Here is a 72,089-nt window from a genome sequence, read left to right as displayed (position 1 = left end):
AGAGTAACAGAAACTGAAATATGTTAAGGAATACAGAATAAGGATAAGGTAATCAAATAACTGCAAATCATCCCTGTAGTGGCACAATAACTATATGATTATAGTTAAGCCATGTCAGTATTTGTGGACACGTTAGGGTGAAATGCTTAAAGTAACAATACATTGCTCAGTCGTCTTCTTCCATCATAGTATGAGTATGCACAGATCAGTGACAGTTCTGGGATTATTATTTAACATGCAGACTTCAGAAAACAAAACCATTTGTTTCCTGCAGATTTTCTTCACATTGGAGGACAGGGCTATAAGAAGTCAAACAGCTGAAGAGAGGTCTATGTTAAAGTATGAAAGTATGAAATCTAATTTTCAAATAATATAATCTTCCTGAGTCTGATGTGCTAAGCATAATAAATGAACAAGCACCCAGTACTTTATGCATAAGCAAAAATAAATCAGTGCAAATTCATCTGGTCAAGAAGACTTATTAGACAAGGTCAAATTATATGGAAATCAATCTTCGTAGATTGAATCTGATTTGCATTAGCAGATAAATGTTTACCATAATTCCAAATCAAGAACAAGACTATACAGTAATTCCTTCATCCACGCTCGTGGTCCGTCATACCTAGGGATGTACTGCTACTTATGTAGGCTGTGCTTGTGCTTGGCTCAGCTAAGGAGAGCTGCCCAGAAATGCTGCTCTAAGCAGAGATACGTAAATCATTTTTGTCTAGCTTTGGAAAAAAAACTGTCCCAAGTTAACGTGAAGCTGTTTTTAATCAGTTAAAAAACAAGTCTAACAAAATGTTTTGTTTTCCTTTGTACTCTCTCTTATATCTCCAACATGGAGGAGAGCTGCTCTGCAATCCTTATTCTGACTGGACCAGATGAGGAACTTGACCTGATCTCCCATTTCAGAGGGCTGTCCTAGATGTGGAATTCAGCTTGCAAGTAGTTTGTCACCCTGCAACAGACCTCCGTGTCTTCAGTTATGTGAGCTGCACTCAGGCATGCATATGAATCTAGTCTGGAAAAGCTTTAGGAAATGCCAAACTGATCTATTTTGTTGTTTGGGGGGGGGGGGGGTGGGGTGTCATTTATTTATTTATTATTTATTTATTTATTTATTTATTTAATCTGAAGCTATTTGCCAAATTCAGCTCATGCTTGCACATAACTTTGGTTGTCCCCAAATTTCTTTTGATGGATGAATAAACTGTTGGAAATCCTGAATCCTAATCTTAGTTCTAAACGTGTTTATTTTTCCCCCTTCAGTCCTGCTCTAGTTAAAGACCAAAACACTCTGTAGTATAATTGTAGTATAACACTAAGATCCCACTTCCTAAACTGCTCTAAACTATGCTGTGGCAGAAGTCTGTGCACTCTGTTTCAAGTGTTAATTTGCAATTCACTGAGAGGTAGAAAAGCATTTGGTGAGAAATACCCACATGAGGGAATCCTTAGACAACTTTTAAGACAGCTTCACCACCCAAAGCAGCCAGACACCATGTCTGGAATAAAACTTCCACATTTCAAGTGGACCTCGAGTAAGACTTAGAAGCTCTTCACACTTTCTAGTAAGCTTTTCCACATTGGGCTCAATTCTGATCTTTCCTACAGTGGCTTTACAGTGATGTAACTCTACTGGTGGTAAATGGAGCTGCTCTGGATTTCAGCTGGCATCAGGCCTTTCTGGATATAATGCTTTGTCAACAGCTGTACCACAGTCCTGGGTCACAGGCAGGCACCTACCCTTATGAGTTGTAAGTTTAACCTGTCATACGACGTTAGTGCTAGGAGAGACAGCACACTCACTCTCAGGGAAGCCAGGGGGGCTGAAGGGTGCTCGTCACCCTCAAAGGAGGAAGGTTGCTGTAAGCACCCACCTGCTGAACATCCACCTTCCAAGCCCTGACTGTATTCAGCAGTAACAGCTATACTGAATTTTCTGCCCTAACCTTTTGCTAATTAAAAAGCTTTAAAACCTGAATTGTGACTCCACATTTCTCAATTAAATTCAAATAAGAGGGCTTTTTCACATTGGGGCCAAACTCTAATGCAAGCTGTCTGGCTGTGACACAAAGGGTGGACCCGTGCCAGTGAAAAGCAGTGTGCGTCGTGCTACAGTCCAAGCGGTCTTCTTGGGAGGCTGGAAAAGCCTGGAACAGCTGTCTGCTTTTAATTTGCTTACTCTTTCCAGAGTTTTTATAACACCACCAGTACTTTCTGATCTATCAAAAACATGATAAATAACTAGAACCTACTTTAAAAATTAATGAAAAGACATAACACAGATTTACAGATGCTGGCAAACTGACGCTAGAGAGACCAGCCCATTGCAGATGTCAATCTGATCAGTGTTTCCTTGCCACCTTTCCCCTTTTATCTTCCTTTTCTCTCCTCTCTCCCTCTTTACTCTTTTCTCCTCTGTGCTATAAAAACCCAAAGATTTGCTAGTCTGACCAGAATATGTGACTTGCCTCCCAGATCAATCTGCACACAGCCCTTTGGACAGGCTGTCACACTGAAGAGAGCCGCCTCCTTGTGAACTCCATCTCCATCATCTGACACTCCGCAGGACATTGTTAGATTAGAGGTTTGTAATTAACAGAGCTAGAAGTGGCTTGAAAAAAGATAGTTCTCACCTACACCCTGCAAAGTACACCCTATCTCTGTAATTAACAGCCTCCTTTGTTAGTTGCCTAAAAGACCTTTCCCAAAGCAGAGGAATCAATACATTTCACCTGTGAAAACAGGCACCTCATGAGAAATAAGAGGTCTGGCATGAAAGCTTAAGAATATGGGACGTCTCTGCTGTTTTGCTAACAGTTTCTGTGCCTCCTCTTCCCCATCCCACAGGATAGAATTGGGATGGGCAGAGTTAGAGCAGAAAAGTGAGAAAAAGCCATCAGCTGGTCTCATAACAGTGATTCCACCCACTTTCTTGCTGAATACAGTCGTCCTGCCTACATCCACGGTGTTTAGTAACCACAGCTGCATTCAGGCTTAGGCGTGCTGAGCCAAATGGCAACATCAGGTGCCTGCAAGCTGTCACCTCAAGTTGTCTTCGCTTACTCCGGTTGTTATCCATGCTATATTTTGGCAGGAACAAACCTGGGCTTAGCAGTCAATACACTTTTGTATCACCTCCAGCCATCATACCATTTTGAAAGCATTGTCAAAGCTGCTCTGGGTGGGCTAGAGGAGGCAGAACTCTGCCACATGTCTCCTTAAACAGTAAACCAGCAGAAGGTGGGATGTGGCCTAACATCTGATCTCCGTAAAATCCTTACAACATGGAATACACACCTTGTACTACAAGAGGACAATTTCATGTCTTGGGCAACTTAGGAGACCGATTTATTTTTCTTATTTTATATTTCCACTGTCCGGACAACCTTTGAGGACCATATCTGTCATGAACAATGAGGTTTCATGGTTTTGTTTGCATAGAAAATTTATCCTGCAAAGAACCTTCCAGTCAGTGACAGAGACTTTCATCTCCTCCACCCTCCAGATTCCCACCTTCTGGGCAGCCAACACAACTCTCAGAGACAAGCTCTAGAAAAGAGAGGGAGAAAACCGCAGAAGAGATGTAATCCACCAGCAGTGGACTTAACAGTGAGATGCTGAGGGCAGGACAGGTCTGGGAGGCGGTATCGAGACCGAGTACAGGATGAACCCGAAGCTCTGCATGAGGGTGGCTGGGGTGAGCCAAGCCCTAGGGAGCTGGAGCTGGAGCCAGGCTGTGAAAGCTGAGCTCCAGTCTGGGGTCGTATTCAGCCTCTGCCTGAGTTTCTTGACCAGGGACCCCTTGGGTGCCCTCTGCCTTGGGGCCAGGCTGCAAGCCAGGATCCAGGCACCACGTCAGTGCCGAGTTAACTGCCAGTGCAACAATCTGTATTTCAGGTGGCGTTCTTCCAGATCCTTAGTTCCTTCACAAAATACTGAAATAAAGAAGCGGTAAGAGGATCCAGTACCTTACAGGAGTATGCCCTTAAATTTATATCCTTAGGCAATTCTTGAACTACTCTATCCAGATAGAAGCAGATCAGATCTCCCAACACTACCAATGCCCATCTCTGTCCTCACCCCTCCTCATTGCTTTCCAGTTAATTTATGTGAGAGGAAAGACCCTTGGGAACTGGCCTTTAATACCGCAGCTGTAATCTGCTCTGAGGCCAGGACAGAGAATCCTACTCAGGGATTTGAGGTCTACAGAGCTGTGCGGTAGTCCTGTCTGGCTTTATATTGTCTTTATAATTTTTGTAATTGTTTCATATTGTCTTTCTCTTATAATTTAAAAAAAATAATAATAAAATTTACATACAGATAATTATTTGTCTAAATAAGAGATCATTACAAATTAATAAATTACATTTCTGATGCATATTAGGAAAAAAAATAAAGAGGATGATTCGTTTGCTTTAAACTAGAAGACAGGAAAGCTAGTGACAAATTAAAAACTGGAATTCATTATTTCCTATTGTTCCTAAAGTATCAGAGTACAAGAAGAAATCAACAGGATTTTTCCCTGACTTAAACATTTGAAATGCGACTGAATGCATTTTGAAATGCGACTGAAATCGCATTGCTGAAACATTTGCTGTGCGGCCCTACTGCTTCTGCTCTGTAACACAGTGAATGTGCCCACTATTAAATGTTTAAGAAACGTGGTTTTTTTTTCTTTTTTAGCTAATCAAGATCATTCTGGTTGAAACCCCACGTACCTCTCTAACATCTCCTCCAGATTTTCTAAGCAGCGTGAGTGGTGGGCTGTATATTCAAACCATGTACAACAATATTTCTTACAGATGTCAAACATATGCAGTAGGAAAATGAACTGTACGGCAGACTTAGTGACTGTGTAAAAGTGACTTTTATGTTAAGGGAATTGCCTTTTTACAGGAAATAGAAAGGGCTAGTAAAGGACTTGGAGCTACAGAAAGAAGTACTATTCCTTGCAGTGACATTTCTGCTGTGTTCAGGAATTGGGACTGTCTGTGCACAGTCTTTGGAAAGAATCATAGCAGCATCAAAGGATTACCTCATACCATCAGCAATTTCTTATTACAACAAAACACTCTTGCGAGGCTGATTTTTGGTCAACCACTCAGGTCAAGTACACAAGTAACTCTTTTTTTAGGTTTTGTCTTATTAGGTCCCAAAATGTGTTACCCGATTGCTCCCTTTGACCATGAGTAAGGGCTTTTTTCTTTCCTTCCTTTGGTGATAAACGGGCGTGATTACATTTCTTCACATTCGTGTGAGATGAGAGTAAGACTGGAAGCAGCTGGCAGGGGAAGCAAGGCATGCTTTTACCTCTGACGGCTGCAAAGTTCATGGTCTTGTGTCCTTCTTGAGAAACAGGAACATTGACCTTGGCCAGGCACTCCCTGAAGTCTCATGCTTGTTGGAACAACCTGTCAGAGCATAACTCCAAAGAAAAAAAAAAGGGGGCAAATAGCACCATACAGGCTTTTGAGAGTGACTACAACAACGTTAAATCAAAATTTGTGATTTAAAAGGCAGATCAGAGTAGAGCAAAGTAGTGTGATGTGTTTCCATGAGTAGATAAAGGTATTGCTAATGCTTTTTCCATAGATTCTGAGTGAAAGTAGCTCACTCTTTCTGTCTTTGAACCTTGTGTGTGGTCCACCTTTTGTTGGCTATTCAGAATAATCCTCCATTTTCCACACACACCTTAGAATGTATTATGAATTTTATGCCCCCCTTTATAAGGTTTTCTTCTTGCTCTGATTTTAGCCCTTCATCACTTCGTAATTAAAAAGAGTCTATATTCAGCCTTACAGTTTACTACTGCATTTCCAAAATGCACACAACTTGCACACTGTACAGTTGAATTTCCTTGCAAATTCCTGGCCTGTTAATATTTTTTTAAATAATCAATTCAAAGAGAAACGAAACCATGATTTTTGCAATATGATATAATTTGTATGCATTCATGTATTACTTGACCCTATTGCATGTCTTTTGTCTGCTAACATGAAGACTGTTGCTCAGCCGTGGTCTTATTCTTACACGAGAGCAAACAAACAATTGAGTGCTACATATGTGTGCATTTCTCTAATAAGTGATGGCCTACCATATATGACTGACACCTATTTCACTCCTACTGATTCATAATTAATATTCCACTCCCTGTTTATACTGAAAGTTTGTCCGCTGAAGATTAATTTTAGAAGATTCCACCTGAACATGTGGCATTTGCCCTGATCGAGCCGGCAGGAAGGCAGAGCTGCTGGCATCGACGCTTCTGCCCTAAGGGTCTCGGTTCTCATTCGGCCAAGGAACAGGAACAAAACCTTAATCACAAGACCCTACACGATCGCACCTAATCAAGACGACACAACTCCCAAGCACGGATTGTGGAATACTTACAGAGAACTCCCAAGTCACTTCATAGCGATTATACGAGTTACGCAAATACGGGGAAAATGAGAAATTTATCAACATGTTTGAAAAAAACTGAGCAGCTCTCATGAGTGCAATGGAAAGGCCAGATCAAAGCCGCAGCTCATGAGTCAGAGCTGGCTGCCAGGACTGTGTCAGCTGGCATATTACCTCCTGACCACCTCCACATGCCCAAACACTTACTCTGTAAACTGTCAGCCCACCTGTGTCGGAGGAGAACCCTGCTCTGATGGAGCTCCAGAGATCGGCTTACAGAGGTGCCCCAAAGCTGACATTTGGCTCACAGCACTGAAAAGGCTAAGCCAGCCTAGGCTGGATTTTTATAAATGACTGGCTTACTTTCTGCACCTCTTTGTCACCTCTAAATCAAGAATTACTATAATCTTTAAAGATTATTTATTATTAATGCAACCAGGACTCCTGTTTAGAGACCAAGGCCACCTGGCACTAACACAGAACAAAAGACAGTCCTGACTCCAAAAGTTTACAAGCTAAGCATATTCCCTGGAAACGGTCATCTAACTGAATGAATATCAACAAGCTGACTTGCCTTTCTTCATGTAAATCCCATGCTCGAAAAAGAAGAAAAACAGACCCGTTAATGATCTGTATTTTGCTGTCTGTCGGTGGTAGAATTCTGCAACTAATGCAGCAGAGAGTAGAGGCAGACCCACTGTGAGAGTCTTGTACACATGGAAGAACTAGGAAACATTAAAAATGCACAAACTGGCCAAAATTTTTTGCATATTTACACCCTTCAGATCTTTATTTCTCTGAGGTGGCAAAGGATGTATGGTGAATTGACATAAAATTTAGCTCTTTACGTGCAAACCATTCATTTTTTATTTCCTTTTGCCAATTTTGTTGTAGCAACATGTTTTATATAGTCACAGCTGATAGCAAGTAAGTCAGTTTGGTCTGATGATTGTAAATCTGCCAGAATCTCGCTAGCAGTTATATATTCTATCCCAGCATTATCCTTGGACAAATAATGGTTAAGCATTTTATTATTCTCAGTCTCTTCCTCTCTCATCTGATCCTATCCCCACTCAACTAGCTACTGCAGTCTAAAGTGAGCTGCTCTTTCCTCCTCTTCTCTGCTTAGTCCCGACATTCTCTTCCATCGAGCCCTCTTTTTCAGTTTCTCTCTCTTGCAGGGTGCTCTTCTCACTCTCCTTAAAAGTGTGAGAGTTCTTAGACTGCAACTGAATTGATAAGAGATGCTTTCATAATCTGCTATCAATATGAAATAGACCGTTGCTTTTTAGATTCTAACCAGATATGGGTAAATAATTTGCATTATTTTATCTCAGGGCTTAGGCTTTTCTGAAGGTTTCATTTCCTAACAATTGTTCTTTCAGTATGCTATACACAGAAAGCTATTACTTTGGGACTATGACATTATCTGTACATCAGTAGACTATATGACTCCAGCACCAAACAACAGAGACCATGGTGGTAGTGTTAAGTTAAAATAAGTTGCAAATAAGACTGCTAGCTTTCAAGCATATATCTGGTTTTATATTTTTATTCTGTTGTCCAATGGCTGATAGCACTGAAAAAAAAAACACAGAGAAATATTCCATGCGATTGTATGAATTTATTTCCATTCTTCAGCTGAATATACTACCTCCTATTTCAAACACTTCACATTCTACTTGCTCCAGAAATAATGCTTAGACTTACATAAAGGTCTTAAATTTGATTGTAGATAAAGTTATAAAGCAAGATAGTTGTTCAAATGGAAAAACAAACAACTTTGAAGAGAGTTATCTCTGATTCTAACTAATATGTCTTAAGTTTCTGTGGTTTAGCTGAAATTCAGCTGCATCTCAAGATCTAAAGGTGCAAAATTGTCCCCATAGCCAAATGAATATTCAGTTATTTGTGTTCTTCATACAGTAATTCAATGACCACGACTAGGAAAGTGGTACTGAAAGGCTTCTCAGCTCTGGCCATGCAACTGAGTACAGAACAGATGTACTCCAGGGGATGCCTTCAGAAAGAACTGCTGCTGACCTAGTATATCTTCTTCATAGTCTATGTCAAGGGAGCAAGAACTCTATCGTCCTAACCAGGAAAAATAAGCAATATAATCAATACAGGAAAGATCTGTATTTTCTCAACATTAAATTAGATGTATGTATCTACATTTTCAGTTTCCAACATGCCAATGTATACTGGCAACTGAAAACAGCATCAGAAGTTAACAGGGTGGAAGCTGAAAGTCGTCTTCTGAACTGGAGTTCATTGTCATGACAGAGAACTGATAAGCAACTACATCTAGTAAAAGCTCGTGGTTTGAATGTTTTGCTAAAATGCTCAGCTACTGAAATAGTTAATGCAAATGCAGCTGCCATAATTAAGTTTCAGATTTTAGCATTCTGCTGAGATGAAAGGTCCCTATTTTTACACCATCTGCAGACTCAGGAAGACAACGCAGCAACTCTCTACTGTCTGCCAGTGCTTTGATGGTTTCCCTCCCAAGAGTGTGGAGATAACACTCCGCTCTCTGTAGCTGCACCGCAAGTGACAACAGCACTGTCGTGTAGCTTAGTTGAAATCTGTTGAGTGTTCTTCGGTAAAAAGCAGCCAGTGAGTGACCGTGACAGGCATCATGCTGTTAGGCAGAGAAAAATACCTGAGAAGTTTACAACCATACCATAGGCTCCTCTGACTAACATGCCGCTGTTAGTCATCACGCTGCAGCTAGCAGTGCTCCTCGATTCCTTCTTGAAGCTGCACCGAGAAAGCATTTAGAGCTGGAAGAAAAAGGGTAATGATGAAGGGAGCCTGAATTCCTTTATGAGCCTCGATTCCTTCTATTATGCTGCTGGAGCTGCTTGTGATGCTGTAGCAGGAACGAGTGCTACCTGCTACCATCTCTTTCTCTCCAAGAAAGATCATCTCTGCCCTATGTCTCTATATGGGATGATGCTCATGGCAGCGATGATGCTCTGCCACTGAGGAAACCCCACAGTGGCTGGCGTGGAGTCAAGGGTCAGGGCTGTGCAAACCAGGAGGAGAGGGACATGTTGCTTTTGCTAGGTAGGTTACAGAGTGTATGGGCAGGAACAGTGGCCATGGTATAATAACTCAAATTGAGCAAAGAGGGCTACAAACTACAGGGGGTTTTCTTAAATGAGAGTTCAAAAGATGAAGCAAAGTTCTGTAGCATAATTGTTCTGCAGTCAGAGTCTCTGAATAGTTAGGAAATGCTTAATATAGTCCCTGCCCAACAAAACTCCTGAGTGACAATGAAGATATCGCTTGCCCACCTGCAAGGAAAGATTTCTCCTCTGTGTATAATCCTCCTCTCAAGCAGAAACACATAAGCTCCATCACCATACGTGTAGGAAGGTTCCCAGCAAACAGCTCCATGTACAGGGGCAAAGTCCCTGTCTCCTGTCCATCCGCGGGCTAGTGACCAGGGCTCAGCTTTTGCCACGCAGCTGGCACTTGCTCAGATCTTTCTAATGAGATGAGAGAGGCAGAGCAAATCTATGAAATAAAAATTACGCCAATTTTATCCCATAGCTTTTCAGAGTGCCTTGCGCCATAATATCAGCACGTGCATCCTGTGCTCACAATCTCTGATTTAAAGCTTCCTTGGCCACCAGATTCCCTCCAGCCCTAACCTTCTTTCTTTCTCCCCTCCAAGCCCTTTTTTCTCTCTTGGTCCAATTCGAGGACATCCCTCAGTGTTTGTCATCAGGCTCCATCCTGTATCCCTCTGCGCCTTCAGGGTGTCTTCTTTTTTCTCTGTTCCAATAGCTCCAAGGTCATTCACTGCTCCTAGGGGAACCTGTTTTTTTCTTCAATCCCCAGACATCAGACATCTCTGGACCCCTCTGTCTATTCCTCTGCCTGTCTTCCTTCATGGTTCTCTCTTTCAATTTGCAAAACCTTCACTCTATCAAGTTTTAAGCGACAATATTTCAAGGGAATGGACAGGAAATTCCCATGCCCATAATTAAATTTCACATGTAGGGTCTGTGCGTGCCTTAGTGCCCACACTGACAAATACTTCTCATAATGAGCCACAGCTAGTACAAATCAAGTGACACAAAACCTGAAACGATTGGAAAGAAAAGAATGTGACTCAAATACGTAGGACCTTTCTTTTAGCACAGAGAGCTTTTCATTGTTAAAATATGCTTGAATACAGCATTCAAAACCTGAACAAACTGATTAACCAGGGACCAAGTCAGTAAAGGAGCAGCAGCGTTCTGTGTTATCATGTGAGAGGCCCTGGTTTGGGAGTGACAGAGGCTGGTGATAAATGGCTGCATCATGGCCACGATGCCACAAGTCTCTGTGGGACAATACGGGCTCTGCAGCCCTAACTTGACAGCTGCACTCAAATCTCTGCAAGCAAGAGTAACTCCAGAAGGCTGTTTGCTCTTCTTCTGTTGAAAAAGTTGTCAGGGGAATACACACGGTCACTAGCTATGTGGATACATTGAAGGGGTCTCAATGTATCTTGATCTGGTGCATGGCTTCACTGTATGTTCCTGTCCTCTTCTGTTGCGCTTAAGGAGCTCTCTACCACAGAACAGCACAGAGATGTTACTTTGCCACTGGAAAATTTGTCTACAAGGTGACTTAGAAAGCAGCCAATTTGGTTGTGTTAGCAAAAGCAACACGTCTCCTAATACCTCCCCCTAAGAAAAGGAAAGGTCATGATGATCAGCTACAGTGTTGGCAGTGAAAGGGCAAAATGTTATTCAGACCAATGACGTTTTTCATTTTATATTCCCCTGAGTAATATTTTGTGTTTGAGTTCTTGGCGAGTGGAGACGAGAGGAGACAGAGTAAGTGCTTGAAGTCCACAGACATCCATGTGCCATACCGTCTGTATGTTTCATTAATTTCAACCTATGGGTCTGGCTAGAAACAATGCCTTGTTTTAAAAAATAAGAACTATGTTACAGAAGTTTCTGTTTCCAAGTTTTAAGAACTTGTTTCTTTTCTCTCCCCTTGTTTTAAATAAAAGATAACTATTTCATAGAAGAAAAGGTGTTTTAGATGAGTCCTAGACCCTCCAATGTCTCTGCAGAGGGGTGTTGTGGAACCAACCACTGGCTTTGCTCCCTTTACAGATCAACATGCTTGAAATCAGCTCTCTGTCTCAGCCCCTGTATTATCAAATGACAGCCTCAACTACATCCTAATAGGAACATATTTTCACTCTTTCAAGTTCTCTATGTTGCATCATGAGAAGTACATGATGCCCTATATAGGGATTAAATTGGATTTTTTAGATGTAGCTAGTGATTAAGGTGGGCATTTATGACCATTTTACTGACAGGAACCAATCTATGGGAAAGCAATCTGCAACAAGGCAAAGTACGATGCTGTAAACCGAACACATTCTGTGTTATTCAAAGAGCCTCATCAAATTATTATCATTATTTATATCCTAATAAAATGTAGAGATCTCATTCAGGTTCCATAGTGCCTGACTCCCTCCACACACACAATGAAACACTCTAAAGTTGATGATAAACTGAAAACAGTTGGGAGAATTTAACAGAATTCATAATGAATTACTTTCAGGCGTATGCTTGTTTTAAACATTTTCTTGTCACTGTCAGTATAGCAGAAAAAAAAAACACATGAAACTAACAAGGAATTTCATTGTATTTAAGTAAACAACAGGATGTAAATCTAGTTTTGATAATCCTGGATTACAGTGATGGTGGTAGCTCTGGTCCCATCCCAGACTGCCTCTCCCAGTCCCAAGGTGGCCCAAGACACTCCCTTCCTCCAACAAAACAGGATGGAGGATGGATGTCCCAGCTACAGTACTGGCTCTGCATTTGCTGAGGTTTTATGGCAATACTTTGTACAGGTGCTTGTAAACATGATACAATTTATTACTGTTTCTCCTTCCCAGTAAAACAGAATCAGAACTCTCATTTTCAGTCAAAATTTCTTTTTCCCCAACAGCTGCAACACTTAAAAAAATTAACTGTAAGCTTTTTTCCTTCTGATTTCCAGAACTGAAATGATTCCCAAAAGTAAAGGCATGGACTCCTCTTTCCATGCATGTATGTTTATGTATATTTGAAGCATCTATTCTGATACCTGGTTTTGCTAAAGAATGTACTAGGAATCTCTTTTGTTGATTTGCAGCTTTCTCTTTAAAAAGAAGCAAAGATCTTATAGGCGTTGGACTCATGTAAGTATTGGTAATTAAACAACTTAATATTACAATGTTCACATTCTTGATGAAAAATAAGCACGAAGTTAAATCTTCTTTTAAAAAAACACTTATCACAAACATAGTTAATGCCTTGTTCAGGTATCGTGGAAAAAAAAATAGAGTCCTCACTTTTTTTCCTTTTCCATGTTATTTTAACTGATTAATGGTAAATCTTTATCTACAATTAATGCTGACTTAAGAGGCAGGTTACAAAAATACATTCAGGGCTTTATCTTGATTTTGGAATATTAAGAAAATTTAAGGAAAGGATGGGTAAAATATTTCAAAATAAGTGGGAGTGGATCAGACAGAGCTCACTCCAGGGTCCACGTTGCACCCTCTGATTGATTCAGCTCTCCAACAGTATCCCAAGAGCTCTTGCATCTTTGCATAGTGTGACACATCCTGCAGCCACTCAGAATTTAACTGAGGCACCATGAATGGAGGGTGAGATGCAAGAGAGATTATGGAGATTGTTACTAAGAAAGATGGCTAGCAAGCCAAAGACCACATTTGGATTATCTGCCCATAGGTCAGGTCAGACTGGCACAGTGCAGAGCAGGAACTTAGACAGTAAAGGACCCCAGAGTCCTGGTCCCCAAACCTAGGAACCGCACTTCTCTCTGGGTGCTGCTGCCAGGTGGCCCAGCAGCAACAGAAAGCCATAGCCTAGCAGCATGGCTTTTTCTGGCTACTGCAGGAGAGGAGCTGGAGTGTACCTTAAAAATTAAATCCAAAGTATATAAAGGTCTAGGCTTCAAAAGTTAAAGCGATTCAGCATATATGTTCCTCCTATGCTGACCTGCACTGTACCTTCACCCACAGATCTATCAAGTTCTCATTCATGGATTTGAGTCCAGGGCTCCACAGAGCCCTGAGGCTCCATCTCAGGCTCATTAGTAAGCAAGAGAAATAATGGTTCAGAGAAGGGCCACACCATCATCCATACCTACCAGAAACCACTCCTGGCACCACCTGAAGGGAATGCTGGCACAGTTTCCATTAATGTCTTGATTTGGGTTCACTTATTGGAAGAGTAGAAGAGAAGACCATGACCATCTCTGTTTATGAGATGCTCTGTATTGCAGTCAGCAGCTTCTGGCAGACAAGCACCACACAGCTACAGTGTTCATGAATTAGAGCTGGCTTCCAACCCTGCTTCACTCTACTGGATGATGTTTACACCCCAGAGGGACAGTAAGCAGCTTACTGGAGAGCATCTCATACTCCGTCTTGGATAATCCTGAACCAACTGGAGAACATTTCCACTTTGTAGGCACAATAGGTTGCCTTGCCTGAGGTTCATCCATGATAAAGTGAAAAAAAGAAGTATGCAAGACACTGCTGAACAAAAATGGCCTTGACTAGGATCAAAATACAACCACGCACTGGGTGACCATTACCACCTGACTCACCACATGGCAACAGATGATGTGGCTCCACTTGCAAAATGACTCCAAACACACTAGGAATATGTTTCCTGATGAGGTGGGGGTGTGATCAGTGCAGATGACATGGGAGCCTACAAGGATGGCATTGCAGACTTTAGCCACCAGTGTACTAACGGTAGAGTTATGTTAAACTGATTGTCCAGTGCTGATCTTGAATAACTTCCTATTTGGAACATTCCTCAATTGAAATAGTGTATGAGAAAACTTATGTCTATTAGAAGACAAAAAGCAGTAAATAATTTAGTTACTTCTACATCCTTGTGTACTAGGCATGTTTATCTTAATATAGCCAGGTACGAAACCTACTTCAGGTGGTGTAAGAGAGGGATGTAGAACTGACTGAGGGTGCAGATTGCTGTACTATTTTACTGCCTTCTCAGGAGTAAAATATAAGCAATAGGCTCTAGAAGTACCTGAGCTGCCGTGTCAGCAGATACAATTTGCAAGTGATAGACCTGCAGGAGAGTGCAGCAAGTGAGCTGAAGCTTTCTGGTTTTGATGCGGAACGCTTCCTCAACACTCGCAGTCTTTTCTGCGCTCTGCCTGTCCAAGGGAATATCCCAGGCTCTTACACAGCTCTTCAGCCCATGAGTTTCCTGCGCAGGGACCTTGCCGTCCTAAGTTCATAAGGAGAACGTAGTTTCTCAAGAATATGCCTGGGAAATAGCTAAGTAAACAATCAAAAACATAATTCAAGGCTGCCTGAAAACATGCTACAGTTAATGCTTGCACAGGACAATTCTTACACACAGCAAATATTTTAGGACTTGCTGCAGCAGTTGTATCCTCCTGATATTGCATCACCCTGCTCTTGGAGTATTACCAGCAGTGGTAGCCTGCACTGGAATTTTATTCCCTTTCTCTGGGCCAGTCCTTTCATCTTCCTTTTTTTTTTCCCCACTCTGAAGATTATTTATGCAAGTGTGACATGCAGTTACAGTAAAGTTCCTTGCAATGAATGGAGTGCAGGGCAGTGGTAAATTCCATTCCAAAATCATTTTGAATTCTAACGGCTCCATTTAAGGGATAATGATGGGAGCAAAGGGCATTTCTCCAGGATTAATCACTGGCTGGGTGAGATGATAGCCCAAGGCAAAGCCATGGGCCATTAACCCCTGCAGGTCACCTTATCCCTACAGGAAATGCACTGGGTCAAGTTCACTGTTGCTATTATAAACTCTTATTGGAGAAAGAGGTTACACTTCTGTGTTTATATATGTCTTCCATTCCCATGTTTGTAATGATAGTGGATAGCTTTTGGCAATGCCTCTATATTGTACCATGGAGAGATGTAAAAACAAGTTCTATTATTATATTTGATGCCAAAGACACAAGTGGATTTTTAATGTTTACATGGAAACATTTAAGATGTTAAGATGTTTGGTGAAAACATGAAAAATGGAATGACAGAAAAATATCACATTAAAAAGATTCAAGGAAATGACATTAGAAAGAGGGACCCTCTCTTTAGCTGCTGCAAATCATCACATCTCCTCTAAAGCCAAAGGAGGTACATGAAGCCAAACCAGCTGAAGAACTCAGCCAGGAGTTGAGGTTGAAACACACTGAAGTATAAATTTCAAGCTTGTATCAAATACCATCACACAGGGAACATCACATAAAGTCACAGCTTGACAAAAATACTGTTAAATGGGATTTATGTGCTCATGAAAACAGCATTTTAAAGTGGCACACACATCTTCTATTATTTAAACAGCTCCCAGCTCCACAAACTCCACTCAGGTCAAATAGTTTCTAGCCAGGACATCAGGCAAAGGTTTTCCAAGCAACCCATTGCAAGGGGAGAGGCTCCCAGTGTAGCTATGTGGGGTGGAGCTGTAGGAACTTTGCTCACTGTGAAGTTTTTCTTTTGTTGACACCAACGGTAGCTCCAGAGTTCAAACCTGGATCCAGAATGAGACTGTGCAAAAGCTTCAGGATATACAAACTTGAAGATTGAGCTGAACAAAAAGAAAGGGGGAATGGTGAAGGTCACATCAGAGCTGGATTTGTGTGCTTCATGCCTGGCTCCTGAGCCTCTCTTGAAACATATAAAAGAAGCTTAACTTTCATTAAAGAGGAAACAGTCCTTAGCCCTCTGCTAGAGAAGCACACTGGGGACACGAGCAGCTCTTCAATCTCACTGCTTGCAGTGGCTGCTCGCTTCTCTTGAGGCTGCACTGAGGACGCCCAGCCTGAAACTCTCTCTCTGCCTCCAGACTTTCTTTCCAGAGGAGGAGCAAGGATCACCGGTTTTATGATGCCTTTGCAGTTAGCAACAGTAATCCCTTCTATAAAATCGTTTCCTGATTGAGGGCTTGCACAGGAACAGCAGATTTAGGCTACTTCTCCATAGGCTGAAGGCAGTTCAAATGCTCTTACCTCCCACCTACTGGGCAAATCTGTTCGGGGGCATTTAACCCCTTCATTTTGAAGGTGAGATGAAGTTCAGCAAGGAAGTGAAGATCTGCTGAGCCAGAGAAAGCGAGCAAGAGCGCATTTCCATACCTAGCAGAGGAGGAGACAGGGAACCCTTGAGTCCAGCAGCTTGTCTTCCAACAGTTCCTACATTTATCCAGTTATGATCATATGTAAAATGCATAAGCAGCCTTGTAGGAGCCAGGTCGTTACACTCTCCCTGAAGGAAACAGAAATTTCACCGCGGTACGGAACTGTGGAGCTTTCCCCATTAATACGCCTTTATCTCAGAGACTGTCCGAACATCCCTTTCCCTTGGGGAAAGGAGCATAGATCCACACAACAGCTTACCACAGGTCCCACACACACGGAGGGAGCTCCTTCCTGACCAGTCAGGTGCTTCACTTCTGGACAGCGCTCCAGTTTCAGATGTAGCCCTGTCTCTCACAGTCTCAATTTATGAGTGTAAGTGGCTCCCAGACCATCACAAGGGTTTGTTTATATCCATTTGGAGATGTCTGCCTCTCCTAATCCACCGTAGACAGCGTCCAGACAGCTAACACGTAGTTCTGGTTTCCCTAAAGAGTTTTAAAGTTTCACAGGAAAATATTTTTACATCATTTCCTCATTTCAGAAAACTACACATTGCAACTTTAACATTACTTCAATGAAGTTTTTGAGGTGTAATACAAATATGGTAATAAGCTGCAAAGTAAATATAACTACTGTAGCTCTCACTAAATTGAAAGGGTTTTATCTTACTGTTATTGACTAAAAGGATTTACAAATGTTGAAAAGAAAACTTTGGCATCAGTATTTAGTAAAATACAGTAATAAGATACTAATCGTCTCATGGGATCAAGTAGCCAGGTTTTAGATCATACAATGTGATGATCAAGTGTACCACTGCTGATGCTGATTGGTCTCTCATTAAATCCTAAACCAACATTAAAATAGCATAAAAGGTCTGGGTTAGACCAGAAAGAAAAGCTGTTATCTCTATTCGCTTTCTTTACATGCAATTATGAGGAAAGACCCATTGTGTGAGGTAAGAAACAATCGTTCCTCACCACCCTGACCCCTGTGAAGATGAAGACCGCTGTAAGGCAGACTTCAAAAGGCAAACCCCGTCAATCTCTTTAGCAGGGACAGCCCGGAGGAGCAGCATAAGGCTGCCTGCGACCAGCATGTGCGAGGGCAGGCAGTGGGCATGGCGGGTTTTCCACCACTTTTCCTCTCACCGGGAGTGCACGGTCATTTCATGGCACTAACTCCTCCAAAGCAGGCAGAAATGAAGTAACTGAGGTCCCAGACATGATCTCTCCTCCTTCCCTCACCTTCCCACTTGCTTAGGGAGACCAAGGGAAAAGTCTTGCAGAATGAAAATGGAAAATGACCATCGAGGCTGAACCTGGGCCACCTCCAGGACAGGCTCCAGGGAAGGAGAGCGAGCTGTGAGAGAAGCGGGCAGGTCTTTCACTCCCAGCGCAGCTCACAGGCACCACAGCTATAGCATCAGACCCCGGGGATTTTAAAATGCTGCTACGTCATGTGTCTGTTCAGCTCCCCACTCGACAATTCCTGAGTGATGGTCAAATCTCACCCATCGCAGTTGCACGTGCAGTAGCCATGCTGCTGCAACATCTTCCCTGCTCTGTTGTGTCCACCTATCCCGTCTCCTATATTCTTGCACTTGTCAGCTTTCTGGAAGTGATTGTATTTCTGGTGTATAGAAATTATAGTTCTCAATTTCTCACTACTAGTGCCTCGGTGCTGCTGCAGTATGTAACAATCTATTGTAATAGAAATCATCATGCTTGGAAGATGAAAAAGAGGCTGAGAAAAAAACTCTTTTGGTGTTAAATACTGTAACAGTTAATTGAAAATTTTTTGAGAGAAGTACAACATAGTTTGTTGTGTATTTGGACAACAATACTTGGAATGCTCACTCCAATTACTCATCTCCTGCAGAGTTTACAACCTATATATATATATGTTATATATATATATTTATTTTTATGTATATATATAGTGCTAGTAGGTTTTTATCTGACTGTTGAAAATCTGTAATGATCACATTTTTAATTCAAAATAAAAACTTTTACAGGGAAAAAAAGATCTGGTGAGTAATCTTCTTTTACATCTGTGAGATGGGGAGATGTATTGCGTATTTGAAGTTTGAGCCAGGGTTTTGTCTTGCTGTTTTTTTTTTTTCTGGGAAGAGCCAGCAAGTAAGAATGGTTCATTTTACTGCTATGCAGTTTTAAAAAATGAAATGGGTTGGACCACCATGAAAAGCTGAATAGTTTGATCTTTCTGTGCTTCGGCTAGGTATTGCTACAGCAAGAGGAATTCAGATCTCCCCACAAACAGTGCTCTAATGATAGGATACCACAGCCTAGCCCCAGTGGCAGGGGAACTGTCTTTTGGCCCTTACTCACACTGACATGTTTAATCCAAGCTATTACTCTTTCACGAATAAGATAAGAAATGATGCAAGCTGAATCGCTGCCCTGTTGCACCAGCTTTATACTGATTTAACTCCATTGGCCTTACATATGTCGCATCACACAACAAGGATGGGAGGTCAGGATCAACAGGGTTTTCTTTGGCTGCTTCCATTTTATGTTATGTTTGTTTAGTCTGCAAGACCAGGCCACATTCAGAAAGCCTGTTCATAATATCCATCATCTTTTCAATTTTATTGATCATCTATTTTAATTTGCAAATAATACAGTAAAGAGTGTCATATATATGTTACGCACAAAAGCAAAAACTCTGTGAAGAATGATCATCACCAGTTGTACCATGTACAGCAGCTTCGGGCGCTTGAATCAGAGGAGTTTCCTTCCCTCTCTTGGAGGACTTCCAAAACCTTCATTGAAGCTTTTGGGCCGTGTTCTCCACTCACGTACATCCATACGACCCCATGAGGGTCAGTGGGAGGCAGACCAGTTTAAACCAGCCCAGAATCTGGAAATGAGATATGGTTTCCTTTATAGCATGAACAATAGTTTAGACACAAAAAGTGTAGATAATCATTTACATAAAATGCTAGATTGAAAAAAAATCCCCTTAAATGGAATGTTTGTATGTTGCTTGTTACATTGCTTATTATGTTGTCAAATGATATCAGACTAAAATAGCTCCAAATATATTTGTTTGATCAACATTTTCCGTACTTCTATGGTATCTTATTCTCAAACAGGTAATGTGCTTGTTTTACACAGATAAGTAGCATGATAGATCTGACATAAGGAGAATATTATAGCGCACGGCAAAGGAATTCTGCTGCTTTTCAACGATGTTTCTAGGTGATCAGCAGCTCTGGTTTTTAAAATGTTCAAGAAAAAAGTCAACAGTGATAAAGAATCACATTTACATCACCGTATTTAGGTTTGCATTCCTATTCACAAACAATGGGGACTTTGTATCTTAAAACAGAATGCACTTCGTAATATGAACCAAATATATACTTTACCTAGAGTTACTACATAAAATTATTATAGATCACTCAACAATATGAGAAAATGTCACTGCATTAATTTAAAATAGCTATTTGTGAAATGTGTTTTACCCTGTTTTGCTTGGGGCAATATATTTCCACACTTTATGAAATTATTAATTCTCATTAAATTCTAATGATCCTGCCTGAAAAAGGCAGAATTAATTAACTGCTCCATTAAAGTTATTACCTCCTGATGAAGCCTGTAAACGTTTCTACTTTGTTAGGCCAGTGAAAGTTTTCTGAACTGCAACTCTTATCCTTACAAGGAAATTTCCCCCATCAGCAGCTTGTTCCATAACAGTAAAATTATCACCCATGTAGCCTTTGAGACTTAAGTCTTACTCCCTGAAACAAATATTTTCCTCCTTTTACAAAGAAAAAAAAAAATTGCAGCTCATGCTGGTGGGAAGGCGCTGCAGAACCTGCATTAGACAGGTGATGTCGAACTGGGGCCGACACCGGTGGAGCAGCAGCCCCAGTGTCCTCCTGTGCTAATGACAGGTAAAATAGCTTTGGTGGCTCTCAATATCCGGAGGGTCAAGATCACTGAGACTCAAGGAGACATTGACTTATTCTCAGTAAAAATGAGTGAGGAAAAGGATTAATTAGAACTGCTAAGAAAAGCTTGCTGACTCACACAGCAAGCAAAACGCAACCGTTGCGTTCGCAACCGAGTGGTGCTGAACAAACAATGTACAAACATTCGTGTGTGGGAGAGGTTTTAAATCGACACGTGCAAAAATCTCCCATGATATGCCTGTACGCTCATCTGGCCAAAGAACTGGAACTGAGTTTATTAACACTACTACAACTCTGACCAAGAGCTACTCAAGACAAGTATCAAATGTTTTCATCCATCAGCTAATCATTAAAATATAGAGATACTAGTTAAAGAAACTGAAAAATTTATTGCTTTTGTGAGCCGAGATCACGGTTATTACATTGTTTACATACACTGAATAAATTATTTTTAAAATTATTTGCTCAGCTTCATTATTAAAACATTTTTCAAAGCCTGTTAGGTTTTGGGGTTTTTTTTCAGGGTTTGCTTTTTTCTATATAAGGGCTGAATTTTTGAGAGAAATTAAATACCTCTTAATAATGCTCCCCAGACAGTAAACACATTTTTTTAAAAACTTTCGACTCCTATTACTCCCCAAGAAATACCTCCACTTGCATAGACTTCTGACACAAAAACATTTTTTATATTGATATGTTGGAAAGGATCAGGAGTTAGATTCGCAGCCTAAATTGGCAAACACACACCGTATTTCTACGCATTGTGTACCAATCTCTGCTATCTAAGCATTGAAGATGGGCTGAGAATTTTGGATGCTTCTCTACAATAAACTAATATAATCTGAAATACTGGCTGCTCTGGAAATACCAACACTTTTTCTTTTCCTATGTCATCCCTTTCGGTCACAGCTAATAACTGGAGACCAAGTCTTAAAATTAGCCCCTCGTTCCAGCCCCTTGGAAAAGATTTTGCCAAATGTCTGCAGTTGTGACGTTTGATAGCACGGGCCTTCCTCAAACACCTCACCCTCCTCCACTTTATTCTGGTCTCCACACACCCTGGGCACCCCCAGGAAGGCAACTAACTCATTGGAATGAGACAATCCCCCCAGGTTAACGGCTGAATGCACTTTGTTCAATGATGTGCAGGAGGGATGGTCCACACTGAGGTCAGTAATGCTGTTTTGGGGCCCGAGGCGACTGTGCAAGGAAGTGTCTCCGATTGAGGAAACGCCGAATAGTTTGAATTTTCTCAGCAGCAGAAGCAGCAATAGGAGCTAAAACACGCTCACGTCCATCGAGCTGGACTGCTGTGTGCAGGCGAGCACCAGGCACAGTCCCGGGCTCAGCTGCTTCCCAGCAGAGGTATCATCGTTCTGGGGGGGACTTGGCTCCATCACCCGCACCAGCACGGCCTTTCCACCACCCACATACTCCCCGGAGAGCTGTGCCACTTGCCGAGAGCTTCCAAAATAGCAACTTCCCAACCCATAATGTTGAAAGTTTTTGAAAACATTTGTGATCAATTTTATAGTTAATTAAACCCAGATTTGCTCTATTCAGTCATTTGTTCTTTAACTTTTAAATCTTTTCTGGTTTAAAGTTTAGGGTTTTTTTCTAAGTCATGCGTAAGCTTTAACTGTAAATAGGTTAATTGCAGCTCTGATCTTCCTCCAGCATCTGCCAGTAAAGACAAACTATTTCAAACACTGAGGCCTAAAATGGATCACAACATTTCAAAGTGGGACCAGTCCCGTGGCGCTGCCAGCAGAGAACCCCATGCCAAATCATACAGCTAGTAAATAGTATGGTATCAATTCCTCAAAAATTTCCATAGCACAAGTTTTAGGAAGAGATCCAAATACCCCACCAGTAAATCTCACGGAGTAGGTGATACATTTATACTCACCAGATATTTCAAGTGGCCTTTCTCTCACACACTCTACAAATCCAAAAGTTACACAAACTAGATATGCCACAAAGTTTGAAGCTATCATCTCTCCTCTGTTCAGAACAAATGTAGAAAAATTGTATGACATAAAATCATCACTCATTTTTTTCTCAACAAGACAAGAAATCATTATTCGTGCTTTTCTTTAAAAATCAATATTTCTACCAAGAAAGAGAAATAAGTTGATGTAAGAAAAAATGGCTATCTTGAGTTTCAAGCCAGAATTTTCCTAACTCTGGAGCACAGTCTTCCCAACAATATCCATTTCTCTGGTTTCCAAGCAGCATCTCTTATGGCTCTTATCCTGGGCATGCAAACAAGGAAATCTCAGTTAAAATTAAGCTCCAGCTCACCAGGAACCAATTATTGATTTTCTCCCTTCCTTTACTCTATGAATAGAACAGATGGGATTTCAAAAACATTTGGGAAAAAAAAAAAATCGACCTGTTAAAAACAGCTACAGTGAATTGTGAATATCAACACCAAAAAGACAGCCCTGTCTTGCCTCCATTTCTGGTGACTACTATAATTTTGTTGAAGTGGTCTACATTCATTGAATAAGGTCACAGCAACACCACCAGACAGCTGGGATCACAGACGTCCTCAGCAGCTGCAGGCACCTACACTCAGCACTAGCCCTGGATGCACGAATTCATACTACAAAACCAGAGGTAATCAACTGCATAATGTGCTGGTATGTCCCAGAGACAGGCAGCAGGTGCTACAGGAGCTATGGGCTGTCCTTTGCAGAAAAAAAAAGAGGCCATTTTACCTAAAATGAGAGTTTAAACCCCCCCTATATCAACCTGTGAGATGTGAATTTTTGTCCAGTAATATAGACATAAATTGGACATGAACCCCAAGTTAATTGTTTGCCTGATCTTGAAAGCAAGCAGTGATTCATTTATTGCTACAACAGATACTAGCAAAATCTGTTTATGGATTAGAATTATCTCAGTGCCTTAAACTGACTTTCAGAAAAGCTTCCCTAGGTAGCACACAGTAAAGTGAATGGTTGGAAATCTCATGTCTGACACACAGAAAACATGCTGGTCTCTAGTACCTTCAAATTGTTATTGAATATTATTATAGTTCTTTAAAAACCACTGCAATTTCTTGAAACAATGACAGTGGTATCATTTAGCATCATCTGCTGCTGCTGGAAGGAGTCTGTGCTTAGAGAGCGCAGATGCCGATGAGCGGCCGGCTCAGAGGCTGAAACGCAATCCATGCAGTTCTGCCTGTAACATCGAGCAGGATGAGATTTCCCAGACCACATCCAAGCACTCGGGATCAGAGATTGCTTGTCAGTCATTACACGCGTTGGAGAAAATGCCTGCTCTCTGACAGCACTGCTGCGTTCTAGCAGTTTTCGTCCTTCGACAGCACTCCCTAACAGCCACTTTTTTCAAGTTATTGTCTGTGTTCTGCAAAAAACACCTTGCCTCTTTTAGGCAAACCTGCACCACAGACTAATACACCAGAAGTATCAGCTTGATACAACCACATCAAGCCGAGTAAGTCTGACTGCATATACAGCAGCATACGTACAAAATCCACAGCATTAAAAAATCTCACCGCAGTCTTGATACAAATCAAGGTCCACGACCCTGTGCCATATATGCATAACTCTCCAGCTTAAATGAGTCCTATACAAGGATGGGACTCGCAGATTCACCTCCTTCCTCTCATTTGAAGAAGTGTGCAGGGCTAGACACAAGAGAGGCATGAGGAGGGAGGTTTAACCTGATTTAAAAAAAAAAAAAACAAATAACAAAACATATGAAGGAAATCTGCAGATCTTATGTCCAAAATCAATATATTATGCCATTCTCATAAATATTCACTTTTTGATCCCGTTCCAGAATTCACCAGAACACATACTATTTTTTTTCTTGAGTTTAGGCACTGTGTTTAAGGGCTTGTAGAATAGTTACCTGAGGAATTTAGTAAAATCTCATTGTTTTAAATTGTAAAGTTAGATTTGACTAGTCACTAGAATCTGACTGCGACCCTTTTAACCTAGCATTAAAAGTTAAAAGAAAAGCCAATGGGCTTTTAACATGCATTATTTCTCTCCTTTCGCACAGGACAACCCACAGCACGCCTGCCAGTTCTGTGCCTGTGGTCTCCAGCAGAAGTGCAGCTTCCTGAGATGCCCTTCCTGTGCCGTACGCTCCTGGCACAAGCAGTTTTCCATCTCCCATCCGCTGCTGACTTTCAAGGCTGGTTCCCTCCTGCATCACTGAGACTCATGACCTCACATACGGCCACCTTCCTCTTTGACATTTTGACATCATCATTTAAAGACTGTTGTTATCAGGGCAGGTTCTTTACAGCTGGAACAAAGTAACAGTACGGTTTTACTTCTTAGGAAGAACATCTGCTGAACATCCTGCAACCAGCCAACTCCTAATATGTGGAAACCAATGGCTTATGTTCCAGGGAAGGCAAAGGATTTGTAGCCAGCTGCCATAAAAATCAAGGAGAAGGAAAAAGCATATAGAGCTTGTCACTGAAACTGGCAGCGATTGCAATGACAGCTGCATGAAAGCAGTGATACAAATCAAGAATCGCCAAAGAATGGAGCATCAGGTAAATGCAGAGAATTGTTGTGAATATCAACAATTCTTTTTTTTTAAGAGAAAAAAAAGTATTTGTATTGCCCTTGTATTGGCTGCTGACCAAGATGCCCCTATACAAAGGTCATATATTACTGAAACCAACAGAGTGGGAAACACAAATCTTAAAAAATAAATACCACAGAGGCAAAGAGAGGCAAACTCCCTTACTCATCTACCCACCTACACAGCAGACTGGGTAATCAAGATTAATCGCCTCTTTGCTTCAGCTATCACATCCAGAAGAAGAAGTAGCCTGTGGTCCTGCCACAGCTCACACAAGCTTCGAAGATGCAGCTGTGAAGCTTTTGGAAAGCGAACACCATCCACAGGCTCCAAATGAAGGCCTAGGAGGACACCACTGTCTCCTGCCAAGCATGAGCCTCCCAAGCCCTCTCCTCGCTTCACAGGAAGGTGAAGGGAGGCAGCTGACCGCCTTCTAACCCAGAAATCCTGGCGTCTCAACTTTTTGTTCTGAGAATGGCCAGAACTGCTGCCACCCGGTGATGGCAGCTGAATCACCAAGGGCCATGTCATGCCTCAACCTTGAGTTTTCTCTAGTGGGCACATTGCTGCTGGGTACCAGCTGCACTGAAATCAGCATAAAATATAGCAGACAGAACTATTTCCAGTCAAAAACTGGGATGAGGTGCCCCTCATGAAATAACCTTAAAATTTTCAAAGTTCCTCTTTTTATTTGCCAGATTCTAGCAGTGCCACCACAAAGTAAAAGAGGTAAACTCAGATGATACTGCCAGTCTCAGGGGATTCAAACCAGCTTCCCGAGAGAACACTGGAATCATTGCCCTGTAGACTGATCTAGAGGGCTTTGTTCTTGCATGATGCCTTTCTTAAAACACCTAAAGAGCTTTCAGGAGTAGCAAAGTCAGCAGAGGTGTGCTCAGGAGCTGCAGCTCATCTAGGAATCAGGAACTCAAGTCCTAGGATCTGGACTTGAGGCTTCACATCTTCAGTAACAATTCCATCTTTAACTAGCATCTGCTGCAGTTCAGTGGTTTAGTCTGGTAAAGACAGTGGCTCAAAGACATAAAGAAGGATGTGAAAACTTATTTTAACTGCTTTAATTTCTGTTTAATTAATAAGAATTCTACCATTCTTCAAACACAGCTTTAGTCTCTGAGTCCTTCTGCTGTATTATTTTGGATTCTATTTTTAATCAATGAAATCAATTATTGCATTTTTTTTAATTACTAACAGTTTTAATGGGGCATGCAGCATAAAGTACTGTTTCCTGTTAATTCAGACTATTTTTGTCAGTTTCATTTTTTTAATTAAGATTTTCTGTTGATCAGCGACATGCAGGACTCAAGTTGTAAGTAATTTTAAATACTTTATTTTAAAATGATGAAGTTTATCTTTCTATAAATCTGATTTGCCAGGAAAACATGATAAAAGGAGATTTTCTATTAAGTATCTCCAGGAATCATTCTGGCTCTTTCAGGTGCATTTTTAACAAGTGTAAGGTATTATGGCCTAATTTAAATTTAACCAAGCACATGCTTGCTAAAACTAACATCAAGAGTTCTTATTAAAACATCAACATTAATTTAAAAAAAGGTATTGCATTTTTAAATTTCAAAGTTACATTTAAAAGCACAAAAAATCTGAACTGTAGACAGCATGCAAAGCCATATTCATTTGTGAATATGTTATTTCTAACAAGAGCAGGTAACATAATTCTATAATAATATTTTGAAGTTATCTTTCAGCAAACATTCCTGTCCTTCAGACCAAAACTGTTTGCAAAAATTATCACTAATTTGTGTTTGAATTTGTAATTAAAACAGTTTCATATAAATATTGATATTTGTGCTCTGATAGTAAAATAAATAATAAAATCTAGTGAAAATAATTGTTTATTCTATTGGTCTTTGATATGTTTAATGACCGCATTTCTGAGCCCTGTCATATAGCTAGACATACAGGAGCTATGAAATGCACCTACCATTTATTGCCTATAATTAATTACACTCACAACCGTTTACAAGGAAAAAATTGTACCAATAAACCGGAGACCTTTTAAAAAGAATTGCGTATTAATTTGAAAAAATAGGCTTCTCTAGCAGTTTCGCTACTGCACTTTGGCTAAAAAGGTTCTTGTTCAACTTGTGAATTCTGTGTCTGGGCCCGTCCCAGCTCTCTGGAGAGCTCTGACTTCAGACCTGCTGCGAAAGCTGCATTCTTCAGCAGTGCAGTCTTTGCAACACCCAGGATTTTGCTTCGAGGCTTAGTATAGCTGTGGTCTTGTTATTTAAATGTTTTAAAGCTTCAGAGCTCGGAATTAACAGATTACATGAAAAATTCACCTTCCTTTTAACAAAATTAATTTCCAACTTCACTGGAGAAAAGGTTGAAAAATGATTTTTGTAAAATCTTAGGGATGCAAAAGGCAAATAAACCGATTTTTTTTTTACAGTAACGATTTTTTTTTTAGACTAATATGTTGACTTTATGGCCTGTTTTGTATTTTTAATGATCAACACTGATGATCTTAGTGGGAGTTTACATAAAATGTTAAACGCTGTAAAAAAACAGTCATCTGTCAGAACCAGGAGAACCTTTACAGGTTAGTAGAGCTGAATTCCTCCTGCATCCCTGTTAATAACCGGCTACAAAATCCATTGCATATACGAATCGTTGTGAAGTGAGGAGGGGATTAAGTATAGAGAGGGCTTTGTTTTGGTGGGCTTGTTCAGTGGAAAGCAAAATGGTAGGTAGTATCAAACCCACTTAGTCAAGAGAGTGAATTGGGACAACAGAAATCCCCCAAAGCAGGAAATGTGTTTCCCAAAAGAATTTTAGAATCATAGAATGGTTTGGATTGGACGGGATCTTAAAGATCATCCATTTCCAAGTTTCTGCTTTTTTTTTTTTTTTCCTTTACTCTAAGGTTATAATTTATTTTCAAATGTGATTCCTAACTTCCCCAGTGCAAACCCCGGGCAATGTCAAGCCCCGCACTGTCGTCCTGTAGAGTCTGTAAACAGACAGAATTAAACAATAGCATCGCTAAAGTGCGAACTTTCTCCATTCATCTTAATGGACTGTTAATTATGACCACTTAAATGCCCACAGTGCTAACCCTTTCGCCGCTGACTGCATTTTACCCAAAAGGGCAGCTTATAGATGTTGATTTATCCACAGGCAGGTAGATGTAAAACTCACAATCGATACACAGTTAAGTGGACTAAACGATTAATAAAATTGTGAATACAGATTATGCAGCCAGCTGAAAAAAAGAATAATCTAATAATCATCTCCTGAAGTTTATTCTTCTCAGGGATTCGAGCAAAATGATGCTTTCAGTGTCAACACTGCAGTGTAATTGTTTGAGGGTTGTAGAGATTCAAACAGGATGGCTTTGGCTTTGTAGTGCATGTTCTTGTAGCTGAAAGGTTGGTAAAGTGTAGTTAACTGATTGACACTGCACATCCTGAGTGATGTGGCAATACGTAATTTCAGGATATAATAAAGCTAGTTGACTTTTTTTTTTAAGTTCAGAAATGTCTACAAAACTGTATAAGAAATGAAACTATTTTAAATGCCAGGTAAATCTAGCAAAAAAAAAACAGTCATAGATTTTATTTATTGCTGCCTACAAGCTGATGTGATTAATTGAACTAACAGATATTACAAATTGAATCAATTTTTTGGACACAAATATTATAATTATATAAACATTTTTAGGGGGAGACCAAAATCACAGTGGTTTTGAAGAATGTAACAGAACGGAACAATATTTGGAATACAGTCCTGATAGGAATTATATTTTTAATATCGTATGTACTGCATAAATAATAATAACCACAAGTATTTGAATCAACTTAATTGTTGACTACTAATTTAAGCTCTTCAGAAGTTCTAGGGATAATTTCTTCTCTCTTGAGCAAATGGATTTGGTATAATAAACACATCCTTAGATTTCATTAAGCCTCCCTGGTTCCCCGCATTCTCACTGCCATCCCTGGCTGTTTGAGGAAAGCTTTATGGCCAAAAGGGACTGTGTCCATTTCAGTGGTTCCTTCCACCTGATCCTATTGTTGCTTCATGCTTGCACAAATCTCAAACTGTCGACAAGTAGCTATATTATCCACCCAACACTTGCCTACAATTTGGGTTTTAATATCTGCACTACAGCAGCCACCTGGGAGTAGGCTGGCTAGCACTGGGAAAAGCAAGAGCTCACAAGGTGCAGCAACAGCCTCTTACGTACTTCCTCAGCCTATGCTGTGGTTACAACCACCGCCACTGCATGGCCACTGGCCACCCTTGCAATGCAGATACTGCATTTTTTGCAGTGTAACTCTTGTTTGCAGAGTACCTGAAACAGCCAACGCACCACTCCACAACAGTTAGAAAACAACCACAGATCTGCCAAGTAAAGCAGCTCTGAACACAAACGATTTTCCAAACCCCTGAGAACCCTACAACTATTTCTGCTCAAGCGTGCAGTCTGTTTTCCCCCTTTAAGCAGTTTAAAGTATCAATATTATTTTTTTAGATAAGAAGTGGTTGTAAATGAGCAGTCAGGCCCATGTGGTCAGCACGTAACGCTGGCAAGAACAACAGTACGTGGGCCGGTGCATTGGGTCTACCACCACTCTCGAGACCCCCCTGATAGTTACCATAGAGATAGTAGGAGCCACAAAGAGCTTCGATCGCGTTACTGGCTGGGAGGGGGTCAATTTGTATGCGTGAGCCCTGCTGGGATTGAAAGAATGCAGAGGAGGACAGGAAAGATAATAGAGAGAAAAATAAGTGAAGGGAGAATACAAGAAATGAGAAAAAGAAAGAAAAAAAGAAAGAAAGAAAGAAAGAAAGAAAGAAAGAAAGAAAGAAAGAAAGAAAGAAAGAAAGAAAGAAAGAAAGAAAGAAAGAAAGAAAGAAAGAAAGAAAGAAAGAAAGAAAGAAAGAAAGAAAGAAAGAAAGAAAGAAAGAAAGAAAGAAAGAAAGAAAGAAAGAAAAAGAAAGAAAGAAAGAAAGGAAGGAAGGAAGGAAGGAAGGAAGGAAGGAAGGAAGGAAGGAAGGAAGGAAGGAAGGAAGGAAGGAAGGAAGGAAGGAAGGAAGGAAGGAAGGAAGGAAGGAAGGAAGGAAGGAAGGAAGGAAGGAAGGAAAGGGGAGAGAGAGAGATGGAGTGGGGGGACCAAAGGGAGCGAGGGATCTCGGAAGCAAAAAACTCAGCAGAGAGACCAAGGGGAAATGAAGAGAGAAGAAGGAGGAAGAAAGTGAGTGAGAAAATTCATCTTGCACAGACAGCGCTCGTGTCGCTGCCCAATGGGAACTGCTGCTCCAGAGCAGCCAGCCCAGCGGCACAGCCAGCTGCAGGGGCAGCAGGGATGGATGGATGGATGGATGGATGGATGGATGGATGGATGGATGGATGGATGCAGCACCTGACTCATGCCAGGAAAACTGCTCCAAAACACCGTGGAGCAAGAAGAGGGGATCACAGAGGGGAGAGGGGGGTTTGCTTTCACATGCCCACAGGTTAACAGCCCAAACATGGTGCTGACTGAGCAAGCACCACAAAAGCAAAGAGATTTCTTTCTTCTTTGGACTCCTCAACTCAGGGCATTGAGGGCTCAGGTTGGACAGGTTTTGCCTCTGAGAGCTGTGACTGCCAGAGGCTACTGGGGCTGGAGCTTCAGCAGCTGCTCTGGGTTTCTGGGACAGCCAAGGCAGCCTCTGTGGCCCCAGCTGCTGTGTGCTCACCTATACTTACCCTGTTGCATTGCCGTACATGCCTTTAAAGACACTAGCAGACCTTTCTAAACTAAGATGTCACCTAGATCCAAACTCCAGAAAGGCTGAGAAGAACACTCTAAATGACTATCTAAATCAGCAGAGTATCCAAAATATCAAACCCCAGAAACAATCCCATATGGATGTCTAAATGACTGGTGTATTGTTGCAAAAATTTCTTGTTCAACTGCAGGTTAGTAACGGCACAACCAAGACCTGCTTGTCTGTCAAGAGGAATCCTAGCAAAGTCAGAGAGAGAGAGAGAGAGAGAGAGGTAATAGTATTCAACATATAACCAATAGTAGTTAAAGAAAAAAGCCTTATTTGGTGGCACATTCATTGGCCCCATACCTCCCAAAAGGTAAGGGTAACAAAGAACATCCTGCTTCGGTGGTCTCACCAATGCCATCGCGTCGCTTTGTGCCGCAGCAGCTCGCCTTGCACGTCTCCTCAGGACACGCACAGCCCCACAGCCTCGCGCCAGTACTCAGCTTCAACACTGGGATCTCAGTGTGTCAGCAGAGGAATGGCCCAAAGGCCAGCAGAGCAGCAGGCTGCTGCACCGTACTGCAGCCTCATGGCTGAGCAACAAAGGAATTTTTCCGCGGGAGAATGACGATCTGCCGAGTTTTTCTAAAATGCACCTTTTCTTCCTCACAGGAGCATCGCGGGACTCCTCACCTTCAGGGCCAGCATGTTCAGCCCCATGCGACTAAGACAACATGCCCTTCATTTTCTTACAGAGAAGCAGATTTAAATATGTTCAGTGAAAACCAGCACGGTTTTCAGAAGGCAATATAATCCCCAGTTGCCAATAGCACCCACTGGCTCAATAGCAGTATCATGTGCTCAGTGTATTGCATAGACCAGACTAGAACTGGTTTTGAAGGCGTGTGTTTTTTTAATGAATTAATATTCTTTTTGTTTCCACTTTTCAAGCCAACTGTCAAACTGACCATAAATTAGATTTCTCCCTCCCATATTACCACCAAAGTCAAGTTACCCCTGAGATCAACGGCATTGCCTTTGAGTTAAAAGCACACAGATGTCTGAGTAACAGTAAAATTACTGAAGTATGTAAAAGCCTCTAGAAATGCTGTAAAGCAGCTTTTCCACACATAGCAATGTCACAATTTTAAGTCAAATACATTGTGATTGTAGCTTAAAAAGCCCTCTGAAGCAACACAACCTAAATTGAAAGCACTTTCAGTTCAGAGGAATATACTCTTTACCTAAAACTGTAAACTACAGCATGAAAATGGCATGTATAAAATTGTGAAGTGCCTTTGTAGGAAAACCCAAAATGTTTGATGCGCAATTCAAGCTCCCAAACCGTCCTGTGCATTAGAACTGCTGTTTGTTGTTTTATTTTCCCCATGCAATTTATAACACAGAATCATTTTTAAAAGAGACAGTGTCGACTCAGCCACAGATATACTCAAAGATTTCAAAGCCTGCTTCCAACCCTTCCCCTCCACTTATCACTACCCCACGTGTAGGGAGAGCCCAGCCCCAACAGCCTCATCTCAAACTGCTGAAGTCGTTAAGGTTTTTATGAACATCTACTAGCCAAATGAGTCCTCACTCCAGATCCCTTACAATTCTTTCCACTACAAGAAAACTTTCCAAAAGCTGGGAAATAGGCCTCAAACAGTTCTTTCGGCACTAATGTGAACTGGAAACTTCAGAAAAACATCCAGCAGGTAATTTGTACAAGTCTCTTAAATCTTGAAAATGAGGCTATTCATTTTCTAATAATAAATCTTTACTGCAGCTAATCTTATCTTCTTTCCACAATAAACTCCTAATTATTACCTTTCCAGCCAGCATATCTGTAATTTTAAAAGTGTGTGACAGCAGTAAAAGCAAGCGCTGGATCTTAGGGCTGAAAAAAGAAAATACTTAGGTTAGGCATACAGAAGATCCATGTTTTTTCAGCTCTGAACATGATAAAACGGAACATGTTACAAACTGTGAGCGAACTATTCCTACTAGAGAATTCAAGGAGAGCCACTGCTGCTCCTGCGTCTGATGCCTCTGGGGAAGCTCCATCTTCTTCTCAAGGAGACCTGCACTGCCCAAATGAAAATGAAAGAGGAAAAGTACTTTTTTTTTTTTTACTTTCATTTTAACTCAGACTCGGTCAAACCCAGAATCCATTCCTAAATACTAAAGGCAAACGAATAAAACATTTTTGCAAATATTTGTCTAAACTCAGAACTTTGCACATCATTAATTACGAGTTTTATCTCCCATTTATACTGGAAGTACCTCAGGGCCAGCAACCCTGTGAGGCCCAGCGGTACCAAGCACAGTGTGTGTGTAACAGCACAGACCTTTTCTGTATCACTTTCACTCTGCTGAGGCTAAGCAAATTACAGAGAGTATCTGCAAAGCTAATTTTTGAGTTTCAGAATATTTATATCACCCAAGAAAAAAACATCATGTACACTACATCCTCAAATAAAACTGAAGATCTGAATTCTGAATAGCAGCTTCTTGTCACTGCCTATTCTCAATCAAGCTGTAGTAGAAGTATTCAGCAAAGTGATCTGAACAACACATCCACCTGAGAAAACCAGAAATGTTTGCAGGGAATCTGTAAAAAGAAAAGGAGACCAAAACTGATCACTCTAGTTTTTCTGCCATTTTACTGCACCACTTTACAATCACCTTTTAAACAGTACAATGGATTTAACTGCACTGATTTTTAAACATATTTTTACAAAGAGCACTCAGCTTGTTAAACCAATTAATCCTTACCAAGATATGCACTACTCTAATAGCACTTAATAGTTGCTTGCAGAGCCTGGTGTGGCAATGACCCTACAAGAAAACAAAATAACCTGAATATCCTGTCCATTCAGAGTAAAATATAAAATCTCCAGTCCCCTTGGCCTCAGTTATTTGGAAGTTGCCAGATATTCCTTGCCCTTCTGAAAGGTATGGATAGAAGTATTCCCACATCTTTCCCTGCCTGCTTACCTATTAAGGTGCAATCTAGCTCTCAGGTTTTGTTACCGAAGCTCTGATGATGATAAAGGAATATAATACTTAAGAGAAAAAAAAAGTCTGAGCCCATCTCATGTAATGATGCTTAGGGCAAATGAACTTTATGAATAAAAGCTTTATTCTTTACAGGAAAAACATGATACTGTTGTTTCTCTTTTCCTGTGAATGCATTTCTTTCAGGCAAAATACGTATTTTGAGTCATCATTAAAAAGACATTTTCTAATTTATGTGTTTTGACAAGCAGATAAGTTAAATTCATTTATTTCTTCTATTTATTTCTACAAAATTGCTTTGTCCTTCACATTTGATGGACAAAATACAGAAGGATATCTCCTTAGTCCTTCTTTGCACCCTGTTTCCTTTCTGGAATCCTACATACCTTTCCCACATAAATCGGTGGTTCATGACATTCAAATGCATTTCCTTAAGCTTTCAACAGATTTGATACGGCTTTCCTCTCTGGGCCCAATAGCAGTCCCCAAATTCCCAGTATTATTCAATGTAGTTGAAATCTTCCTGTTTCTCAGATAACACTAACAATTTGAGCTGAGTGTTGGTTTCATTTTTGGAGTAAGACCTGCCCATTAAGAAGCCAGAGCCTGCTTTTCTAGGTTATTGTTTCTAGTTCAAATTTTTTTTTTTTTCCTCACAAACACAAATTTGTAATTTTAGCCTCTGATGGAGCTTGTCATTGGCATTTTAGTAATTTTGCCCACTCTGCTTTTCACAAATACTATTCTTTTGAAATTCCTACGTGCTCCAATTGTAAAAAATGGCTAGGAAGCTGCTTGACTTCATAGTGCCTTTGATCCAAATAGTCTCAAGAAATGCTATACAAACATCAGGATGTCTATGAAACAGATGCTAAATATATTATAATGTATCAATACACAGGGGAAAGTGTATACAATACACTGAGAAATTAAAGCAAAAACGTCCAGATACAGAAAGTAAAGCTGTAGCAAAGTACTGAAATAATCAGGAACTGCATATGCAGTAACACAAAATTTCCTTGAAAAATTAGAAACTTTAATAAGAACAATACAGTTCTCAACAGGAACCTTATCCTTAGCCATTAAGATTAAAAATGTCACCCAAATGGACATTAAAGAGATCAGTAAGTGAATAAAATCAAGCAGTTCTGCCTTGCAATCCTGTTCTTTAATCTACAGACAATGCTCTCCAGTCATCCCTGCATTACTTTTACGAAATGTCTTGGGCTTTTTTAAGTGCGTTGTTTCTGCTGAGTTTATCTGTGAAGGAGTAGGTCCAAAGTAAGCAAACAGGAATAAGGAAATAAATAAATAAATAATCCCAGGAAAGGAGCCTTTCTGAGCCTGTGTAGCTGAACCACTGACTTATTGTCTCTGCTCTCACCACACCCCCCCTTCAGCCAGTTGTTCCTTTTTCTAAAAAAAAAAATAATTTGTTTTTAAAATTTGGGAAGGCCTAACCAACATTAATAGCCTTACAATTCCTAGTAAAAAAGGGAAAGCTATTTTGCAGTCATATGAAAACGAAAAGCATCTGAAAGCAGCGTGTTGTATTTGTTTTCACCATCAGTCTGAGGAAAAAAAAAAAAAGAAAGAAAAAATAAAGACAGCTGTTAATCCATTTTAGTAAAAGTGGAAAAAATCCTGGGGACTTTCTAAGGCTAATTTCAGCCTAGAGTGATTTTTATGGCCAAACAATGAATCCTTAGAATAATTGGTTCATATAATGAATACACAACAAACTCCGAACCCAGGGCCTGATCCAATTTCCAGGGTAATCGGTAGGAACACCTCCTTCGACTTCTGTGACTGTAACAACGTACAGTATCGTTAAAAATAAAAAAATCTTTACAAATGTGTTCTGGGCGAATACAGACCAATTGTTTGTTTATGTTGCACGAGCTCCAAAAGTGTTTTTGCAGCATCGCATGTGACTTACATCAATGCAAGCAAATCGATATAAATCGTGGGTTAAAAAAGCACCATCACTTAGAGAGGTACTAAATTTCCAGACCACAGTATTCAGATGATGATTATTTATTGCCATTGTACGCAGATGAAAGGCTGTGGCATTCCTTCCAGTTTCATTGCTTCGTGCCAGCTGAATTCTGCGAGAGGGATGGTGTTAGAAATGGAAGGCTACAGTAATGTTAACTATGCCGTTTCCCTCCAACATCCATTTTGTTCCAAAGAAACACTTGCCAGAGATTAAAATATTCAAGATGGCTGTTTTCTGCACCCTTTCTGAGAGCTCTACAGTTTTTCGTGTTTCAAATATTCCGGATCCCCGTCTTTATTAAGACTATGAATATTTTATTCTCCATCTTATCTGCCTCCCAAGTCATTAAATATCGGCGAAAGTTCAAAGGGGGCTGCTTAAAAACCGCTTCATTTCCAGCCCGGACACCGCCGCAGCCCCCCGGACGCCGTTTCGGTCGGATGCCTCTCCCGTGCCGCGACCCGCGGGGCGCAGCCGGCCGAGGATGCGCCGCAGCCGGCGGCGGAGCGGGCCGCCCCCCCGGCCCCCCGCGGCGGGACACCGGCGCGGCCCGGCCGTGCCCCGCGGCCCCGCTCGCCCCCGCCGCCGGGGGAGGCAGGGCCGAGGGCAGCGCCCGGGAGCGCGGCGGCTCCGCGGGGGCGGCGGGGACCCGCGCCCCGCACCTGGACTTCCGCGCGGCCCCCCCCGACCCCCCCGGGCTGCTGCTGAGCAGCTGCGGGGCGGGGCGGCCAGTGGCAAGCGCCGGGGGGCGGCGGCGGCTCCGCGGCAGCGGCGGCGGGGGGGTTCCCGCTCCGCGCGGCCCCGGGGGCGCCGCCGCCCCGGCCGCTGGCAGGAGGCAGCGGGAAGCCGCGGCGAGGGGCGGCACGCATCGCCCCGGCTCCCACGCACAGCCGAGCTCTCCCCAGGGGTTTCCCGTGGCGGGAGCAGGGTATTCTTTTGTCCCCGCGTGTCGCGTGTGTGTGTGTGTCTGTGTGTGTGTGTGTGTGTTCCCCGGGAGTAAAGGCGGGGGTCGGCTCGGGCCGGGGGCGCCAGCAGTGCGGGCAGCCGTGCCCTCCCCTCCCCCATGGCTGCGCTGGGCGCGGCGGGGAGGGGGTCCGCACCCACCGGGAGCGCCGAGCCCCCACGAGCCCCCCGTCCCGCCGGGCCGCGACGAGACGCGGGCGGGGGGGCGGCCCGCGGCGGCGGTTCCCGGCCCCGAGGTTCGGAGCCCCCGGGCGCTGCCCGCGGGGGAGACCCGCGGCAGAACTGTGCCCTCCGGCACCGGCGGCCGCCCAGCCCGAGCCCCCGGGCGGCCCCCAGCCCCGCGTCCCCGTCCCATCGCCGCGCGAACAAAGAGCGGCGACGCCTTGCGGGTTCTTCGCATTTATCTCGGCGTCGGTGGCGCTGGGCGCGCAAATGCCGGGTTGTCTTCTGCTGGCGGTCCTCTGGTCCTGGGTGCTCTCGGATATTTCGACGGCGACTCTTCCCCTATTGCGTTAGAAATTGGCTGGAATGTCGGTTAGAAATAGCAACGCTGGAATTTAACTCGGTATTTGTTAAGAGGTCGCTTCGTATCTGTCGAGTCTTTTTCCTAAAAGTATCGGATGATGCAGTCCCTTAGTATGCTTAGAACAGCGTTTATCCTAAACTGCACATAGATAAATGGATGAACGTAAGAATCAGGTGGGTTATCTGCGTGTCTTACGCAGCTATGAGAAGCTTTTTTTTTCATGACTGAGAACTGAAAGCTTCACTGACCTCTAAAAAATTTTTACTTTATACAAAGAAAGCTTCGATTCCTTATCCTCTCCCAAAAATGTATCAGGTTTCCCGTTTTCCCCAGCCTTAATTGTAATTAGTTAGTGAGCAGATGGGATGAGGCACTTTCCATGCACGAGCTTTCCACTTCTACAAAATGAGTTTATCAAGCGCTGCCTAAACGTCGCTCTGTATTACTGAGCCCATGATGTGCATCTGAAAGAGCCTCCTTCTGCACGCGTCTCTCAGGAACACGGTGTGGATGCTCACACGCCGCATCTATTTGAACAGGTTTGACGGTGCACGTTTGCACACCAACGTGCGACAACTGGAAGGAGCGTTAACAAACCTCGTGGGCAGCAAGAATCCCCTCTATAAAACGCGTCTGCGAGTTACTACGGAGAGCAAGCCCTGCTTTGTGGGAGCAGGACCGCTTCTCCTTCCTCCTGAAGCGGCCGTTTGGTAAAGTTTAGCTCTTAAATTGCTGCCGCCTTCGCAGACACTGCTGCTTTACACTGACAAGATCAATTTTTGTCGTTGTTGTTGATTACTGTAAGCTCTTGCCGCCTGCCTGGTAGCGAGGCAATCCCAGCACGGACAAAGGCAGATTTTAAAATTTCTGTCCCTAGTGAGGCATTTTCTGGCCGCAGCGAATGCCTTGCTACCGGCTGATTTCATCCTCCCGCTGCAAACAACATGGAAACGCCAAGAAAGGGGGATTTATCTTAATGACCCCTGTTAAAATAAAATTCTAGTGATCAGTAGGAAATATTTGTGGGTCAAGTGTTGCTAACGATAATGGGTACTGCAGCGAGCTGCACCGACCCTGATGCTAAGCGCCCGGCATCCAGTTTCTCAAAATGTTTTACCGAAATGTAAAAGATGCGGGTAATAGAAAAAAAAAATGCCAGGGAGCTGCTGCAGATAGAGCACGTCAACGATTTAAGGTTTATTACTTTCAAAAGATTCTTCGGTGTTTCTAAATACATGTCTTTCCCCCGGTATCTTAGCTAGCGAGGGCCGTATCTTGTCATCGATGGTAAATCAATGGCACAGCCTGACCTTTAAGAGGGCTATATGCTTTATTTAAAACAGGCGAGTTGGAAAGAAAGACCGGTGAAATACAACTTCACCGGGAAGGGGGCATTTTTAACACGAATTCTGTTTTCTATAAACGGTAAATAGATCCTCGCAGAGTTCGCAGTCGGTCTGGAAAGCAGCCGTATTTCACACGACAGAAATGCTCATTGGAATCAGCTCACGGGCTCAGACACGGCGAAGGTGCCAACTTCTAATTGATACGTTTAGGCGAAGCTCCCAACGTAATTGCTTTTAACATTCATGTATGCAAAGCGGCTTCGTGCGGGCAGGGCGAGCCGGGAGAGGCAAACGCTGCCTGCCAGCAGGAAACGGGCCTGGAAACACCTCCTGCTCCGGGCGGGAGAGGGACCCGCGGGGGCACCGGGGCGGCCGGGCGGGCGCGGGGGGGCCGCGGTCCTGCCCGCCGGGCCCCGGCGGGGAGCCCCGCGGCCGGCTGTCTGCTGCCAGGCTTCGCCCCGGCGTCCTTTCTTCCTGGCGGTTTAAGCGCCGGTTGCGCAGGCTGGGAAGCCGCGCTGCCTTCGTCCATCGGGGAGAGAGTGTGCACGTCAACTTCTGCGCTAACGAGCACCGGCGGAGGCGGCGACAGTCGTACTCGACGCTCCTTGTAACGATCCTTCTCGCAAAAGGCATTTCCCCTCCGAGCCTCGGCTCCGACCCGCGTTATCCGATGGCGATAGCTGAAGTGCTGGAGCGCCATAAAGGCAAAGTGCCTCCTGAAGCAAAGCCTAATCGCTCGGCATCATCAGTAATTATCATTGCGCTGCTCAAATAAGGCGTTTTCCTCCGCACCTTCCATCGCGGGAGCAAGGGGTGAACAAACTCCCAGGGACGCTTCTCCCTGCCAGCCTGCGGACGGAGCCGGCCGCGGCAGCCCCAGCCCGGCTGCTGCCTGGGCGCTCAGGCAGCCGCTTCTCGCCTGCCGACAGCAGCGGGCTCCGGGGAGAACTCCGGGCGCGCAGGGAACCCGCAGCGGCCGGGGAGGACGAGGGCTGGGGGGGCAGCAGCGGGTCCCGCAGCCCTCCCCCACAGACGGCCCCCCTCGCCGCCGCAGGAAGGGCGGGCCGCGACCCCCCGGCGCAGGCCGGGAGCGCTCTCGCCCCACAGGCGCCGCGAGCAGCGCAGCCGTTCGCTGCCAGGGTGCGGGGCGGGCGGGAGCTGCCGCCGCCGCGCTCCCCTCCGGGGGCCCCGCTGCCCAGAAACACGCGGCGCCTGCCCGGCCGCCAGCGCTAATCTCACATCCTACCCGGCGCGCACGCACAAAACGACGGCCGCCTGGAGGGGAAGCGGTCGCGCTAAAAGGGAGCCCGTCCCTGGGTGGGCTCGAACCACCAACCTTTCGGTTAACAGCCGAACGCGCTAACCGATTGCGCCACAGAGACTCCTGCGGGTTAGGGCTCTCGCGGCGCGGTGATGTGTTGCGGCACCGCGGCGGGCTACGCCGCGCTCCCGTCCTGGCGACCTGCGGGACACCGCGTACCCCAACTGCGCGTGCCAAACCCGGCTCCTAAATAAAGCGTCTTGCGAAATGTGAAAAGAGGACTGAGGAAACAGTGAAAACGGCGGCTTTTCTTCTTCTAGCCGGTATGACAGATTGATTCCCAAAACGATGGTTCGCAGCAGTGTTCTTTTTCTGGGGAATAAATTCATGAATCAGAGTTAAACCAGCTTTTTCTTGGCTGCTGCTAAGTCATCCATTACACATGCGAGCCAAAATGTAATTCTCAAATAACATAGCAAAATTGCCCCATTAATATATTTAAAAGGTAATTTTAAGTTACTGCAGGGAACAGTTAGACTGTTTAAAACAGGCAGCATCCCTTTGCATGTGTGTAGGGAAATTACACTCACCTTTCAAGTGACTGAAAACAGCAGCGAAGAGAAGGCAACTTTCCTATTACCATTTTATCGAAATTTGCTTCCCACATTACCTCACGGTGAATGTATACCTACAGCTCTGCCAAGTAAAAAGTTGCCACATCCAAACCTAAGCAACTGTTTCCCTCCTTTTCTTTTTTCATCAACTGATACTGAGACTGTTTGAAGTCTTACAATACCAGTTGCTTCGTGTGGTCCCTGTGGCTCCACGAAGCTCTGCCTGATGGCTCTTCTGTTTGCTGAAAGCCTTTGGGGTCAAGCAGGCACATGGCACCCACTACCCAAGGACGGTGCTAACTCCTTTCCAAGAAGATGGCTGTTATCTCCTGGTCTCTGCCCACCCAAGACCAGAGAGTCTTCAGCAGCAGGAGTAGAGCAAGAACATGTTACGCCAGCTCTCATATTTTGTACAATTCTTTGTTCTTCAATACTGTAAGATTTTGTTCCTCAGCCTGGTGAGTACTTTAAGCTGATCGTTTATTGTCCACAGCTCAGCCTTTCTGGTTTTTCCAATACTTTGAAAAGAGCTACATAAATGTAAAAGTAATTAAAAGAATTAAAGATTGCATTTTGGGGCATCATGCCCACTGCGGCATGCTTTCCTACCCGGACCTCTGCTATTCTCAGCGTCAGAAGAATCAGTTCACAGGCCTGACCACTTCTATTTTCTATGTAGGAGGACAAGCAAACAGTCCTGTGATTTTATGCACAAGAAAATGGATATTTAGTCTGAATAAAGGCCTAACCCATAGACCAGTACTGATGAAACAGATTTTGGGCTCCGAAACATTTTACCTTATACACAGGAATATTCCCATTTGTTTTAATGAATGTAAACTTGGCTGTTTTCAAAATCTGTGTCTAGAGGCCAGGTCTCAAAAAGGACTTTGCTAAGCTGATACTGAGCACAAGCTCTGACTTTGCGATGTCTGAGAGGAGCACAGGACCTGGCATCAGACATCCCAGGCTCCTTATTCAATGTGCTGGGACAGTGAGAGCTCTGCAGGTGAGGCTACAGTGCCACTTGGCCCCTTTCTTCTCAGCATTCTTCCTCACCGAATCTGAGAGCCTTTCATTTAAAGTCTTACAAGGTAAAAAAGAAAATCATGCAACAAACATACACAACAGCGAATGCTACCTCTTCAGCTTGAAACCCAAAGGTCAGCAAAAGATCTGAACATGGATGACTTCTGCTGACTGCTGAAGCACTAACTGATGAGCCACCATACCAGAGAGCAACATTATTTGTCACGGCTCCATAAATGGAGATGATTAGCTATCTGTCCTTAGGAGAAGGTTTTTGACTGTATCTTTAGAAGAAAGGAAGAGGCCAAGTGCTGTTTAAGGTGTTCAGAAACCAGAAAGGGATGCTACTTCAGATTAATCGTCCTCCCGATCAGTGTTTTGTTCTTTATTTCTGGACAGCTCTCTTCCGTGAGACGCTGTTTCTTGTGGAGTTGCTTAATTTTTTTCAATATCTAGTGCATATAATTTAAATACCGTTATTGGAGTCACTAATTATGGATTGTATTATATTTTATATTTTTATAAACCCATAAATTTATACAAATATTTTCAATATTACTATGTTTTACTATGTAATATAAATATTTTAGATTGTATAATGTTTAGATATTTTATAACATTATTTTATTGTTATTGTGGGATCCGTGAACTTCAATGTTCATTGCTATGACATCTGTGACCTTCTTCACATATGGGCTTGGGTTCCTGAATGTCAGAGAAAGCCAATACAGGACAGAGGGAGAAACTGGATATCGTTTAGGAGTTGTATAAACATACCACATATTCATCCTATATTCAGAAAAAATAAGTCTAATTATTCACCCAGAGCTGTTCCTAAAATCAATTCAGTAGGATATAACAGAAACATATAAAATAAGAATCTCCCCTCCTATATCACAGAACTACTCATTAACTACTCTGTTTCTACCATTTCTCACAGGAGAGGACCGTTTACCCCCCAACAAGCACATGCGCCTACATTATTTATTATTCCATGTGTCATTTTTGGTCAACTGTCTGTCAGCTCTCGAGTTACAACTCGATCTAAACTACAAAAATTCGTAGTCACAAAAAAATTCAGAACAGCTACTCAGTTTCTGCCCAAATATATTTCCAATTGCTTACTTTGTAATGGAAGTCTGTAAGTGCACAGCTTACCACCCAAAAATTTCTTGCGTTTTCCTCTGAAACATATGATTCTAGTCCTTTCCAGAACCAGGACATGAAAGTAAATGAACAACTAACATAATTCAACGTCGTTGTTAAAATTATTAAAAGCAGAGAGTAAGATTTCCATGACAAAAGTTTTTTCTTTATGAAGCTGCAAGCACCAAACCATGGAAAGTATTATTCCAGAAGGATTCAAAAGGTTGGAAGAAGCAAGTATAGACAGGTATCTTGATTAGTTGCAAGACTTCTGTTCTTTTCATCAAATAAAATGCATTTGGAGATTTTTAAAATTCAGTTGTTTGTATACAGATTTGCTATTTTTCAGATACAAAGGTGGCTTACCACATTTTTTTTTAAAGACATTATTAACTAAACACTTCTATTCTTGGGTCTGTTAGTAACATCAAGAGTGTTATAACTGAAAGGACATCCCTGCAAATAGGATCAACTTACCTTAAAAGCAAGGAACAAGACTGAACAATAGTATTTTACTGACCTCTCCAGTTCACTTAGCTCTGGCTTCTCTTATAATGCAGGTCACACAAAAGAAGGCTGTACCTAGATGAGAAAATCCAGAAATCTTGGTGTGTTGCTAACTGTAGACTGTTGGGTAACCTAAAAGTCAATTGTTCTCCCATCCTCCATAACCATGTTTACCAAAAGAAAGTGGCATAGGCTTCATGGTTGTGGATCACAAAACGTATAGTTGCACTTATCTCCTGTTCAGGAGAGACAAAAAGTTTTTTCAATGTGACTAGTGACAAAATTATAGAACAGTCATCGCTGTCAGTAATTTGGAATATAGCCTGCAGCTGTGGAAAAAAAAAAAACAACACAAAAAACCCAAACCAAATAGAGAGGGCTACATTCAGAATTGATCTTCAGATCTCACCTGACGTAGTATAAGGGGAATTTTGCATTGCAATTCCCTGCAATCTGTCTGTTCTGAGTGACTACTGAAAAGAGTACAATCATTATGGCAGTCAGTTTAATAGTTTCCACACACACACAAAAAAGATACTGCTTCGAAAGTGAAAGAAGAAAATTTTGCTGGTATAAGAAGTGCGCATAACACTGAGGAGAGTAATAATGATGCTTCTCACATGGCATTTCTTTCTCTCAAGCACTTCTTATTATCGTGATAAGAAAGGGAGAAATTTCTGTCCTTGCAGGTTTTTTGAACTGCACCTACTAAGAATGCTTAAGAGTTCTTAAAATAATAGTGAATGTAATGAAAATAAGAATGAGTATTATGCAATCGAACCTCAGTGTTGTCTCTACAGAACACACAGGAAAGCAAAGGAATTGCCAGCCTGTGTTTTCAGGAGCAGCAACCTATTTTAGCATTTTCTGAAGTCCAGGATTCAGACTTAAGTTCTAAACATAGGCCTCAGTTCAGGGAAGCAGCTGTATTCAGAGGCAATATGAAAGCATGTGTTAACTCCAAGTACAATCAGATTAGTAGTATGGTATAAAAGTACTTTCTTAAATAGGTTAAATTTAAGAAAAAAAAAGTGAAGGGCAAATTTTAGAGCAGACTCAAAACTACTGGTCAGCTTTACATGTGTCCAAGTGGTATAATTCAGCCAGAACACTAATGTTTGAAGGAAAGGCAGTGAGAAAGGAAAACGCCGGTAAGCTTTGTGGATCCACTCCAGATATTTCCAAACAGGAATCCAACATGTTCGGCCAGACAGCAATCTTAAGAAACCTGTGCTGACAGGTTGTATGGGCAACACCACTTCTGGAGGCCTCAGACTGTTTCAGAGAGATCAGGCATCAAATTCAGGTGTCGGTGCTCTTTTCAGGATACATTCTTGGGCTCAAAGTGTTCTTGGATTGCCTTCTAGAAGAGTTCTGTATGAAAGATGACACAGGGGTCCAAGACCATGGAGAAGCTATCATATCTTAGTTCCTCCAGCTACATTTATTACCAGCCTTCAAAAGATCAGCAGAGGTTTCTAATCCTAGAACTCTATTGCTAAAATGGAGGGATATTATGATACCCCACCATGAAAACACACTGGAATTCCTATGGTTTCGGTTAGCTCCAGAAGAATTCTAACTCTCTCTAACATCTCTGGTGCAAGGAAGCTTCTTCCATTGCTGTTCCCTGGCTGCTCCTTGTGATGCCAGCGGCATCACATGTTGGTGGACTGAACCTGCAATAAAAACCTCTTTCTTGGAGTTATAATAGGAATGGTATACAAGCGATTTGTCTTGTTCCTTATAAGGATTATCTAAGAGATATTCAGAATATCCTTGGTAATACCCAGCAGAGAGAAACTAAAGGATGCATCTCTCTCTCTTTCTCTGTCTCTCGATTATAACCAATTCCTTTCTTCATATGGTCTCAGACAGGGACAGATGTTACAATAATGGGGCCTGGATCAAAAACTAAAAGCAAAACTAAAACTAGATATCGCTCTCCTACAATTGAATGGGAGAGAGAAAAATTGAGGACGTTTATACTTCGATTGAAATAGGGAACAATGTGTTTCCACAACTTTATGATCACTTAGCATAGACAGGAATTCATGTGGGTGCTGGAATATTTAAAGAATAATTAAAAAAAAAAAAAAAAAGAACCTTTAAGTCCTCAAATTAAATATGCCTATCCTAATGTCCAGTCTTGAAAAGTATGAGGTAGAGGAAGAGAAGAGTATGGAGAGTAAAGAAAAGAGAGAGATAAGGGAGAAAAAAGAGAACAAAGGGGAGTGGGAGGGAAACAAAAGGATAACAAAACCCACAGAAAACCAAAAGGAAGTCTGACCTAGCTCGTTTTTCAAACAGGCCATATTCCTGCAGCTTTCAGAGATTCTACAGTGGAAAGGAACCAACACATTTTTGCAGTTTCAACAGCTTGTGGGGAGACTGAAGGCAAAAGGAGAACGCAGAGGGAACTGACCTCTCTCCAGTTGCTCTTGTTCTAATGGATGGTATAATCTCCACTACAGCAAGGGAACAGAGAAGGCACTTAGTGAGTTACTCATGGCTCCCTGTCCCCTCCTCCTCCTCTTGGCCTCCAGCTTCTCAGATCTTTCTATTAAACTTTTAATAGTGGGGACCCCCTCACTCAGGGCAGCACTGCAGTCATTCATTAGTGTCCACCTAGGGAACAAATAACTCTTTAGCTGCACTGTAGGTGTCCAGCTCGCTTTGTGCCTGGAGGGGGATTTGTAATCGAAACAGGGAAGTGCAGGAGCAAAGAGAAAAAATGGGCAATAATAACCCGTGAACTCGCCTTTCATTCAGGTAACACACAAGACACATGTTAATGATTTCAGCTTAAGTACCAGGCAGAGAACTAACTGTACGCTAACCAGGCAGAAACCACCTGCGTGTGCCAATGTAGCAGAGACTTCTTGGAGAAGGGACAACAAGGAGTAGCTTGCTGAATTTGCAGGGAATATGCTTTGTTGTGAACTTTACTGTTCTTCATTTGCAAAGTCCCTTTTCAGACTTTACCTGAATGGATCTAAAATTTTTCTTGGGTCTTGTGTTTTAGCCCATGTGCACAGAGTATTTCTCTAGCTGGATTAGGAGAATCCATGAATATTGAGACAGAAGGCTCTGGGATTTCAGCAGCTATGTTGTCTGATGGGACTAGAATATCAACCAGTTATGTGCTATGTTTGGCAGGACTGCTTCAGACCTCGTGGCCTAGATTGTCTGGACCATTAAGATAATTTGTAAATACAAATTAATTAAAGCATAAACACATAGGAAATGAGTTCTGCTTCCTATAATTTCTGTCCAAATGCATGTGTGTGCAAAACCAATCAAGCAAAACCAATCTTTATCTAAGCACTTTCCGTCATTTGTATCTTTCAGCTTTTTGGTGGCTCCTGGCCACAGCAGGGTGAGGCAGCCGTTTGCCCATCTTGCCAGTACCCTTGGATGAACACACCAGTCTGCAGCGTGTAATAGGTAGAAGACAGCCAGGGAAATACAAGAGAAGAAAGATCTCTTTAACAGAGAAGAGAGGACTGCAAATACCTTCGAGGACAATGTTTCCTTTTTCATCCCTAAATATTTGCAATCAATACAGCTTCAGTATTTCGCAAGCTAATCAATAATGCAGTGACAGTGAAAGAGATGTGAGCGTCTTTTCAGCGGCTACAAACTGGCCATGATGCTTTGATGGCTCCGACCAAGGATTTATCATTTCTTGGATAATCTCCTGCAGAACACTGTGGGGCCTGAGAGTTTAATATACAATATGGCTATAGGAAGGAAACTGAACAGATGACTGCACTTTATCTTAATTCCCTATAGCATCATGTGCTGAGGAAATCAAAGGTAAAACAAAAGCATGACGCATGTCTAAAAGTATGAATTCAGTGTACAAAGGCCATTGGTGGACATTTAATAAAGCTAAGCTGGTCCATAAAAGGTTAGACAGGGCAAGGGTGTTATAAGGAGCCACAATCCTGTTTTGCCATTGTCCTTGTCATGAGGGACTTCAGAGGGACTTTACTATTAGACTATATTATAAACTATTTGAGAGACACGCACATGCTAAAGCTCTCTCCTTTTCCACGTGCATGCGATTCACTGTCTTCAAGAGTACTGCTTCTGCGGATACAATGAGAACAACTTGCCCTTAAATAAAGAATCACACGTGGTACTTAATGAACAAGAACAGAAGAGGTCACATCTCCGAAGTTTAATACGTTTTGTTCAAAATGCAGACCTTGGCCCCTGGCTCAAGTGACCAGAACATTTACTGAGATGTGTTGCTCTTGGGGGAAGGCATCTTCCATTCAGACATCTCTGCTGCTATGCAGGACACTGTTGCTTACACACAGCATAATCCCCTCAGGAAAAGGAAATACAGGCAGTATACGGAAGCATATTCTGACAATACCAAAGTCCTCCTCCTTCTCCTTGAGGCCGTGATGTAGGGTACTGATAATAAGTCCAAGAGCAGCCAGACAACATGTAAAATCTCATCATTTCACCTGCCCAGGAGCCCTCTAGGCCTGAAAGCAATAAATTATTCCTCAGCCACTCTCCTTTCTCACTTTTCTTTCATTACATAAAATACTTTCTTGATTTCCTGCAGCTTGTATTGCAACTATTTAGTACCTCCAAATAATTAGTATACATATATGAAATTCTATTTTAAGAAAAAATGGTATGTTAATACACACTGCAACATATCCCAATTGCCACTGAAGAGACTCCTGACCATCCTGCATTACATGCTACAATTATGTATTTTTCAAAAGAACACAATCCAACATTTTCAGTTTTTGATACAGCCAAGCAGTAATTGTGATATCATTAGCTTTTTCAGTTTTATCAACTACATGTTAATACACTTTACATTTGCTCGATTTGCACAAGTAACTATCTAAGTGTAAATACAAAATATGAAAAACGTATGATCATGTACAGCATATTTTTAAGTCTTATAGCCCTTCCTAATTTTGTCATTACAACATTAACTAGCTTGAAAAAAATCTGCTAACACCCAGAGCACTTTAACAATTGCTTTCCTTACATATTCATGCAATCGGTATTTCCAGATTCTCAGAGGTTTAACCATTTTCTTCTTTGCAATTTATAAAAAAAAACACTCAACACTCTAAAACCCCCAAAACAGGTGTGCCTGAGTCTGTCACTGCACTTGGAAATTTTCAATCTTTTTTAGAAAATTAAGATAATCAACACAATTGTACTGTTAAAATCAGTGAATTCTCAATTAAATTGTCAAGTAACCATAAAAGAGCTCATTTTATGAAATTCTTTCGCTTGTTTTTAACTTAGGATTTTTTAAAGCTTGTTAAAATATTATGCCAAAACCATCAAGCTAAAAACATGTCAAAACGAATGATGATATTAACAACAAAAATTATATTTATAGTCTTTTACAAATCATAATATCCAGTTCAATGACACACAAGCAGATTTACAACAAAACTAGTCTCACAAGACTACAGAACCCTTTAAAAGCAGCATTTCTGCCATCTTCAAAAGACTTTTGCGGCTTGATAGGTACAGATAATTTGTATTTCATACAGCCAATGGTCATTAAAGACACCACCCCTCCCATATTTCTTTTAAATTGCATAAATTGGAAAATTGTTCATTTCCTCTTCCTCCAGCTCTGTTTTCATGTATGATGAATTTAGGAATGTTTTACTGAAAGCGGGCAAGAGATTACGCTACATACAGATATGTCTGCTGAAAACAATTCAATGAATTAAAAATAACTGTGGACTGCAACTGACCTTTTGTATAAACCATATATCTCTATATTTTTGGCATGCCTTAATGATCATTAGAGTTTGGCTCAATGAAAGCGACTGAAGAGTACAATATTTAGCATTTGTTTTATACTATTTACAATCTCAGCGTTCTATTTACAGAGGTTTATGATCCCCATCCTGGAAATCTTATTCAGATGAATAATCCAATCTCGTGTAAGTATTCTGAATGAGAGATGCAGGACTGACTCTTTCATTCCGATATAAAGACAAGATAAACAGGTAGACAAACTATATAGATCAACTTAGGTAGTGGATGCCTCCTTACTGGAGACAATGTGTCTGCTATTTTTACAGGGTTTACAGGCAGATGAGCACAGCAATGTTGAATCCAAAGTCCTGACAAGCTCCAAAAGCTCTGCAGTACTTCTAGTGGAAACACGTTACAATCAGCTCTACACTGCATGTACCCACTCGTCCCCCAAGACAAAAAGTTCACTATCTCCAGCATCACTGTGCACATAAACACATTTTTCAATATTATGCTTTGAATGTTAACGCTAGTCAATAAAAAGATCACAGCTTAGGATATTTTACATACAGGTGGGTTTATCTCTATGAAAAGGGATATATGCAACATAATTTCCATCCTAAGCCCAGTTTTTATCTAGAATTACCATGGAAATGTATGTTTTATTTGTTTTAATATTAAATAAATGGCAAATCACAACTAGGAAAAATACTTCTGTGGCCAGTGACTTTTTTGGTTTTGAAAATTAAATTCTGTAAACACATATCAAGACATTATTCATAAGGATTTTTAAATAACGAATCTTAACAACACATGGGATAAGTATACATATAAAAAACGTGTTAGAAATTATACACATTTCTAGTTCAGAGCAGATGCAATTATTGCCAACATCTTTCTCACTGACACTTTTCAGTTCAAAGGTTTGTGTACAAGGTTTGTGCGCATGTATTTTCTGATATGTTCAGGATCTGGCCTTATAAACGCTCAAGTAAGTCTCTCCAGAGGTATGGTCCCACTCTGCTCCAAAGTTTCTCAGCTTAGTCAAATTGCTTACACATTTGCAGAATGAAGCCCTTGGTACAGATGCAGATACACATGGCTAAATGAGATTTGGCTACTGATTTCAGAACATGGTGTTCTGTATCAGACAAAGCAACAAAGGAAAGGTGACTTGTTCTCCTGTGTGAGCTGTAAATATCAACTGTCACACCACTTAATAGATTTATTTTACTAATAGTATGTATTTAATGTCTCCAATGCAAGTTTCTTTTGAATGATGAAAGGCTGGTAAATTCTTGAAAGATAATAATCAGCAGTGCAGCAGTTCTTTGATGGTCTGTAATTACCCAACTGTCCACTATTTGAACGACAGCAGCAAACTACCACTCACCGTTAGTTTATTTTTATTTATAACTTGTACTTTAGGTAAGAATCCATTAATTACAAGCAAAACAAATTGCTTACTGGAAACACTTCCACAGAGGCTAGGTTTTTTACATGCATTAATCTAGCTGAGACATACATGACATTTTAAATGGAGGTTAAACTGATGTAAATAAATGCAATTATTTGAAAGAAAACAGGATTCAGTCACATTTCTTTCTGCATGAGATTACTGTGCTTTCCCCTGGCGTGTATGGTGAACAAACACCCAACCACAGGAATTCCAGAAGGCTGTGGATTTTAAAACTTCCTACCGACGTGAAATTTGATGATATGGCACTGTACTCTTTCCTTTAATTTTATATGATTTGCCTGAGGTAACATCTTGTGTAATTGTTCTTAAGATAATTACCCGTAGGACCGCTTAAGCTGGAGGGATGGCAAAAGGTTTGAATTTCACAGACTTTTTTGCTTTGCTCATAAAAAGTTACAGGTGAACCCCACGCGCGCCTGAGTCCCGCACACAGAAGCACTGCTGATCCCGATGTGGCGGCAGCGCCATGTCAGCCTTCCCATGCGGGACGTGCCCCGATGGCCACCTTGGGCCTCCCCTGGGCGGAACGCTTTCCTGTCACACCGCGGTCAGCCCGCAGCACACACCAGCACCACCACCCCTTTCCAAGGAATCCTGCCCCCAGCCAGCCCCAGCAACCCACCGCGGCCCCTCGGCGCCTCAACGGCCACCACAGCAGCAGTGCTCCTTCCCACTCTCCTCCACAGCCCCCGTGCTGTGCTGCCCGGCCCACCGCCGCCCTGCCCTGCCTCACACCCACCTCCTGCCTCGGGACCAGACACTCTCCAGCTCCGCTGGTGGTTTTCTCCCACTTCTTTCCTCCAAGTGTCACCTCCACCTGAGAACAGCCACCTCGGCCGCCACCCCGGCGCCTCACAGCCGCCATGTCACTGTGGCTCCTCCACCTCGAGGCCCTCTGCGAGAGATGGCGGCAGACAGCCCCTTCCTCACTCTTCTTCTTCGTCAGCTCCTCGCGCTGAGTGCTGGCCTCTCGCAGCAGACCCCTCCGTCATCACAGTCCTCAGGGGACAGGTGGGCCTTGGGCCGCCGTGGTGGGGACGTGGCGGCTGCTGCCTGGAGACTACGAGAGGCACAGCGAGTCCCGCTGTCGCAGCCTCAAAACCACTGCCTTGGGACGTGAAAGTATTGTGTGCACACCCATGGGTATAGATACACTCTGCATCTGTGCAATACTCTTTCTTTGTATCTTTCTTACAAAAATTTATCAATCTACCAGTAAGCAAAACCTGTCACCGAGAAACACAAAACAAAGTTACCCCGATCTAAGGCCAGAGCCACTGCAAAAGCAATTATTAACCAAAAGGACATGCGAAAATTAATAGCTGCGATCTCGCAACCTTTTATAAAGGATTTATATTTCAAAAGTGGAAGTTATTTGTAAAGCTTTTGTATGTTTTTCTCATACTCTGTGCTGCTTTAGTTATACTATTTCACTATTACTCCATGCAGCTTACTTTAAGATAAAGATGAGTGAAAAATCACCATACGTCAGGAGCGACACTAAGGAGCTGGCGAATTTCCATGCTGCAAGCATTGGGCAGCCCAATCCCGCCTCTGCCGAAGACAAAGAGGGTTTTGCCACCGGTGTTACTGGCAGCAAGATCAAGCTGCCTGTGGCAGCAAGGTTTCGCAAATCATCTAGGTGGTACAATAAAGACTCTGGGACACGGTGATCTCATTGTACCCAGCAGAGACAAAGAAACCCATCCAATTTAATGTACCAAACCATTTCAGACAATATTTTTGCCTTTTGCTGCCACACAGCTCTTCTGGAAATTATTTAAAATAATATATAAATGTGAAATACAAAGTGTCAATTTTACATCCTGCTGATTTCAGCTAAAGTTCTACATAAGGAATAAAAAAGAACATCATAAAATTTAATCAATAATATCAAAATACACAGCCAAATAATTAACTTTCTATGTGCTGACCAGTAGTCTTGATGGTGGTTGTTTCAAACAACACAAATTAGGAGTAAGTGCAAAAGGAACAATCTTTCCTTAATCAAACCAAATGTAGGGACATGATTGGCTTATGACACCTTTAGGGAGGCATTGACTGTTCCTCTTACTTTTGTATAAATGTGGAGGCTTCAGCATGACCCTGTCTTATTTTTGCCCTGTTGGAGAGGTTACCCCGACCGTGGGCGTGCTGTGCTCCCAGAAGCCGTTTCCTACGAGACCACATCTTACATGCATTTGCAGCAGCGTTGCTGTGTAAGGGCTAGTCACAGTCACAGACCGGCCCATATAATCCATTAACGCCACCAGAGATCAATTCCTGGGAGAAGTCTATCCCATTTTTTTAAGACTGACTTTGTCGCCAGCATTGTAAATCTAGCAATAAACTGTTGCGAAACTCTATCCTCTCTCACATTTAAAAGAGCTTTGCAGAAAATGGATCTTGGGGCATAGGGACATGCAGGGACATCTGTCTCCAAACATTTCAAAAAGGAACTTTTCTACCTGGGACTAAGAACACATTTTTGTATTTTTGAATATTTATGTAACTAGTATATTTTTAGACTGTTATTTTTACCATTATTTCGATAAACCATAGCTTTGTATGGTCACTTCCAAGAACATAGTCAGGAATATCTTTGTCATAGTTTCATATTATCATCAGACATACATATTTATAACTCTCCATTTTCTTGAACGCTCCACATAAGTAGATGCTCAGTGCTTGTCATGTTACATGTCTTGCAGATAGTAAGAACAAAAGAAAAACAACAAAGAAACTATAACAAAAGTAATTTTTGAAAATCTAAGCTGAAAGCATAAAAGATAAATGTTCAGGCATTCACTGGTAACAACCACAACTGTGAAGACAGTGAGACTGAGCTATGTTTTGCTTTCCTCATGCTTAGGAATACAATATAATAGATGTCATGTGAATGGGGAGATGATATAAATCTGATATTATTCTTTGTGTAAGTGTATTTTATATTGATAGACTAATTAAAAAAACACTTACCTTTACCTTTACAATAAAGTTCAAGCATGCAAGAACTCTAGTGAGAGACTAACCTTAATTTATTCACCCCAGTCACATGAACCTGGTCAGGGTCACGAACAGTTATATATGCCCTGTCATATGCCACAGGCTCAGTATCTGCTAATTCCAGTGGCTACTGTTACAATATTCAACCACCAAAAGTTTCAGATCAGAAGTTGGAAGTCTGAGACATTTATGAGTGAGAACAGAGGCTCCTAATTTAAAACGTGTGTGACCTCGATATAGCATTTGGGGGTTCAGAATGTTCTTATGTACTTTGCCTAATACTGCAGTTCTGCAATACTCCCTCACTTCCAGTCGTAAAACTGTGGATTGATTTACCTTATCTGTGAATTATTAAGATCTCTGAAAAAAGCAAATTTCCATGACTATTTGAACCAGTAACAGGCAAAATACTTTTCCTTAAAGCAGAAGCACAATACAAAGAACCTGCATCTAACCCTTAATTCCAGTCATAAGTTAGCATTTTTCACAGATGTGTATATTTTTCAGAAAGTACTATAAATCAGAATGATTCTGTACTTGTCAATGATAACCCTGTTTATGTAAAATAATCTTATAACGGGACACCAGAATAATCTATCTTAATCAAAGACAGATTTATATCCATACGGTCCAGTTATTCACAGACTGTAACAAAACCTATAAAAATGTAGATCTGACATCACTGTAAGCCTTGCATACACAATTGCCTACAACAATGAAAAACTATCACCTACTCCTGCTCCCACTGAAATCAGGGACACATTCCCATTTATGTCACTCGCAATTGGAGAGATTAAAAAGAGATTAAAACCAGTGTCCAGCTTTTGAAAACTCCTGAAAAACAGGTATCATATATATTTGACTAATTCTGATCATTCCACAACTTATTGAAAATATAAGTTTTTTATTCATAATTAGCCCAAGGAATTAAAACAAAACTCAGAAAAGTATGAACATGCACAGTATTTTCCATTATTTCTATCATTTCATCCGTAAGTTTTTCCATAATTACAGCTTAGAGTACAAGAATCTAACTCAGAAACCCGGTGAATCTAACAATTTTCATAAGGAAATTACTTAATAAATAAATGGCAGTATGGAATAGAAATGGCAGATCTGTATGCTGATATATTTCATTTTCTCTGATGGGAATTGGGATGCTACTGATGAGCAATATTTGGAGCAAAATCTTTATTTAATCATGTGTACTCTTTCTGAAGCCGAAACTCAGTGCACCGACAATAATGTAACTACAAAAACTGTGTGATCAACTATAATCAAACTTTCAGCCCTTATACAGTCAAAATATCCATTATTTACATGATTATTTTGTCTATAGTTCTCACTCATAATGTTTCAGCAGCTCTTCTCATAGAAGCAATATTAAGAAATGAACTGACAATTAAATCATTAAAGAAACAAAGTAACATATTTTTAACAGTCCGCAAAAGTTTAATGTGGATAACTTACATTACCTACTTGTGTTTTTATGCCAATGTCAACAAAATTTCCAAATAGTAAGGTAAAATCAAGAGCAACTTGAATTCTTTATATGGATTCTGCTTCAGATAAAAACAGTCACATCTTATTCAAAGTATAGAAAACAATAATAAAGTCTTAGTGAGACAGAACAGTGCAATAACTCAAGAGAATTAATGCCATGAGCAGTTTTTCCTCTCTTTTTGACTGCAATGATCAACAAAATAAACGAAGAACAACAAGAGAGAATCAATGCAAAGGCCTAGAGAGTAACTCCCATTTTTTAAACTATTAATTTTGTGCTTGGTGTCAAAGGCAATGACAGTAAGCACTGAATAAATACAAAACTTCTTTGGGATTGCTGTTTTTTTCAAGATGAAAAATGCACTGGCTTGGAATGTTTATTTGAACCAGCTGTATGGTATTACTATAGAGAGTCAGGAAGTTAATATATTCTTTGGAAGCCCAGTATCATAATAAGTTATTCTAGCAACCATAGTAAATGAACAGAGGGCATGCAATGTGATTTGGCAGCCCAAGCGCAGACACTGCGTACACTCCCAAATTCAAGCTACACAGCAGCCAGAAGTTCCCAGCACTGGATCTTGCTCATCATTAGAAGACCGACTGGTAGAAGGAGGGCAGAATCAGAATTAATATCAGCATTTCCTAGTACAAGTGATGGGACTGATCCTCTCTGAAATTAGCAGAACAACATCTTCTGACTGAAATCTCTCATACAACAGGATCAGGCTCATCACGTACTACACCTCTTTTCGTTCATCGCCGTATTTTATTCTGGGCATTTGTTTCCTGTAATTGCTATAGTGCTGGCAATACAGCAACATGTTGTGATACAAAGCACTGGAAAATCAAAGAAATCTCTATTTTGACAGAAATTTCCATGGCAAGCTGATGTGCATGGGTTGTAGGGAAGGAAGGGTATATATTCAGATATTCCAGTTAAGAACAGCCACGAAATCTGTTTATATTCTGAGTCTCTCTCATAAAAGTATTAATGGTGAAATCCTTCATACCACTACAGTCAATCTTTCCGTAACTATTTAATAGCTATGCTGAGACAAATCAAATTATTCTCATAATCAGGGATAAAATACAACACATTTTGCAATCTATCAAGTAGAAGATCACTTACTTGTACTATTAGCATCTAAAGATGAACTGCCATGCTTCAGTAATGTTAATTTTATGACATGAAGTTTAAAGCAAATTAATTTAATGTTAGTGCTGAATTTCAAGGCTAGGTGTATATTTTTATGGTGCGACAATACAGGAATGTAAGTTATGACACTGCAACATCTAGGAATAAGAGAGTAAGTTAAAGTTACCATAACAGATGTTTTGATTTTAAGTTTGCATTCCCTTACTCTGTCTAATGTTGTCACAATCTTCTGGTTGCCTAAATATGGATTATTGTTATCAGCCATATCCCATCGTCCTTAGGCAACCTTCCCAAAAGGGAAAGGGGGATTTTCTTTGAGTGACAGATGCAGAATAGTGACAGATGCAGAATTCACCATTTTTTATCCTCCGTCTGCCATGTAAAATACAATGCGGGAACAGTTCTGGAACACCTTTTGTTTGTAGACAAGGACAAAAGCCTCTTCCAGAAAACACAACTTTTACCTAACTTTTTTGCCTTCATAGAGCAATATAGATGTTAAAAATTAACTGAAATCTTAGAATGTGTAAAGAATTTGAATTTATTTATGCTTTAAAATGGTTTATGCTTTAAGCTACTATATCTTCACTTTCTTTGAATTACATAAACAATTTATTTTCCAAAATATGAGTGGACACATATAATAATTTAGTTAATTTAAGTAGTCTGTCCATTAAACATAGAAGAATACAAAACCAAGTTATTCACTGGTGTAATTGGCACAGCTACATAGATCCCAACAGGGCTTTACCGGCTTGTGCTAGGAGATACTTTTGCCCGTAATATTAGTCTAATACATTGTCCTGTAAATAATAGATTAAGTGAACAAGTACTCCAGTATGTGCTTACATTTTAAAGCACATATTATCTACTTGATATAACAACTCTTTTTAAGTTAATTGGGTATTTTACTATACTCACAGACTATTTAAAAACTGTGCCAGATAACACTCTTTTGGGTCTAGTATGGAATATTTTAAATTCTGCCTTTTTTTCCTCCAGAGGACTGTAATGTAATGATATTATATCAATTTAAATAATTAAGTTAGATTACCGCCATAAAATGCATGCGTGACTCCATTTCTATATGCAAAATCTTTATGGCATTTTTCCAGTAGAATGTGGCACGGTGATCCTAGTGAAGTGAGTGCATGGTGGGAAGCACACAGCAGGATGCTACCTCCAAGCCGAAGCAGCATAACTCACCCAGCCTATTCAGCTCTATAACTTTCATGGCGTGAACATCTTTCAGCATTGGGAAGTCCCAACACCAGCAAAACTAACAGGTTGCTCAACCCCAGCACTGTTCCTTTCTCTTCTGACTCCTGTTTGTCATAGCCACATTCAAGAAATCTTGGACTTTCTGCCAAATGATGGTCTCCAGTTTTACCCTGCCCCGAGAGATGCAGGGGAAATCAAACCAATCCTACTAGTAACTGGGTTTTTTTTGCACTTAGGGTCGGGCCAGTGGCTGGGAAATGAAGGTCACAGTGAAACAGGGCAGAGGGAAAAGGTTTCTGACAGTTTTCCCTGACACTGGGAGAACTCCACAGATGAATGCACTCTTTTCAGTCTCATCATACAGCACAAGAGAGAAAATCCTACCATAGAACCTCCCAGGGTTTCCAGCTTCTCAGATGGTCTTTGCCTCAGAGAGGATGCCTTGACAGGAACAGATGTGATAACAAATGACCTTTAGAATTGCACCCTGAGAGCTGTTGACCGTTTCCTGAGAGCTGTTCATCCTCCTGAGCTCCTGGCTTTAGTTTGGAAACGTTGAGATCCTGACAACTAAAAAGAGTCAACAACAAGAAAAAGAAAAATAGAGGAAAAGACTTACAACCAAAAGAAAGTGGGGGCAAAACCAGAGTACATACATATTTTAAGAGTCGTCTTCTGCTTTTAAAGATAAAAATAGCAAATCTAAATGCAATGCCAAAACTCAGTGTTATCTTCATTCCCAAATCAAGGAAAAATATCTGAGATGAACAAAAGTCTATCAAATGATAATACAACAAAATTGGGTTCAAAGCTATTTAATTTTTATTCCAATCCAAATTACACCAAATGTGTAATATTAGATAACCTAATTCTTGTATATTCCTGGGAGTGTGCTCAGATTTGCTGTACAAAGCCATCTTTCCCAATGACAGCTCACAGCGTAGGTGGTGCACACAGAAAGCAGCGCAGCTCAGGGAGTCCAGAGGAGAGGCTGTGGAAGCAGATGTGCGTCCACAGGCATGAGAGAGGAAGATGGGAGATTGTTTGCTCCTCTTGGACTTTACCAACTACAGTGAAAACTTTCTCAGCACCGACTTCTTGTAAAGCTCCTTGAAATCAAGACTATGACCATATCCCACGACTAGCATGGAGCAAAAGTCACATTTCACCCATATGCTCACTTAGGTTTATGTTGATGACTTCAGGCTGTCTCAACTAAGTCTTCTCAGAGAGAAAAAAAGGCTGAAAGAATAACAACACTCACTGGCATTCCATTTTTAAGGCAAGTTTGGAAAAAAAGCTGGCCCTGCTAATACAATGATATGCTACATCTCATTCATTGCCTGTGAGAGGCAGAGAAGAGAAAAAGGGGAGGGGGGAAGCAGGAGACAGAATGAGACAGAAAGCAGAAGCAGAAACAAAGATGCAGCATCTGGAGACAAAACGAAGGGAGGGATGACATCGGGGAATGTGCAGAAGATGCCTCTTTCTATATTTGTTAAAACTAAACATGCACACAAACTATAAAGCTGAAATTAAAAGCACAGGCAGGCTTTTTCCATTTTATCCTTTGAAGCAGTGAAATTATTTTCTCTATGATTTTTTTCCCTGTCAATTCCCATCCTTTCCTTGCAATGCCTTCTCCTTTCTCTTCTTTTCTGCTTTTTCTTTTCAATACCATCTTGCTTTGTTCCTTTTTCTTTTCTGCTGTCTGCTTCTTTCTTCCTCTTCCTTTCTTCTCTTGCTCTCCCTTGTCTTTTTTGTCCTTCTCTTGCTCTCCCATGCGTTCTCTGAGCACATGAAGAACATGAGCATAAACAGTGGAAAAAGCATTTTTTTCCCCGATGTTCCTTTTCTATCCCCATGTGGTTTTGACTGCTGTAGCCCTGTTAGGTATTAAATACACATGGGGAAGCCACTTGTATTCCCATGTGTTTTAGAACTATCTACAGTAGCACACTGCAGGAAAAACATGTGGGAAGGGAATGTGCCGGAAAAGTTGCTTGTACTCCCTCCAACACGTGGGCCCATTTAACAAGGTCAAGGGACAAGTGTGGCTCACAGGCATTAGTTTGACCGGTCCTATAAAAAGGATCATGCATTCTTCTTTCTTTTACCTGCACACACTCTGCAGTTAATCACTCACCCAATACAGCTTACAGAGTTTCAATTGATCTACTTTTATTTTCAGGCTAGATGATCAGCTCAACGTATTTTAGGAACAGATTATTCTATCTTTTTTCCTGATTTGACAATTCCAAGATAATGAAGGATACAAGTGTAACAAGAAATCTTTTTTTTTTTCCCCTTTGTCTTCCCTCCTGCATGAGAGCATCATGCACGCTGCGATTGAGCAGACAAAGGTATGCCTGTTAAGCTGGCTGGCTGTTCCTAAGGCAGATACTTTTTGCCAAGGGTTCCTTCTGAACTTTCCTGCTACAAGACCAAATTCACACAAAATGTCTGTGAACTGTTGGTTCATGTTATGCACATTTTGACACCTTTCAGCTGGCTTTCACAGATTTTCAAAGCACCTGTTCCAATACAACCTGTCTTTTTGGCAGCAACCAGTACCAGTAAGCCCCTGATTTTCTTTTCTCCTTCACTCAACCATTTCTAACAATGTACATGTCAAAAATATAATGAAGTGAAAGGAGGCAAATGCTGTCCAGCTCTCCTAGATGTCGGACCACACTTCCTGCAGAAAAAAAAATTCTTTTCATTGTTACACAGAGTAACTAAACTGTTCTTGCCTGTCTCTCATTTCTTAGGGGAAAGGTCCAGCTAACTTACAAGTGGGCTGTTTGCCATGTAAACAGATGGGCATGGGGTTCGACAGCCAAGAAATGATGGATCAAATTTTGAAATTTGTTGCTTACTCTCCACTCCAATAGTTCCTAATTGGCCTCAATGGAACTGTATCGCTATAAAAATGGTATAATGGCAACAACATTTGAGTGAGCAAACACATACCCCATCTAGGTGCTGCGAGCAGGCTTCTTGCTGGCAAAATCAGAATGACGCTGTCAGTGCATGTCTGACGTAGCTCTCTAAGGTTAACATGTTCCTCCCTAAGCATATAGTGGAGCTGAAGGGGAGTATCTAATGCTTATTTTGAATGACGGTCTAAGAAAAAGTCTTTTGTCTGAAAAGATCTTTTTAATAAATATAACCTTTTAAACAAAGAATGGCTTTACTCATGTCTTATAATACACATAAGGCAAGAAGAGGTAAGAGGTTTTTCCAGTCATGCACTGATCATAATATATTGTCTAAAATTGTTATTGCCTGTATAACAAATATTTTTCATGATTTAACATAGCAAATTGTGCAAATTTAAATTATATTTGACTGCCACTAATAAATTCAGAAAATAAACTTTGTTTTAGAAGATTGTTTCCCATCTTTCTAAGTGCTGCTATGGCAGCATACATTCACTTCAAATTCCCGTGCACTCAGTGAAAATATAGGATGTGAAAACAATGTAGATTTATCCTTGCATCTCATTGATGCACTTTTTACTTCTAAATTTTTATCATCAGCAATTTAAATTATTGAAGAAAAATTGTTCACTTACCTACAAAATACAGGTTTCTTATACTTCTTCATATTGGTTGTACATAGCTTTGTAATTTTAACTCTGTATTTCTCTTATCATTTTGACTATATAAACACTGTATTCTGTTAACTAACATCAGCAGTTGCAAGCCAAGATCTTAATATTTTGTTTATACTGTAATGGGAATTTCTTGCCTTGTATCTCTTTCTTGTATACATTTTGACAGGTTATTGATGCATTCGCAAAAATACTTGAAGAGTTCTATAAGTGCACCAGTAAGAAATTATTGTGATCATAATTAGTGTTACCTTTAGAATATTTTAAATAAAATGGCACATATAATAAAAGGAGATAAAATATTTTATAAGCATTTACACAACACATCTCAGGGAAAAAACACATTTTCCCAGAGTCTTTTCCAATTTTTCTCCACCACCTCAGGCCCAGTGCTATTTGGTATGGGCAGATTAGGGTAGCTGATGATTCCTATTGATTTGAATGTTGTGCTAGGAAGCCTAAATCCCCAAGAGCAATAGAATCTCCCCTATCACTATCCTACTGCTTATTGACCTAATTCACTAACCAACCATCAGGGTTTTCTCTCACAACAAATAAATCTTGCATGAAACAGGCAGTACATGGATGTTCGTAGTTTCAGTGGTGTTGCCAATGAAATAAAATTAGTCACCAAAGTATTCCTCTTTGTTTTCTCAAATTGACCATGTCATTTGCCATTTAAAAATGGGCAGAAACCACAACTGTATTTTTGTATCAAAACTATCTCTACAAGCTGAAATAAACTTGACTAATATAAACAAGCTATTATTCAGCATATGTAAAATTCTGTGTATTTCAATGCTCTGATTTGCCTGTAAGCTATCGCTGAAACGGCTGCCAAACAGGTCTAACGGTTGCAGCATTATAGCCACTAATTGAGATACTACTTAGACCCGGTGTGTTTACTGCTCAAAATTCTGATAATTAGTAATCTTCCTCTTTCATTAATTGAGCCAAAGAAATGGAGAAGGAGCCAGGGTTTGTTACGTTATTCGAGTCTCATAGGGTAGTCTTTTCAACTAAAACTTTTAACTTGGATTCTGCAGATGCCCGCATCTGAACTTCACTCTCAGTGATTTTACTGGGTTGAATAACACATTCGTTTATATGTAAAAAACAGGAATCTAAATTTAGTGGCTGTGTAAAACATGGTCATCATTAGATATGAAGTATGTTCACCAAAAGAGAATACAAAAAATACACTATATTAAAAAAAAAAAACAACAACTCCATTTTACTTGACAGGTAGACCTGTTTCAAAGAGGCCTAATTGTGCTCCCAGTAAAGTTAATTAGAGCAACAGCAAGGTCCTAAATTACTAGTCCTCTCATCAATACCAAGTTAAGCTTTTATCAATGTAATTTGAAGCAGTATTAAAAGCGATAAATGCTAATTTATAATTGTTGATATTATCAAAGCAAGATCATTTGCAACCATACGTAACTGTGCCAGATTTTATCACACTATAAAGGTTAACATAAGTGTTACAAGAAACATCAATGAGCTACGCACACTACGTTTGCTTTTGGTTAGATAAGTATGCTTTGTAGTAGTTGATATTCCCTCTAGATAATGGATATGGGCCAGATTCTCTGCTGACACAAAGCAATATAAGTAATTTGAAGGCAGATATGCTGATTTACACTAGCGGCAGGTCTAGCCCTAATATCTTTAGATGCAATAAACCATCTTAAATAAGTCTGTTTCCTAACTATTACTCAGCCATTCCTCACTAGTGCCAAAAGGGAACTGCAAATGCCAAGGTCTGCAGGATTTTATTTATCAAAGCTTCTTCTAAGACATTTATCATTTTGGCATGCAAGCTTTGCTTTATGATCAGAATCAAACATTTTCATGAAACAGCAGGGTTAATTCTAGCAAAAATGTCATGTAGTGCTTGTTCTTGCTGTAATATCTTCCAACTAATTTTTTAAATGAAAATTGCATATTATATTATCTACCGTATAGATTTAGATACTTTTGGTTGGTACTGCTGAACTGTATAAAGATAATTTAAAATGTTATACCATGCATCTCTTTAAATACTGGGTTACTGATAGCTCATTGTTTGTATTTCTGTATTTATCTATCTTGATAAGAAGCTAACTAAGTGCAGAGCTAAGAAAATCACATATCTGTTTGTTATATAAATAAAAAATTATTTTACCAATTAGGTGCTATGCTAAATAACATTTTAGTGTCCTGACATTAAACATCTGGAGACAAATAGTACCTAAAACATACAGCCTAATTTTCCTTTGAGGTTTATCTATTTTTACTTACATTTGCTGGATGTCAGCTTATAATAATTACTCTTCTATACACATCTCTAGCACTAATGTGACAGACTGTGAATGCTTCTTGACAATAGAGCATAATATCCTCCTTACAGACTTCCAACAGCAAGCTACGATCTTACCATTGAGTGTATAAACATGCAAAAAGGCTTACTTAAAACATTGACAAATTTCAAATGTATTTGGTTTACTGTTTAAAAGCACATACAGATTAGACATTTCTCAATAAATATAAAAAATAGGGCTAAATGTAATGAACTTTGGGTACTACGTGGCCTCTGTATCTGTGTGCTGCCTGAGCAGCATGAACAGTAGCTACAGCTTTGAAATATCTGTAAATGATGTCAGGTCATTTGAAAAGTAGCAAAAATTTCCATTTAAAAATCTACTACAAATAAATGTTGCTTAGAAAGAGAGAATATCAATATAACCACTAAAAAGCACTTCCTAGCATTTCTGTGAGTATGACAAACTATGTTCATCTGTGACACAGGAGTAGACATGGAATTACAGTAGTAGTTCCACTAAAGGAATCTTTGCATTTCTCCATCCGACATTAAAGGCAGCACCTTTTATATAGGCCTCAGTTATAAATCCCCACAAATTTAGCCAGAGACACTAGAGTTTTATCTTAAGAAAGAGCAAACACATTATGAACTATATGGCTTTATTTCTCTGTGAGAGAAAGAGAATTACTGAAAATTCAGTAAATACAGGACTTGCACTTAATTAGAAGGACTTTAAACACACAAAAAGACAAAGCTGCTATCCTGAAGGCTATACTATCTAGTACATCACAGTGACGCTTGCTCACATGTCTCAATCCTTACATCCTTTTATTACTCAGTTTTTTATATGACCTTAGACATGGAGTGCACAAATTCTCCCTGTGATTTTTTTTTTATTTGACAAGAAATAATAAAATATAAATCCAAATATTTTTTTTAGAGTTTTGGTCTGATATATGTTTTAGTAAAATAAGGGGAAAATGGAACTTTCATAACATGTAAGATTTTCCCAAACTCTTAGAAATCAGAGGAGTGATGATGTTTTAAACAAGTGGTACCTCTCTGGCTACCTCTATTCCTGAGTACTTAAATAAAGACTGAAATATTAATAGCTTAAAAGTGTATAATTTAAATGTGGGAGCTCTAAGTTTGTTGGTTTGTTCTGTAGGGTTTTTTTTTACAGTCTAAGAATATGTGGTTCTTTTCACATATGAGGGGAAAATCAGAAGATTCTAAGTTTTGAAAAATAGAAGCTAAAAACAAGTCAGAATAAAGCTAATCGAAAAGTAATAGATAAGTCCTTCTTCTTTTCTAATAAATCAACATCACTTAATTTCAAAAATACTGCCTAGTAGCAAAAATGTTTTTTGAGTTAAACTTAGAATAAAAAATATTAAATGCTTGATCAAAAATTTATTCAGCTACTATGTTTTACTTTACCAAAATAAATCAAATGCTTTTGAATATTTAATTAAATAGCTAATTTCCACTGTTAATCAGAAATATTTGTGAGCAAATGAAGTATGTTTTATTGAATAGTCCTTGTCTGTAGCCATACAATGCATTTATTGAAATTAATACATACAAAAAAAATTCTGGAAGTATAAAATATTTGTTAAATGTGTGACAAGTACTGCACTTTCACCAGCTATGAGACTCTCTACAATCAATCGTACCAAATAAATAATCCACGTAATGGCTTGGTTCCAGTCAGTATTTTATTTATTGTATTGCACTTTTGTGCCTGTGACATTAGAGAAATTTTCCTGGGCCTTTCGGCGTATGCAGACTCCTTTTCTTTGATGCTATGATCAAGTAAGTGACTGATACATGAGTATCACTTTTCTTCTTCAGATATGAATCCAGCAAGAAATAAATTCCATAGAAAATAGTTACTTATTCTTTACTGTTCTTATCTGCTTCAAACATTTTATTCAGTAAAATATATTTTATAATAAAGAAGACTCAGCACTGGCTTTAAAAAAAATTCTAGAGGCATTCCATTAGTGTGTGGATGAAATGCTTGGAAGTCAGTGATAATTTTGCAGAAAACTGACGCTAGAATATAATCTTAAATTACTATCTCTTAACTCTGTGAAAAGTAATACGCAGAAAAAAAAAAATGCTAATCTGAGACTTTTCAGAAATACTTATGTCAACTCTTAAATTTTATGAATTAGTCCTCTGGACACACTAAGTGATTTCCCTTCGTTTTGAACAGTTGCATTATTTTGTTTTGACTAACAAAGCGCAAGCTGTAAAAAATACTAGCCTGCATAGACTGAGGTAATTTGTTTCCCTGATTAATTAATATTTGAGTATTAATGCATTTCCTTCTTCATTTCTTTATTGAATATACAGTTGACCTTCTTGGAAATTGTAATGAGCAGGGGTTTAAAATGTGTACACACTATGCACACGTAGTAAAATCTGATAGCAGTTTGACAGTCTGAATCCATCTCATCCTTTTTGGAAGGAAAAAGAAAGAAAAAACATCAGGATGAGAGGTGAGGTAGGGAAAATGAAAATATAAATTTTGTGATGAAAACTAGTTAAACTTACATGCACTACATAATCTCGCAATGAATCTTTAGCAGTTGTCTTGCCTTTAAAGCTAGATTTAATTTATAGATTTCAATATGCTAAAAACAATAAGGAGGTACTGAAGAATACATTTCTATAAAGTGTGACCACGTCATATGTGTACATTTCTAAATTTTTTTTGGGGGGGTGACTATCCTTTTTTATAGCCTCGGTCTCTTTAACTTTGTAATTCTACAGCTCAGAGCTTTGTTCTCTCCTCCATTTTATGGTTTTTCCTCTCCTCCATTTTATACTCTCTTTTCTCAGATATCGTGTCTATATTTGACAACCATACCAAAAGATAGAGAAAACCTTATTTGGCAACCCACCTGCCTCTTGCCATGCCTTTCTTGTTTCTGGCAAAATAAAAATTATCAAGACTTCTGCCAGTCAGAGCTCTGAAGCTCTAAAGTTCATCAATCAGTGCTGTTAATTTTTATGCCAAAGTATCAGGCCAGTGATATTACTTCAGATCACACACCAAAACTCCAAGCATTCGTTCTTCACGGTATCACGAGGCCTAATAGTGCACACACGCGGTGTGTTAGAATTAAGGGCACAAACCTGCAGCCAGTGTGATTCTCCTTCGGACCTCCACTTGGGCATAACTGAGACCTGAGTACACAAACGCATGCTTTTACAACACAGTGACCAGACAACCTGCAGTGCCAGGAAACTGGGAAGGTAAAATCACCTGATCACCCATGCTCTGCATCCCTACTGAAGGAGACGCACGTGCTGCCAAGTGGGCAGCTGGGTTTGCATAAATGAACTATATTAATACCACAAAAAGGAAAAAAGGAAAAAAAAATCCAGTGATGATCTCACATGTAGTGTGATTCAAATAATACAAAACGGAACGCAGTGAGATGTGATAAAGGCTAATCGTACTGTTCTTACTGCGGTAAAACTTGAAATCGGCCTCCAAAGCCAGACTGAGCTCTTAAACGACTGATTGTAATTAGTGAGAGCTGTGGATCCAGATACAAAATTCTAACAGCTTTTTGATTAAATCAGCTACCAGTCAATTACTGTGAATAGTTCAGATGAAATGAAATGTGTTCCTTCAGCACTCTTTCCTAGTAAGAAGTCCGGTCCTCTGACAGCACTGTCAACCTGTAAATGGATTGCAGCACAGGTCGGCAGATGATCAAAAGAACAGACTATACTCACCATTTTAAACTAAGTTACTCTGGAATATTATACTTTATATGTACTGCTATCTGACCTGCTCTTATTAGCAACACTATTTAAGACAAGTAACATTAAAAATTTAAGGGAAAATGCTCTGCTCTGTTTTTTCAATTATTTTACATACTTGGCAAGAATTTGCAAAGTCGGTTGGTTTTGTACTTTGTATTGTGTGACGTGTATCTGTACCAGGGAAAAAAAGGTCTATCTTTTTGACATTATATAGACGCTGTTTTAAAATCGTGAATCTGGCAGAGGCCTTCATCTTGTACTCATTTTTTTTTAGGCTTAGCAGCTTTCAACATTGAATTTCCCCTTAAGAAACGTTTGGCAGAAAAGTTTGTTCAATAAAGGCGGCCAGATTATGCAGTCGTGTTCTTGTCCATCCAGAATGGCCACCAGCAAAGAAAAAGGTGATATCTAAAGCATTTCACATACTTCAACTCCAAAGGTTGTATACATTGTCATTCGTGTGACATAGTAAGGCCTTTACCTATGTTTTGTTAGATCAGTCCTAATCTGGTCCTTAGCTGAGATAGAGACATACGCCATTTTGTTGTCTACTTGCAAAAAATTAAGATTTTTTGAGGACTATGGCAACATTTCAACACATAAAAAATCAAAAGGCAATGTGAGGTTAATGCCTCACACTAGGAATTATTAGCTTAACATGGAGATGGGTTTAGATAGCATTTGTACGTCGTTACTAAATCACCAGTGAAGGCTGTATTGTCTATCTGTCAGTATTTTATGTATGTCCAAATGTGCAAAGCCTTTACCAAAATGCTACCGCCATCTCAGTGACAAAGTTACTTTGGTTCTAAGCTCACATTTCACCTGGCCATAACCATAGGTTAAAAAAACACGTGGTTTGATATGCAGATCTATAACCATAGGGGGGAAAAAAACATACTTTGTAATACCCATATCTAAAGTAGACATTTCAGAAGCAAAATAACTTACAGGGAGAAGGGGTAGGACTCTATTCCTGATGTTTTAAGTTCGCAGGCGGCAGGTCTGCAGAAACGCACAGGTGGAATTTGTGGACTTTAAAGCCTCGTGCCGATATATGCACTTTAAGATATACTGAGATATAAGCACTTCAGGGACTAACGAGATACAACACTTTTAAGATTATTAAGAAATAAAACTGAAATACACCCAATAAACCCTTGCTGTGCCAAGCGCCGCATCCTTCCCCAAATTCGCCCCAAGCCAGCATCACCTCCCACCGCAAACCCCAAAGACCGAGCGGGGGGAGGATGTATTCCCCCACCCGCGGCTAAGATGCGCGTGGGGCGGGACGAGGCGCCGCTCGACGAGGGCTCCGCCGAGCGGCACCTCCTCCCGCCTCCGCCCCCCCGCCCGCCCCACAGCGGCGGCTCCGCCTCGTCGCGGCGATCAGCTTGCGCGCGCGTCACGTGGGCGCGTGTCGAAGGTCACGGCGCCCACAATGGAGCTTGTCGGCGTACGCGCAGGGCGGGTGGCGGCTGCTGGGCGACCCCCGCCGCTTCCCCCGTCGCCTTACGCCGCTCTCCTCCGCGCCGCTTTCCGCAGCCTCCTCGACCACCCCCGTGCCGGGCTGGGTAAGGCGCGCGGAGCGGCGGCGCGAGGGCGGTGAGGGCCGCGCTGCTCCGCGGAGCGCGCAAGCGGGCGCCGTGCTCCTTCCTCCGCGGGTGCCCGTGATGCAGTGCCCGGCGTCTGCCCCCACCCCTCCGCGCACACACACCGGGCGGCTCCCACCCGCAGCGTCGCCCGTGGACGGCTCCATGGTGCCGCTGCGCGGGGTGTCGTCGCTAATGCGCGCCTGCTTCAGTAAAGCTTAAACACGTCGGAAATAGGGGATGGGGATACGGCCCGGGACGGGGTCCCCCCCGCGCGTCCGTGTCGGCGTGGCGGAGCACGGAGGCCGTTTTCCCCGGCCGCTTCAGTGCGACCGTGTTTTTTTTTTTCGCGCGTGGACGCGTCCTGAGGCAACCCCGGCGGGAGAGTGTACGGCCGCGTAATCGGTGTTGTGGCGTTAACGACGAGACCGCCTCCGCGCACCGGGGGAGGCCGCCGGTGCCGGCCGGGGGCGGCGGGGCAGCCCCCGGTCGCCCGCCTGGCCGGTGGCTCCGACTCCGCTCCTCGCCTTTGCGACAGGCTTCTGAGAAGCGCGGATGGGGCTGCAGAGGAAATTGAGGATTTCCTTCTTTTTTTTTTTTTTTTTTCTCCCCCCCCCTCCCCCCTTATTTTAATGGCAGGAGGTGGAGAAGCAGCGGGGCGTGCATCGCCGGACAGCCCAGCCTGGTACGGCTTCCACCAGCCCTTGCTTCAGCCCCTCTCCTCCTCCTCACACCTTGCCTGCTTGCTCCCTCCTTTCTCTCTAGAACACCAAATGTGATTAATTTTGAAGTTTTTGTGGGGAAGATACCGCTCAAAGGGCGAGCAGCAGCTCTTGGTACCATGTGCTGGGATTTGGCAAAGAAGCGTGTCATCAGTAATTCATTTATTTTAGACGATCCAGACCTGAAAGATATTGACCCTACAGTACTAAAACATTGCCATGCTGCGGCTTGCAACGTGTATTCTGGAGGCAGGAAAGCACAAAGCCGACATAGCTGCTATAAGGTACTAATACTGCAAAACTACCCCATTTCTCTAGTGGTTGTTACTTCCAACTGTACTGCTGAGTTAACGTTAACAGAAAACTAATAAATTCTTTTTTCCCTGTAGCACATGTCTCGAGGACTGTAAACTGGACAAAGAGAGAATAGAACAATTTTGCACAGAATATCAGGTTTTTAAACCAATTTTAACATATTTCTGTTTTCTTTCTCTCATAGGAATTTATTGAATCTAGCAATTTTTTTCTTTTTTTTTTTTTTTCTTCCCCCCTCCAGAAAACAAGGATGCATTGCAAATCCTATTGGGAAGGTAGGTCAATCAGTCAGCACAGATATTTAGTTTCAATTATAGCTACTTTGAAACTGTCCTGGAAAACAGCTATGCATACTTCAGGTAATTAAAGTAAAAATATTATTCCATTTTTTAAAATGTAAATTTTTAACAAGCTTTAGAACACAGCTGTTGAAACTTACCTTTCTCCTTTCTGAATTCTACTCTTAAGAAACTTTTTTAACTTTTCAACAAGCATTACAGAGATCATGAAAAAGTTCTTTGTTGATGGACAATTTGAGAAAATGACGTTTTGTTTTAGTGTAGGGAACTTGTAACTGTTGTGTCTTTCAGCATAGGGAGATCTCCTCTCCATATAACTGATGTGTCTTGGCGCTTGGAATATCAAATCAAGGTAATTTTAACACATCAGGGTGTTTCTTTAGTCTGTTTCAGTGCTGAGATCTGACTTTTTCCTCTGCTCTTTGTTTCTAATTTAGAGCAATCAACTTCATAAAACTTATCAGCCTTCCTACTTGGTGACCTTAAATGTAGAGGTACTGTACTCCCAGCACCCTCAGAGGAAAAAATGAAATTCCACAATATTTTCTTTAATAAAATAAACATCGTTGGGTTTTTTTTTTTCTTTCAGAACAGTGATTCAGGATCACACCCAGATGTTAGTTTTAGTTGTACGATGGAGCAATTACAGGTACTTCTTTCCTTCATCATTGTTTCTGTGCTTGGCTCCAGCTGTGGATGTAAATGTTTTTAACAATTTGCCAATCAAAATGAAATCATGTATACTGTTTAAAAAGATTAAAAATCCAAGACTGGGAGGGCAGGAGAGAATCTTCTGTAAAAATTATCTGAGTGTAGATTTCCTGTCTTCTCAAACAAAGTTACAAAGTAACTGATTTTAGTTGCATGGGGAGTGTTTTACATACTTGCATAAATATTTTGTCTGTTTTCATAACTGTGTTTTATATATATGTATGGGAAGAAATATGTCATTTTTCTGAAACTCTGATTTCCCATGCTTTAGAGAAATTATTAAAGAAGCTGGTTTAATGATTTAAATGTGTCATGATTAAAAATAGAGAACGAACTGAAGGCTCTTCAGTGGTGTTAATGACATGTAAGAAATGTACTGAAACAAACGTTGATCTTTGTTTAGCGATTTAAATGTGTAACTGAACAATAGAGGTATTGTAATGCTTGGAAGTGACCAAACTGGAGGATTGAGAAGAGGGGTTGGGGGAGAGGAAAAGGAAGATATTACAACTTCAGGTTTACACCTCTCCTTTTTTAACATGTGTCTCAAAAGTCCTTTTCTTACTAATGACTTTTTTAATCGGTTTGCTGACTTAGTTAAATCCAACGTGCTTTGGCTGGAGAATGGTCCTAGTACAAAATTACACTCAAAGTATTTTCAGAATTTTAGAAATGTATATGGTACTTCAAAGCCTAGAGCGAATGTCAGCATTAGCCATCGTAACGGTACCAATAAAATATATGTGCAAAGAGGAGTGATCTATTCTAGTAGATAATGTACGTTCAAAGGTGTTTTCCTTCAGTTCACACTTTTCTTACTACGTTGTAAAATAAGGAGCTATTTAATTACTTGCTGGCATTGTTGATCAGTTGCAACATTTCTTTGTGCCAGAAGGTGCTGGTTTCCCTTGCCTCTCTCTCTAAAAAAAAAAATTATGTTCCTCTAGCTGACCTTTTAAAAAATACGTTTATTCTGAGACAGTATTTAATCTCTTAGGATTTAGTTGGAAAACTAAAAGATGCTGCAAAAGTCTAGAAAGAGCGACTCAGATGTGATTGAAGGAAGGTGTCAGCCTGCTGAGCTGAAGTACCCTGATTCCTAAGAGTGTCTTCTAAATGACAAATGCCTTTCATCTCTTGATGCAAACTGTTCTTTTTTTTTTTAAGTCTGTGGATGCGACTTAAGTAACTTTTTTTTTTATGACCGCACTTGGTATTCCTTGCTCGTGTCATTTTTTTTTAATTAACTCTTGTTAAACATTTGCTTAACTGCCGTGTCTTCAAAGCATTCCTTCTGTTTATTTTCTGTATTTTTAAAATTGTCACTGATTATTTTTGTGTTA

At 41.0% G+C, this 72,089-nt stretch overlaps 1 protein-coding gene and 1 non-coding gene across 2 annotated transcripts; one reads left to right on the top strand and one right to left on the bottom strand.

Annotated features, from left to right (window-relative positions):
- Positions 1-40,019: 40,019 nt before the first annotated feature.
- On the bottom strand, positions 40,020-40,093 carry TRNAN-GUU (transfer RNA asparagine (anticodon GUU)). Its single transcript has one exon. It is a non-coding gene; the product is annotated as a tRNA-Asn (tRNA).
- Positions 40,094-51,977: 11,884 nt separating this feature from the next.
- Positions 51,978-71,802, top strand: COMMD3 (COMM domain containing 3). Its single transcript, XM_086614875.1, is given in 12 exon segments — positions 51,978-52,156; positions 68,534-68,613; positions 68,616-68,681; positions 69,593-69,651; positions 69,653-69,705; positions 69,811-69,873; positions 69,976-70,011; positions 70,327-70,387; positions 70,473-70,529; positions 70,625-70,684; positions 71,744-71,768; positions 71,771-71,802. Coding segments are annotated over 12 exon segments (771 nt in total).
- The last annotated feature ends 287 nt before the right edge of the window (positions 71,803-72,089 follow it).

This window comes from Tauraco erythrolophus, chromosome 7, assembly GCF_009769465.1.
Source record: "Tauraco erythrolophus isolate bTauEry1 chromosome 7, bTauEry1.pri, whole genome shotgun sequence".
NCBI classification, from domain to species: Eukaryota; Metazoa; Chordata; class Aves; order Musophagiformes; family Musophagidae; genus Tauraco; species Tauraco erythrolophus.
This window is presented reverse-complemented; position numbering and strand designations above follow the sequence as displayed.